At 40.1% G+C, this 54,754-nt stretch overlaps 1 protein-coding gene across 1 annotated transcript; it reads left to right on the top strand.

Annotated features, from left to right (window-relative positions):
• Positions 1-495: 495 nt before the first annotated feature.
• Positions 496-50,784, top strand: lmbrd1 (LMBR1 domain containing 1). The gene is made up of 16 exons (XM_076076588.1): positions 496-583; positions 2,755-2,931; positions 3,819-3,882; positions 14,206-14,303; positions 15,634-15,701; positions 18,325-18,413; positions 22,989-23,062; positions 28,547-28,672; positions 30,298-30,450; positions 33,028-33,092; positions 33,219-33,321; positions 35,229-35,333; positions 35,427-35,576; positions 37,923-37,998; positions 48,926-49,017; positions 49,420-50,784. Exons 1-16 carry the CDS (start codon positions 518-520, stop codon positions 49,528-49,530), a joined length of 1,617 nt encoding a protein of 538 aa, XP_075932703.1. The 5' UTR covers positions 496-517; the 3' UTR covers positions 49,531-50,784.
• Positions 50,785-54,754: the final 3,970 nt, after the last annotated feature.

The raw sequence follows: 54,754 nt of genomic DNA on the forward strand, positions 1-54,754 counted from the left end.
TGAAAATACCTAACACTGTCAAATTATTCTGATATATTGATGCTATAAAAACACCAATCCAATTATAATAAAAGCCTATAATAACAGTTATAACAACGTATTTGAAATGTAAGAACATTTTGCTGCTCATGCTTCTGTGGTTTTATAAGCCAACCTTTTACTTAATGCAATTTACTCATGGTATCTAAATACTTTTTCCCTCACAGATGGTAGGGTGTTATATGAAACTAAAACTTCGAGGACAGCTGACCCTAACATTTATTTGTCATCAGGCCCACTACCAGGCTCGGTCTATATTGTATTGTTGGAATCTACCGCTCATGTATGGCCTCCCTGACCCGCCACCAGTGAAGCTTTTACATGCTACAGTTCACTAAACTGCTGTAACAGTGCAGCCCACACACATATAGAGATAACATACACACATGGACACATCAACAGACGTCACGGCTGCTGCTCGCGCTCCGCCGTAGTGACGTCAGCGGAGCACGTGGCTTTGTTATTGCAGGAAGTGAAGATGGCGGATCAGCCGCTGCTCGCCGAGTCTGCGCTCGGGTGGTCTATTTTCACCTGCATACTGCTGGTAAGCGACTTTTGAAGTTGTCTAGTCAGTTTCACCAAGTGTGTATTGTTACACGAGTATTTTGAGGTGTTCCAGCAGGTGCGTGGTAAAGGTATTACGTGTATCAACGTCAATACAGGGCTCTGGGTTGGTTTCAGCTAACATTAGCCATGACACAGTTTCAGGCTGGTGGCCAGTGTAGTTTATTATACGTTTACATACCAGACTATTAGAAGCAGGGGAGAGTGAAACACCACTAAGGCGAGAATAGGAGGCCGGGTATTTTTACTCTTTTATACAGAAAATTAACATCTCTGTTTAGATGTTTCTCGGTAACAGCGTCCAACTGTGCTGTGTCGTAGTTAGGTTTCACCCACAAGGTTTTAAAATGCGCTTTACAAAAGTTACGGTCTGCCGTATAACCACGTTAGTGCTGCTGAAAACCAGCAAATTCCACCACGGACGCTGCAAACACGCATACATGTCACCTTTCCGTTCCTGCGAGTCATTATTTTTGACTTCACTGGTAACGTGACTTGAACAGAACGGCGTGAATTTGCTCAGCCAGGTAATCTGCTGCCCGGTTTAGCACTCATTATCTCTAGCTGTCACTCAAGAGTCACGTGGCTAAATCAGAAGCAGAATAGAAGAATGCTATTAAATTGCTCTGCTTCCCTAACCCACCACACTAGCAGCCCCTTCTATTTGAACAAACATTTCAAATGCATCCTATTTAGATGCAAAGCCCCCGTCATTACCCAGCAAAACAGGCAGCCGGAGGCTTAAGGCTGCAGGCCTTTAATTGATCCTGTCTGCCTTGATCTAAAGGGACTAGTTTTAGCAGTGTCCTCACTACTTACCGGTTGTGTGCCTTGAATACGTCCTTGTCATTTTGGAGACCCTTATTTGCTTCCTTGTCTCATGACTTTCCTGCCAGTTGCTCTCGCTCTTGCTCTCGTTAAGCGGCAACACAATGCATCAGCAAATTCATGAATTAATTCAAAGTTGAAAACAAAAAGCTTTATTGCACAATTGTCCATTTTTGCTTCATAAAAAAAGTTAATTTGTGTTATTTCCTGTTAGTGAGTCTGCATTCAGTCATGTGCTGGGGAGGAAGTATGATGTAATCAGACCACTTGTTCCCTAGCACCGTTTGAGTCATTATTTTTGGCAATCAGCAACTGTTGAATAGACTAGAAGCACAGCAACAGCGATTCATTTAAACTACACAAATTCTCTCAATGTATTAATTCCTTCAAATTATTTTATTTACCAAGTCTTTCTGCAATTACGTAGACAAAAATGAAATTGTACCATTTAAAGCTTTAGTTAAAGAACAGATGGGTTTCCGACCTAATGGGTCCAAGTCAGCAAAAACTGATAAAAAGTGCACGTACATGTACACCGTACACTCTGACTGCTTGTGTCTGATCAGGGAGAATATTACATCAGGTTGTAAATGACAGGATGGATAAGCAGTAAACAGACTTCCTGTTGATTTCATTTTTTGCTTCCTGGTCAGTGACCTTTCATTGGAAAAAAAATTGAAATTGACAAATTGAAGCTTATGTGAAGAAAACCTGACATCACAAACACGAAAACAAATCTACGAATATTTATTGTGCGTATTCTATGAAAGTGATGCTGATAGTGTATCAAGTATTGTACATTGCTGTGGTCCTAGTGGAGTTAGTAATCATTAGTCTTTATCAAAAAGGGGCCGTGCACAAGAACAAATAATCTCAAAATGAGAACATTTTTGATACCAGATTTAGCTCTTATCAATTTCCATCTGAAGTGCCTGGGCGGGTACACACACGACAATCACCAGACTGCGGCACAGTGTCAGAGCGGGTCATCCTTCAATCAGATGTTTGGCGGTTCGATTCCCCGGCTCCGCTAGTCCATGTCGATGTGTCCTTGGGCAAGACACTTAACTCCAAAAACTGCTACCAGCTGAGTACGAGGGGGTAGATAGTCCTGATGGGCAGGTGGTACCGTGCACGGTAGCCCCTCCCATCAGTGGGTGAATGGGTGAACGACATGTAGTGTAAAAGCGCTTTACAAGTCCAAGTCCATTTACCATTGACTTGTACGTGAAGTCACTGGAAGGAGAAAAGTGACTCAAGTAAATATTCAATTGTTATTGTTCCTCATAATCGTTGTTTTAACTTGTTTTTTTCTCTGTTCAGGTCATCCTGGCTTTCTGTTGGGTCTACATTCGGAAATTTCAAAGTCGGCAGGAGAGTGAGGTTGTTTCAACTATCACAGCAATATGTGCACTGGCCATTGCTTTGATAACTTCAGCACTTCTGCCGGTGGATATATTCCTCGTCTCCTTCATGAAGTATCCCAACGGTACCTATAAGGTGAGTATCTATTATGCTAACAGCGCCAGTCAAAATCAATTTGAGGAATGGAGTTGTCCTGAGGCAGCTTTTAACTTTGCCGTGTAATTTTCTTAGAATTTGAAGCTGAATGCGTTTTCTGGGCTCATACATTTATTTGTTTTGCAAAGTCATTGCATTTGCTTCTATCTATTTGAAGATTTAGCAGAGTGTGTAATAGCATCTTAATTTGGACAGCAGGTAATTTCCTTGTTTCTGTGGGTTGTGAGCTGCTCTGTTTTTTTTTGTACCACTTAGTCATGGCCAAGATAGGCTGCACATGTTAACTCATCCCTTATTCATTAATCAAACATGATATTTTGATGATCTCTTGGTGATTATACTTTGTAATAAAAAAAAAAAATTACAAACAAGCAAAGAGGCATGAAAGCAAGTGGTGGCTTTTCCGATGAAATTTAGCCAAGTGTGAAGAGAAAATGAAGAATAATAACACATTTGTGACAGGAAAAGATCATTTGAGCTTGTCTCATTGCAGTGAGAATCATGTTCCTGCAGAAACGGACACATACATTTTATTTTAGGCTGTTACTCTTTAAATAATTACATTGTTTTGAATCTTTTTGCGTTTTCTGGAGAATTCGTTCTGAGAGTAAAATGCAGGAAATGCAAACAATGTCGGACGTTTTCCCACACCTGTGCTATGCATGAATAAAAATAGATAAATACACCGTACCCCCCACTGCGTGTGTTAATTATCACACTATATGTTATACTTGTTGATGGTTTTTGTAATGATCTTTAATCTAATTGATGCCTGTTCTTATTTATTTGTATACTTGTGTCATTCCTTTTGCTGTTGAGCTTAATTTGAATTCTTCACCATGGACTTTTCTTTTGCTGACATCCAGGAATGGGCAGCAAACAATGAGACAAGAGGACAGATTGAAGACACTGTGCTGTATGGATATTACAGTAAGTGCATTTTTTAATACCTGTCTGTGGGGGCACCTTAAAAAAATAAAATGTATATTTGTTTACAAAATAATAGCTAGAGGATTATTTACTGTGGAATTTAGAAGAAATGTATCTGCTTCTCTGAATTAGCTCTTCTGTTTGAATATTTTCACAGATCAAGTTCATGTTTACAATTTATTTTTTTCTTCTATAACCTGTAGTAAGAAAAAAACTCCTTAAAGGCCACACACACACACACACACACACACCCATGGGCTATCCACACAGGTGTTTTTTTTATTTATAGTGATTGACATTTGTCTGGTGCTACTCCTGGTTTCACGTTACACCTTTTTATCATTTTTATTGCTTCATGAAATGTGGCCGCCTCATGTAATTGAAAGCATAGCTCAGCCCAACTTCAGCCTGAGCAGAAGTCCAATTAACCAGAATATGTGAAAACACCTGTTGACGGACCCTTCTCAGAGCAGACATGTTGGCTTATGTAGCAGCAAAAGTGGAATTGATAACTGTAAAAGACGACTGCATTAGATTCACGTCAGGTACTTCCGGTGTCGAGTACTTCTAGTAATGTGTACGCAGGCTCACTGTCGGGGCTCACTGAGCCATCGCTAAGGAAATGAGTTTCACCTGTGTTTCTGCTGCAGTTTGAATGTATAGAAGTTAACCTTTTGATATCGCCTTCTACAGGCAAGTAAGGAAATAGCTACTGCAATATTGACACTTGCCACCTACAGGTATCGAGTGTGACGGCTCCTTTTCGGTAGTTTTAACAGTTTACCCTTTTATTACACTCAACAGGCCATACCTGTTTAAATATGGGTTAGGTAAAAAAGAAAATTAGGGATGCACCGATCCAACTTAAGTCCTGATACCGATACCTTGGCTTTGGGTATCTTGAGTTCCAATCCGATATCAGTGTTTGATTACTAAGCTGTATGCGGAAGAGACTGGGATCATTCTTTTGTGTGTAAGGCAACATCGGGCTTGAATTAAACTTTGCTTTCCTAACTTCGTAAAACAAAATGTATCAAATAAATGCATAGATATACATTTATTGAGTTATTATTTATAAAAATAATGGTATCCATCGATCCAGCTGTTTGAGTATCGGACCGGTATCCGCTATTGGTATTGGACATCTCTGAAAAACATGAAAGTTTGCCTTTATTTTATCTTTCAGGGATTCAGACTCAGGGTTTGTTTACAACCGTTGCGATCATTTCAAGGCTCGTGTTCCTCGCCCTATTCAACTTGGCGAAACAAAACGATAACAAACAAACAGTGCACAGAACCAAGTTATCTCGATTTCTATTTATTTATTTTTTTATTTATTTTATTTTTTTTTCTACAGAAGTCTAGCCACAGTGTTGCTTTCCAAGAACAACTCTTTACTGGCACTGGCAATTTGTTTTTGGCTTGAGGCAAGCTGTGTCGTATCATTTTGTAGGTTTGTCAAGCGTTCAGTCGGGCATCTTTGGATTGCCCTGCACGACTCTCTAGCTACGAGCCGGTCCCGTCCCCATGGATCACTCCATAATTCCAGTATTTGAGTGTGGTTGCAAATCATGGGGACAGTATCTCGGCCGTTTGGCTGATAAATTCCTAACCGAGAGCTATTAGTTCTACCGGAATTTCTTTATGATTGTCATATTAAAGGAAAGCATGAGTTTGTTGTCTTTGTCGGTGGCAAATTCAGTCATGCCAAAGACACTAAATCACACGTTTTCTAACAGATGCTGCCTTAAAGTGCCTGTCAGCAACACTGTTATGTACCGTCTGTTCAGAAATGCCAAATGCAAGGAAGACAAGCTGTCTCCCTGCCCAGACAGCCCAATCAAAGAAACTACTTCCCCTTGTATAATGACATCAGAAAATTGGCTTTCACAGACCATGAACACTTCACCTGAATCCAGCATTCACAAATATGATTTCCTACTCAAGATTAATTCTCTGTGTGACCATCCATAGTTTGGATTAGACATCCCCTTTTAACGGAAACTTCTATAGAGACTTCCTAAATTGATAATCCCGTTGGCTTAGTCTTGGATGCGGGGCTGTTTCCCGCCAGTAGTTTAATTCATTTAATGGCCGAATTGCCTGGAAACCATGTTTGTGGTGCAACAGTTCAAGCTCAAGCAATGTGTCACACATGAACGGAAGGTTACGTAGTTGGTTTAGTAAAGTAGAACATTTGAGGGTGAATCTTAAGTCACAATCTCTAGAATTGTTTATAGAGTGGTTGCTGAAGTTGCTGTGCGTCATGCCAAGTCCTTATTCCACATACATGCTTTGATTCTATATTGTGTGTTAAGTAGGCTTCATATTACGCACATAGTTTGTTAATACCATTATATACATTTTCTTATCCAGTTTCAAAAAAGTCTTCCAAGAATATGCATTGGATAAGAGGGATAAGAGAGAGGCTTGAAAGAGTTAGCTACCTGCCTCTAGCATGCATCTGTGTGATCACAGCTCTGGGAGTGTGTGTGCTGCAGAATCATCCGCCTGCCAATTTGTTGCGGTCCTGCAACCTTTGGCTGTCATAAGGAGGGTTGAGTGCTTGTAAAACCGCCTAAAATACAAAAAATCTGATATCGTGCTTAGTTCCTCAAAGCATATATTGGGAATACAGTTATAGCTTAGGGATGCCAACTATATATTATAATATCACATATTGAGTGAAATTGTTACTGATTTAAATACATACTTTACATACTAAGTAAAATGGTGCACATTCATGAAGATGACATTTTGAGAGGCCTGTAAGTCTTTGCTGAAGAAGATATTCTTCCTTTCAGTCTCTTTAAGCATCCTGTTGTTGTTCATGTAGAACCAGGGACTCTCTCCTCTCTGAGGGGCATTGCTTTTTTATTTGCCAGTAGGTGGAGACCAAGCTCCACGTGCGTCTTCTTCCAAGTCTAACCTTTAAAGTTGGATTTTCTTTAAGGCCACATTTGACAGCTCTGTCATTGAATAACTGCAGGTTTGACATAGAGATCTCGTATTTCCTCCACTTAGACACGCTTTCCTTAAAGGTGACTGACTTGCATTCAGTGTTGATCACAGTTAATAAGTACAGTGATTTTAAGATTTCTCTGCATTATTTAGTTCGTTTGTGGAATCATTTGATGGCCTTACATAGCTGTCATTTGGTCAATTTCTGTCAGTAGTTGGTTCAAATATGTACATTTGAACATTTACCATTATAGTGGAGGTAATGACAATATGGCACAATTCCATTTTAATGGACTGTTACTTTTGTACCCGATTTGTATTCATATTTAGAATCCACACAATTATACATAATGTGTAGGAGTAGATGATATTGTGGTATTTTTAGGTTATTTTGCACCCTTTTGTTTATTATTAAACTGCATGTGTGTTTATTTTTGAAGCGCTATCAATTTCTGTGAAATCTCACAGTTGCTCAGACTCCTTTTCTTGTGAAGGCTACGCTACATGTTACCAGTAACATCAGAAGTAGGTCAAGTAAATGCATTTCAGCTGTGTTACATCTCACACAGATACAGGCATACATGGGGATAGTAAGTTGCATCAGAATGCATTTTGAGAGTACCTGTGATGATGAGATAACGGCTGTATCACAATGCAACTGCAATGCCAAACAGGAAGTGAAAATTGTATGTGTAAGTGAAATGTTACTTTGTGACTGTAGAGAATAAACCCGGCGGTTGTTGATCCATTTTACACAGTGTAGTATCAGATACACTCTACCTTCGACTTCACAGAGGATGTACATGTTTGTAACTGAAACACCCACTTCCTTTTAGAGCCCAAATAGCTTTTTGTGATCTTTGATGAACCCTAAGTTTGAAAGCCCAGCCTTTCAATTCCAGCCTCTGTCCATTTATACATTTCCTTGAACTGCTTAGTACTTCAAAGCAGTGATGCATAAGGCCCTTAAGCAACAGGGCAAAATACCCCTGAGACCTTTAAATAAGTCATTGGCTCTCTCTCTCTCTCTCTCTCTCTCTGCCTTTTTAATGCCATTTGTAGGGGAGAAGTTAGAGAGGATGCAATCCTCTTGTAAATATTCTGCAAGTACTTTGTTTTTCTCTGCGATTCTTGTCCACCCAGCCTACATGCGCTGACTGAATCTTAGAGGAGAGTGGTAGTCTGGTGCTTCTTGTAAGAGCATTCTGAAGACGTTGACAAGTTTTATTTTGAAGGGCAATTCGATAAGAACATAGTCCAGCGTGCATAAGAAACAAAAGACACTTTTCTTGCCACTATGTGCAAAAAACCACAACACAGATAGCTCTTCACTTCAAAGACGTCGTCTGGGAAGTGCTCTGTCAGCACTTTAGCCGTAGTTTGTTCCATTAGCACAGTTAGCTGTGAGCCGCCGTCTCAGCCGTTGCCATGTTGAGAGCTGTTGAGAGGCAATAGAAATCTCGTATATAGCACCTTTTAAACATGTCTTTGTCATTTCTGTAAGGTAATTACTTGTTAGTCATCGGCTTACAAATACGCCAATATCAATATATGTAGTAAGCTAATATTGGCCGATAATGTTTGCCGTTGTGATGTACTGGTCAGGCTCTAATGTTCAATATTATACCAGTGTGTCTGCCCACTTTGTCATCGTTGCTTTAATCCAGCCTAATACCTGTTAATCAATTAATTTAATACTTTCGTGCTAAAACCTTATCAAGTCTTCACCAAAGCTTTGGTGAGTGAGTGAACACCTCTCTAACTGTTACAGTGAATCTGTTTTAACAAAGTAACTCATTGATGGACGTTTCTGGCAACTGATCTCTGAAAGGAAACTCCAATGAAGACGAGATCAATCTCTCAGGCTCCGAAGTTAATATCATTAAAAGCAGCTCTGGTACAATTCATCATAAACGTCCCCAGTACGGCACAAGGACCCAATAAGAAGACAAGGTTGATGAAAACTCAATCTGAATGCAGCCAGTTTTCTTTTCTTATATGTATTCATTTTAACATTTCACGTTTTACTGTTTTACTACTCATCAACATCGCGTCGATTTGACTGGACAAAATACAGTTAAAAATACATTTGCATTTGCACACATTTGCGCGGATGTAAGCTGTGATGTTCAACACTGAGAGGTCTCTGCAAATCCCACACAGACATGTCTTTTACTCACAAGTTCAATCGTCAACCACCTCTTTTACTTTGATATCAAGCTGCTACTGTTTGTCATATATCTTCTATCAGATAGCATGGTACAGCATGAAACAATAAGCAAAATGTTGGTTGTGAAATAATGTTTAGTGCACACTGGTCTTTTAGCTCAGGAGCCGATTGATAAGGCGACGCATTAAGATGTTGTTCCCATGAAGAAGGTCTTCTGTATCGGCTCACTCTTCACATCCTTCAAGGCTCGTCTTTGAAATCGATGGCCCCCACTTCCTGCAACAATGCACAAGGAGCCCTGTGGAGTCCATTTGTCCTATAGTGGGTATACGGGGGCTTCTTTTCAACCAAACAAAATATGCCGTTGAGCTGTGAAGTGAAACAAACAGGATGTTTCATTTGGTGACAGTCCATTGTCACAAGCAGATGGCAACAAACTAGAGTAACATGCGGCTGGGCGCTACAGATGAGCTCTAGGTTTCCACATAGAAGTCTGGAGTTAGGTTCACCACTTGCTGCCATCTTACAAGTAATGTTTGGAGTCAATACATGTTAAAAAAAATGTTTGTTTCAAGAGTCTGTTGGCCAGATAATGCAAGCTTCCTTTCTTCTTCTTTGGCTAGTGAAGAGATGTCTCAACATACACTCGCCAGCCACTTTATTAGGTACACCTTGCTAGTACCAGGTTGGACCCCCTTTTGCCTTCAGAACTGCCTTAATTCTTCGTAGCATAGATTCAACAAGGTGTTGGAAACATTCCTCACAGATTTTGGTCCATATTGACATGACAGCATCATGCAGTTGCTGCAGATTTGTCGGCTACACATCCATGAATGCGAATCTCCCGTTCCACCACATTCCAAAGGTGCTCTACTGGATTGAGATCTGGTGACTGTGGAGGCCATTGGACTACAGTGAACTCATTGTAATGTTCAAGAAAGCAGTTTGAGATGATTTGAGCTTTGTGACATGGTGCATTATCCTGCTGGAAGTAGCCATCAGAAGATGGGTACACTGTGGTCATAAAGGGATGGACATGGTCAGCAACAATACTGACCGTGGCGTTTAAACGATGCTCAATTGGTACTAAGGGGCCCAAAGTGTGCCAAGAAAATATCCCCCACATAATTACAGCACCACCAGCAGCCTGAACCGTTGATACAAGGCAGGATGGATCCATGCTTTCATGTTGTGTTGTTTACGCCAAATTCTGACCCGACCATCTGCCCATTCTCCTCTGACCACTGACATCAACAAGGCATTGTCGTCCACACAACTGCCGCTCACTGGATATTTTCTCTTTTTCGGACCATTCTCTGTAAACCCTAGAGATTGTTGTGCGTGAAAATCCCAGTAGATCGGCAGTTTTTGAAATACTCAGACCAGCCCGACTGGCACCAACAACCATGCCACGTTCAAAGTCACTTAAATCCCCGTTCTTCCTCATTCTGATGCTCGCCTTGAACTTCAGTAAGTCGTCTTCACCACGTCTAGAGGCCTAAAATGCATTGAGTTGCTGCCATGTGATTGACTGATTAGCGATTTTGTGTTAACAAGCAATTGAACAGGTGTGCCTAATAAAGTGGCCGGTGAGTGTATGTGTTCTTACTGTTATACATGACTTTGCCATGACGTAGGTTAAATAGTAGAACAAACAATTAGAAATAGGATTGACCATGTTTGTTTTTGCTCTCTGTCAAGCACTTTGAGTTTGATATTAAAATACTAATAATTTAGCCCACATTTGCATACTCATACATACGCATGTTGATCTGGCCCTGCTCTTTCTTGGTTGTATACAGATTGTAAATGTAGTTAAAAGCAGCAATTACACAGCGCATGCCACGCAACTGCAAAGTCCCTGGTTCCATTCCAGCCATGGGACCTTTCTCCAGTCTGCGTCTACACTGTGCTCTGCCCAATAAAAGCAAAATAAAGCTTAAAAAAAAACTGCATTAGGTGGCTTTAAGAATGACTCCAACACATACTTGCAGCAAATGAGCCTTGATAATCCATCACCGTATCAAGTTCCTTTGTCTTGAATGTTGGCAAACGTGTGTTTAGTCACTCATCCAACAAAAACGGAGCAACACGGCCATCACATTTGAAATATAGCCTTCCCTGATTTTGACTGAAAATGAGAGTGCTAGCTCAGAGTGTCATAGCTTTCAGCAAGTGTCTGTACAGACATATATTTTCATCAGTCTCTGGAGTCCTTTTGTTAGAGTCGGTGTTTCTGTGCGAAATCTCCCCTGGCATTTAATTTCCCCCCCAAAAAAATGTAATAGATTTTGCCTGTCTGCCAGGGACAGGAGTCCAGGTGCTAATGTCTCTGTGGAGAGCCACAGTAAGGTGAGGACACGGCTCTAATGCTTCTCATTAGGAGTGAAACTACTGCTCTGATTGAGAGTTTGTAATAGTTATAATTGTTGTAAACTGCCACAAATGATTATTAAAATATAATGAGCTATTGACTACTGCCTGTGTGGATGTCCTCGCATTATTTCCCCAGCTGGCACTCCGTCGGTAGATGGAACGCTTTTATGGCCACCTCTCCCAAAACCTTTCAAAATATGTTTTCTTTAATTTGTTTTTTGCTTCCCCTTACGAGTAAATTGGGGTCCATGCTATATTTGAACACAAGAGCTATATAAAGTGTGGAGGGAGGACAATGAATTATTTATCCTGTGCTCTCTGTCAGGGGGATAAATGTGCTAAACTTCTATCCCTGGTCAGGCCTTCTTCCCAGTACAAGATCTGCTCCGAGAGTAATGGATGATGCGTGGTAAAGCAGTATGACCTATTCTCTCAGTACGTTAATATTCATGGTGTTATGATTAATATCACCCAATGCTTTAACCCACGAGCGCATTTCCAGCGGCGGCATACTGTGCATGGCTTGCATTTTATTGGCTCCTGGCGTCATCCTAAGCTCTGCGTTCCCGGCTGTAAATGAGTGTAAATGGATACGTTAGTGGAGCAATGAGCATGTGCTTATTGAAAGTAATGCCTTGTCACAATCACAGCTGGCAAAAAGCAAGCCGCTATTCCGATGACATTTGTCTGCAGGACAGAGAGAGCATTTTGGGAAATATAGTCCAACTCACAGGGGAGGGATATGGAGCGGTTGTTTGTACATTGCAGTTGAAGTGTAGTACGGATGTTATGGATTAAATGCTTATCGAGATCAATATTCAGTTTACAATTGTTGTGTAGTTTATCATGCTCTAATGGCACGTATTCAGTTGTTGTGCCTTCTGCGTAGTCCTGAATCTCTTTATACAATAACTGTTCTATGTTTCGATTGTGTTTAATTCAGCTGACTTTAAGGCCAAACGTATAAATTACAAAGCGCCACCGTCATAGCAAACCTGTACTCAACATGTCTGAAAAACATGTGATGAGCTGTTTTTCTCCGTGCAGGTTCTTTTTTTATTTGGCATCCCATTGTGACGTGCACTGATGATTCACATTATCACCTCGAGGAGGCGTTGGGCTGTGCCGGCCATGTTGTGGAGCACATCTTGTGCATCTTGTACAGAAGGAAGCAAACAAACAAACATAGGCTTGAATGAGAGAAAAGCGAGCTCTTTCACTACGGACGGGTGTATTGCGTCTACCGTGTCCAGCGGTCCACATTAAAGTGGGACTGATGAGTACCGGCTTTGTGAGTGTTGCCCAAAGCAATATTAAACACACCAGTGATACTGAGTGAAGGATAATGTGTTGACATACAAATGCCTTTTTGAATCAGCTTCTCAGTGCTCTTGTCCCAAGATGAATCATTCAACCTGGGAAGTCTTGTCAAACATTATCAGACACCATTTTTAAAACTTTGATAGCTGGTCAACATCAACATCTGCCTTGTTAAGCTACTGTTAAACAAGCGGCAAAAAGCCTATAAAGCACCATTAATAATGCTGCTGGGCTGGATAAACTTATACACAAATGGATGGATGTCACTAAAAATAGGCAGGAGGATAAGTATCATATTTAATAATTTTCACTTTGATATGAAAATCTTAAGCATTACCACCTCAATCAAATACGGAGCTGATTTTAATTATTTTATTTCAGAACAACTTATAGAGCTATTTAATACTTTGCTTAACAAACTAATTCAGTCACCTTTACATGAAGCTCTGTAAGGTGATGGACCACCATCAAAAACCCATCTTTGTTCCAAACACGTCATTTCTAAAGATTTCTAATGTACACTTCTTCTATGATAAACTAGCTCTGATGGAAGCTTGCCCCGAGCTTCCTCAGGGATCATTTCTTTGGGGTTGGAGGTTGGGAAGAAGCCATTAGCTCCCCCTGGTTTGTCCCCCGGTCCCTCGCAAAACTTTTACAGGTTTGTAGGTGAGATCAAAATGAAGGCAGTGCTCCAAGATGGGTTTGGTCTGAGCAAGGCGCTGGAAGTAAGGGGTATACAGTGGGGGAGGGGCCATTGGCGGTTTATATTAGTTGTTGTAATTTGTCAACACCTTTTTTTTTTTTTTTTTCTTTAACCACCACCTGGGTTTCTACTTTTATTTTCAGCGATGAGAATTGCAGAAGCACCATATCTGTTGTTTTCCTTATTGAGTAGCATAAACGTGCAGTTTTGATCATTATGAAGGTATATGATTGTTGTATTTTTACTTATATTGTTAATTCATTCATATTACACACATGTCCAACTGCCCAAAGCGTCAACTGACACAAACTGACAACTTCAGATAATGCCCATTAGTCACCCATGTGACATCGGACAGTGTCATCTAAAACAACCGTTGGTGCTCTGCAGTGTTTCGGTCTGCGACAAGTTATATTCTATACAATAAATATCCAGCACAGATAGAAGTAATATATGATGGTTTGAAGAGAGAGAGACAATGACTAATGTGATGTGCACCATTACAAACATTTATTTATGGTTGACTGAATGTAAGTTTCTTATTGTTTCACTGTGGTATCAATGTTTTTGGAACAATTAATAAGTGATTCCTGGCCTAGATTTATCTCTCTTTTTAAGGAACGGGGTCCTATTGTTCCTTGGCTTTCTACTCTCACTGCTAAATTATGTTTTTAAATGTTCACAACTGCTGTTAGAATAAATAAATGAAATGATTTATCTGACTGAAAGAGGGAATTAAAGCATATTCTTTGACTAATTCTTTGATTTGATTTCTTCGTTTGTGTCCATACAGCACTTTACTCCATCATCCTGTTCTGTGTGTTCCTGTGGATCCCCTTTGTTTATTTCTACTATGAGGAGAGGGATGACGACAATGTGAACAGATGCTCGGTAAGAATGCACCTTTCTTCGTCTACACATGCAGTTCTGAGGAATTCAAATTTCATTCAGATGATTCATGTGCGGCCGACCAATTTGTTGATGCAAAATGTCTCGAGGTGAGGTCGTTTCAGTTGAACTTCCCAGCCAGCTTAAGGCAACACGAACACATGTGATTGCACCCAGTTTAACATTCTACATGACGAACAATGAAAGCAAATGTCCATCTTTCCAGTTTTTATTTACCCAAATCTTTAAACGCGGCATGAACCTTCACAATACACGCGTGCAAATCAGATTTTATCAGCACGGTGCATGAGAGATTATGTTTCTTCAGTCATTTTGTAATACCTGATGTTTGTTTTTGTATTTGGTGCCCAGCTACTGAAGAAAACAAATTATTTTTATAGATGAAATGACGAACATGAATGTAAAATCTGTCTATCTAGTAAATTGTAATCTTCTTGAATGTTCAGAAGGGAAATAAAAAGTTTTAATAACAGTTATTTTTAATAATAGTACCTGACTGATTTGTCAAGCCCTATTATTACCGTAGTTACATTTTTCTTATGCAAATATGAATTTGGAGTTCTAAGTCAAAATCAACGTACAATATTTAACCGGTAGTGAAGGATACTGTGTCGATTTCTTGACGACTTGCGGTGCTGCAGAATAAGTTTTGTATTCTTGTGTTTGCTGGTTGAATGAGGACATTTAGTCAGCAAGTTTTTAAGGCCATGAAGATACAGACAGTAAACTTGTAATGTGTTTGTGTTTCCAATAAAAGCCTAAATAAGCTACTCAAGCTTCAAAAATCTATGGGAAAACAAGAAAAACAATGAATTTCTATTTAAATGATATACTGTGGCACTAAAAGGAGTCCCATTGTCAAACTTTTCCCACCACTGCATTCACACTGTACATTCAATTTCAGGTGACAATGTGCAGCTTGCACATTGCAAGCTGAAATTTGACAAATTGACATCCCTACCTTTTAAAAGTCTTTTTAGTGAGCGACGTACCAAACACCAGCGAACACATAGTGCCTTTTCTCCTTTCCGTGTGTCAGTTTTGAGCTGACAGAGGCACTTTCTCCAACAGACAGGGAGGTCTTTTGTATCGTTGCTTTAAAAGCACCTTGAATAGCGGAGGGACTGATGTGTTATCTCTGCCGGGTCAACCTGCATCCACACCGACTCTGTGTAGCTCTCACTCACTGTTGTCCTTAGCTGAATGCCGTATGAACCCCCCCCCCCCCCCCCCCCCCCCTTTCCTCACCATTAATGAACAATCATTGTTCCCTTCATGGCGGTGATTGACCAGTTTTCCCTTTTTATTACAGCAAGTGAAGAACGCTCTGAAGTACACAGTAGGATTCGCCATTGTCTGCGTAGCGCTCCTTTTAATTGGGTAAGTTGGAGACACGGATGGCTTCTTCTGCTTCAGTAGACTGTAGGTGGGAAGGGTTGCTGTGGATGTGTCATTGTGTTCAGTTAATGAGAGGAGGAGCCCTTCAAGCAGCAGCAGCAGCACCATTCAGGAGGAAACTCTAGACCTCTGTCTACATATAGGTTGTATTCTTGTCTATCGGATTCTGAACTACACTCTTTTGCATTTTCTCTATATACAAAGCACATGCGGAGGGAATATAATCATTTTTTTTTTTTACATTGTATCTGCAAATCTATATTGAAGCACATTCTCAGCCATGTCCCATTTATCTGCTTTTCTTTATACTGGTTGTGCACCTCAGCATGCCTGGAGTTCAGCCTCTACGATGCATTGTGCTCTCTCAACCATTAAACGGTGCATTGGAGGAAGGCTCACCTGCTTTGGGACAATAAAGGACACGTGCCTATAGGTTCTAACGGCCTCAAGTTTGGTTGCTGGGACTCTTTGTTGACAGAAGCAATTTAGCCCCTCTTCTACCTCATGAACTGGAACTATTGCAGCTTTGTTCTGGCAACACAATAGTTTTTATCCTGTCCTGCTTTTCTGATACTGAGAGACACAATGGTTGTGTTCAGTGACTGTTGACTCAGTAGGTCTTTTCTTCATGTCTTTTATTTGTTGTCTTTGTACCTTGCAGGTATTAAGCTCCTTAAATTACCCCCGATCTTTCACTGCTACGTTTTCATTTTTGCTATTACAATTAACATATCTTAGTCTAATATTCAAACTTTAAGACATTAAATTGATCTGAAGATCATTGGTCAATGCTTTTAAGACGTTTGGATGGTAGCTCCTTACCTTAAATTTCATCACATTTTCCGTCATTTTTATTTGAAACCTTGTCAACACAAGTTGAGCTAAAACTCTGTTTATGATATTGTGTCATATAGGCACAAGCATGAATATCCCTAAATTGTTCTGTTTTTCTCATTGTAAGAAACACCTCGAGTTTGAGAAAGTGGCTCCTTCCTACAGCAGACACTAGAATGAGAAATGACACCTAACATGACCAAAAGGAAACGCATTGATAGGAAAGAGATGAAGTGTGGAGCCCTGAGGGCATCCACATGGTGGAGGGGCAGATGAGGCCTTTTGAGACCTGGAATTCTTCTTTTTTGCATGTTAGGCAAAGGGAAGTCTTTGAGATGCTGATCTAATGCCTTTTCCCTCCCCTGGTGAACGTTGTTTATCTATTTTTTTCTTTTTTGCCAGTTTTTTGAACTTACTGAAAGTATCCGAGCAGATTCCCAGAGCAGCATATTTCTGTGCTGTCTGTCAAGAAGGATTAATGGAATCTGCACTGAAGCATCAATGCTGTTGACCCTTTCCCCCCCATTCAGCTTGCATACATATAAATGTTAGTGCTGCTTTGAAAGTGTTGACACAAATATGTTTTTACTTTTTTTTTTTTTCCCACAACATCAAGGAGCTGTTCAGATACAATTTATACATCTTTCTATTTATATATCTATAGAACTTATGATTGAAAGGAAATTCTGTAGGTCTGTGTGATCGGTGGGTCTACGTGGCTAATTAGGATTATTGATTAATGTAATTAGGAGCTAACAGGATGTGAGGGAACGTATTACAATAAACAAAACACTAGCTCATCTACCTCTTCAAGGAAACGGGTCTAAAGGTTCAAGCTACCAAAACGTTTGAGCACAGAAGTGCTGATCGGATCTGTCGAGGTTAATAGTGCTAAATCTAGAAGGCTATACAACTTTAGCTTTTTAGTTTAGTTTTGTTCCATTACAAATAAATTGATAAGGATAGGAGGGGATGTAGCGTTTAGAAGACGGTCCATTGACAAGAAGAGAAATTAATCCAGTTTTTAAAGGGGTGGTGGATAAGCAAAACGTCAATAACACAGGTTGCAAGATCCTTTTTCTATGATTTGTATGCCCTTTGTTTGCTGTAAACACATTTAAACAGGAAATGTATCATTGTATCCAGCAGCGATTATTATTTATTTGATATATGAGAATGAATATTAACTTCATTTATTTGATTTTTATTCAAGTCCCCTTTTCATTTACGATTTATTTTGCGTAATAACAAAAGAGAATTCTAAAATCAGAAGAAAAAACCCCGTTCAGAGGAGAGAGGCGCAGGTCCAATAGTACAGCATGCAGATAAGAAAGAAAACCGACATTCGCCATGGAGCTCAGACGTGTCGTTGCTGGAGCAGAGGACATTCTGTGAACTCTGTCTGAGCATTACGTTAAACAGGACATAAAAGGTCTGTGTAGTGGGATAGAGATGTTCGACTAGAAGGGCATTGAAATAAGCTGCATTGTCACTGTTTTCCAACAGAACTGACTGCGGTGTATCTTTCTGAAAGTATTTCTCTGGCTCTCTCAGCAACAGCAATGACACCGCTATATGTTCATCTGTTGTGGAATGATTGTAAAAAGCATGGACAGGGATTCTTTAATATTTTCTCTCTTTGTTTGCTGAAAGCGTCACTGCCAGTACGAGGACTAAAACGAAGCACATATGGTGCGCTGTGTGCTGTGTGTAGAAGTAACCGAATGCATTTCACCTTTCTTCTGCTGAATTATCGTTTCATTGCTTTCAGAGCCTTCGTTCCACTCGACCCTCCACCTGGTCAGAATTCCACCCAGTGGGAGAAAGTACAATACCTTTTTGAAGAGCTTGGAAGTAGTCGTAAGTACGGCCTCTTTACAAAATGCTGGAGTCTCACTTTCATAGTTGTTGTTTCCATGACTTTATTTCTACTTAAAGTCACTCTCATTGCTCCTATCCATTCTTTATACTATCTATTTTCTGCTTCTTTCTGTCATATTCTTTCTGTTATGCGACTACCATCCAGCCACATTTAATGGTGTTTAGTCTAACAGTTTTAAACATTTTAGATGTTTAACAAAACAAAAAAGATTCAAGTTTTCTCAAAACGATGACAGGTTTGCACAATTTTAAATCTTAAAAACTGAAACATGACACTCATCCGTAAGTCCTTATGACGCCTACTTTAAAAGTAGGGAGGTTGGTAGATCTTGACATGCGTTTCTCCCTTTTTTAGTTCTTATAGAAGACCAGGTAATGGAGGTTAGGGTGTTTAAAATCAATGCAATGCTCATTAGGGTCAGATGAGAGGTAAGTACTTTAAATGGACATAGATTACTTTAAGCTATGAAACCTATATAGGTGCTGATGAATGATGAGTGGGACAGATTCAACAGTTTTTAGGCACAAAGGAACGAGCAGTAATGCATCACAGTTGATGATGTCCAAATTACAGTAATCGGCGAATACTTATTTTGATTGTGCGGTGATTTTCGTGAATATCTTTGGAAAAGGACGGTTAAGGTAAAATATATTTCCTCTAGGCACATCTGCTCAGATATGGTGTGTCTTGATTGCACCAACATGCAGATCACAGAGTGACTTTTTCTATCCATGTAGCTACATGTAAGATAATAGAACCGCTCATGCCGTTATTGATTAATCACCACAAAAACTATTCATGTTGATTTGTATATGTTTCTGCCAAACATGGCATTCCCAGATGTCCACTCCTTACTGTGGATTAACCTTCCAGCAAGCCCTCACTGAATGACTCAATAACTACCAATACGTGTGACTTCATAGCCTCAATATCAATGTGCGATAAGAAATTCAATTCACCAGTTATAATACTCCAGTAATGGTGGAGAAACCTTCCATGAGCATCTTCACTTGTTGAACGGAGCCTTGCCAAATGTGGACTCCTAACAGTCCTCTGGCCTTTTGCCATCCGGGGATCAAGGAGGAAGTTGAACCATCTGCCTCTCTTCACAATAGCGGACCCCTACACGCTCTCCCTAACCTTCCTCCCTTGGCACGGTGGCAAATAGCTCGGCTGCTGAGGAGGAAATGTGAGGATCATCCTCTTTCTAATTCCTCATCCCTTCCCTCTCCAGATGGGAGGTTAATTAAGTAAAGGAAATGCACTTATGCCACATAACCCTGCCGACTGTTCATTAAGGCCCCTTGCATTTTTAATGGCTCCAGCGTTGCATATGTTACAATGATGCTCAAATGTTCTCCGGATCAGAAGCTATTACTGTTGCTAGTCAAGACCAGACAGTGCGATCTTGTATTTTTGGCCATGCCCCAAGGTGCGGTAGAGTGGGTGGGAGTCTAACTGTAACATGGAAGAGCACTGTCTATGTTCATTATCAGTGAGAGAAGAAGAAATACAGTTGTGTGTACACTATGTGTATGAGCAAATCTGAACCGTATCAATCAAACTTTAATGCAATATTAGCCTGGAGTTATTCTGTGTTTGTGAACTGTTCATAGAAGTGGTGAGATGGTTCTTAAATCTGTCCCTCACTCTCAGGGCTCTGCTGATATTATAAATACATAAACAATTAATGAATAGACTAAGAAAATATATAAATTTCTGTTTTTGTCATGTTTGTATTATCTTTTGTTTTCTCTGACCTGCCTCCAGAACATCTTCTTCAATTCTAAAATGAAAGCTACTGTGAAATAAGTGACGTTTAGTATTTTTTTAATTTAGAGTCTCAATCAAACCACTTCATACATACACAATACATCGTCCAAAGTGTGTTTTGCCTCCATGGTTTTAAAATAGCACTTATAAGAACAGAGGGTATTACTTTTTTCCAAATGCATTTGAGGCTTCAGTCGACACATTCCTGGTGGGGGAGTTGAAGTGACGCTGTTGATCTCATCTTGATAAGATTGATCGACATGTTCTGCCGTCCCTCAAGTTGTTACTCAACTGTGAGGTTAAAGCTACAATATGCCCAAAATATCTTCTTAAACACAAACTTCTATCCAACCCCATTTCACAAATTATATAACATTTTCAGCTTTAACCATACAAATAGAAAAAACAACAACTCTAGTGGTGTCTTATAGCTTTCCTAAATTTGCTTAGGCCTCCGCATGCCATTAGGTCTGAATGTGGTCATTGTTGCAGTCATACAGTCTACTGTATCCCATCATTTGATCATAGAGAGGCTAGCTAACCCTAAAGGAGCTCCTTAATAAACGCTTCTCTCTACAAGGCTCATGCATACACACAAGCTATATGCAGGGTTAGATAAGAGCTACCTCATTCCCCTTCTGTTGGCATCAAAGCTGTACAGATGTGGAAGCACTTCCGATAATAGACAATAGCAAACATCTATCCTTTGCTTTGTGTGGACTTCATGGACACAATGTGCTCCTTGCAGAACATGGAACATGGACATTGTCTATTTTTACCAAACTCACCACCAAACAATTGCAGCAAAATCGCAATGGGAAAAGGAAACGTGTATTCAAATGTTAATGTTCAACCCAGCTGTCAGACTTCAACGTTTTCTTCTCGCATACAATACAATAGGGAGCAGCCGTGTAATTTCTCTCCATTATCCGCCTCTTTGTCCTGCTGCTTGTGAAATGCCTCGAAAAGACAACACAAATTATACACGCCCTGAATACTTACTATACTATATATACTTACTATATTCCCAAATCAAATGCCGCCATCAAGGAGAAAGGCAAGCAGAGACCCACCTATGTCCATGCTGACAGGTGGGCTGGGCTCTATGAAGTCGCTGCTGTGAGGACGCGGGATAGCTGTAACGGGACAACTGTGTAGCTTTTTACTTGGAACCCCAAAAAACAGGTGGGATCTTGACGGGGTGGAGGCAATCAGTCTCTCCATCAATCGCTGTCTTCTAACTCCAGCTGGTGTGACACCTACTGTTGCCCTTGCCTGGTGGGTGGTCCCCTCTCTGCCTCAATCAAAGGTGACACACGTCAACTCAACCTACAATACACTGAAAGATCCAGCTGTTCAAAAACCGATCATGATCAATGTGTGAAATGGCAAACGCTGACAAAAAAATGGTGACCAGATGTGTCTCCAGAGGAAGACTTTGCTACAGTGCATTCATTAAGCCCAAGACTACCAGAATACCAGCATGATGCCTCATCCCTGTCCTCGTGAACAACATGCTTCCCATCAAGGATTGAATTCCCGAGTTTTCCCCTTAAGAACATAAGCAGAGAGATTCATCCTTCCAGATGGACTGTGTTCCTAGCTTCAGCTGTGCGGTTTGCTTAAGAATCAAAACTATTCATCTTTAGCATTTCTCGTTATTCTGTTTGAGGGCATGCGTGTTCCTTGGGCTCCGTTGCTACATTCAAGACAGTAAAAGGTTCACCCAAATAACTAAAAACCCTAATTTTTCCACTTACGTATGTTCATAATTTTTGGCCCTGTGATGTCATTACTGTCTTTGCAGATGTTTTATATCTGCCACCACCTTACCCAGGGACCCAGAGGTAACCCAGGGACTCCCAAAAGAATAATCCAAATGAAAGCTGCAGATGAAAAGATACCCTGACCTGTAGTCCGCAGTCTGGTTCAACTTTCAAACACTACAGCCTACAGTTGCCGTAAAACCCCTAAAGATCCTCCTTACCTGCTCAATCCCCACTTCTTTAAAAAAAAAAAAAAAAATCTATTCCCAGTTTGTAATGCAGGCTTTCTCATACAGCTGTGTATCCATCAAACCCAAGCTGGGATTGCCCTGATAGTATCACTATGACATCATTAAGCTTCTTCCTTCAGATGTACAACTTTTCACAGGCTGAGTGATGATAACAACACTCCTCATGAAGAGCAAACTGAACTTCTTTGAAGTGGAGTGTCCTTAAAACAAAGCTCAACAACAGAAATGATGTCCCACTTAATCAGGATAACTCAGACCCTTCTCTAGATTAATCAGTGAAAACTAACTATTCCTAAATTTCCATCTATTCATTAGAATTGCTATAAGATAATTGCACATCAGCTCCATTTATCACCCCCCCTACCACCCATTGAAGAGGGTGATTGTTTACCATCCAAAATGTCAGCCAACTGAGCAACAGTAGCCAACAGTAGCTTGCTGATATAATGCTTGCATTTAGTTCCTGTCTTTATACCATCTTCAGTTTGCTAACGGCAGGTTTGGCTCTGAGTAACCTGGCAATCTCAGCAATGTGTGTCCCACCAGGAAACACAGCACTCCTTGGAATTATGTACAGTGTGGGGGGGGGGGGGGTATTCATACTCAAAGTTGAGTTTGCAACAAACAAACAGCTGACTGAAAGACGGCCGAAGTGCACACAAGACAGAAGGCTCTGGATAGTTTGCACACGGGGCAGAGAGTGCGTTGATATTTCCGTCAGAGGGTCAGACCTCTAACGACCCTCTCGTCTCTTCCCCTGCAGATGGTCTGCCGGCTCTGTCGTTCTCCATCGGCTCCTTGACCTTGATCGGCATGTTGGCAGTGATCACTTACACGGTGAGTTGGAACCCTCAGACGAGCGGTCGATGTTGTCTCGCGTGTTCAGCCGAGCTGTATCTGCACAGTGATTAAGGCTAATCATCCAATGGGATGACGGCCAGCCCCATAGCTTATTATGACCTCTGCTTATTGAGACATAGGACGTATGACATGTTTTGAAGAATAAAGACTGCTGTCTCATGGCTGATAAAGTAATATATCATCTTATTATATAATAAATAAACATTTTTTGGTGCAAATGGCGACCCATCTTCTTGGTTGAGATGTAGCTGGTGATGGAGTGGCCTTGTGATTTTAGAGCTCTGGCATTCACTTGCTCAAATTACTCAGACCGCCGTCGTTCACCTCAGACTTTTGCGTGATGTATTTGAACCCTTCGCCAGCTTATCAACCACTTATCAGCTGCCTATTTATATATACATATACAGTATATCTATCTCAGTGTCTATTAATATATGCCTATATTTTGATTGCCTCAGCATTCTGCAGTTTTTACTTCTTTGTTTTTACTAGATCAGACAAATGGACTACGCTGTAACAATTGTTAATGCTGTCCATGTTTCATAGCCGTTATCTCGGTAACTGGACTGTGAATGTTCCCTGGAGGTGGTGACACTGGTGTCAGGGTGGCAGTAACACAGAACAGTGGCTGCTGGAGAAAAAATACAAAAACTACTCGGGTATCAACCCAGAGGAGTGAGAGTGAAAGTGACAGCCAACCCCAATCTATCCAGTTTCTGTTGAGCTCAAAGAGTCCCGTTTGACAAATCGCACAACAATTGAATGCGGAGCTCTTAATAAATGACACACAACCGAGTCAATTACGTTGTAGAGCCAATCTCGCTTTAGGACATATAATCCATCTCAGCTAGGATTGTATCCACCGTTCCCTCACTTTGCTTCTCTAAAGAGCGGGTAATTACCGAGTGCATTGTCGGTATGAAAGTATGCTCAGACTTGCACTGACCCCATGTTGATATTGACTATGAATGCCCTGTGGAAATCCAAACTCCCAGTGTGTCTTTGTTTGAGATGTTCCTTGTTTTGATGCAGCCAATCGGGCCTTTCGCCCCTCCCTCTTTTTATCCTCTCAGACACAAATGCAGAAGCTCTTATCTCACTTGTCATCCTTTTCATCGACTTTATTCGTCTCCCAAGCTGCTAAACTCTTCTCGGTGGCGACCTCCACATACTCGCAAAGAGCCGTGTGATTTATCATTCTTTACCGCGTGTTACTATTAGGCCTGATTAACTTAATGGAATGTAAGTGACAGGTCCCATAAGCAGCGGAAATGTAGTCCAGGACTCCTGCACATTTATCACTACTCTCTGTGCAGAAGTAGCCATCTAGCCTTAATGCAAACAACTCCGTGATGTAAACAGTATATAACACTGCAGCCGAGTGCACTTAAAAAGAATCCGAGGTGAAGCGAGTCATAGCTTTTACTGCTTTTTTTGGCTTTTTTTTATGGCAGTTTTCTGGCGCTTTCTCTTATATAAACACACATTCAAATGGAGACGCCTTGCAAAAGCACATTGTACTACTTTCTGCTAAACTTAAACCAGTGATTTTAACAGTTTAAATGCTGTTGCTATTGGTAAAACAGTAATATTCAGTAAATTCACCACTAATGCTACATTTAGTATGCTTTCTGCTCAGGTCTTCTAGTACAGTGTAAGTCCTTTAACTACAGTATATCAAACCAACATTATACTTTCAGTCCAGATACATTTAATTGATTCATTTTTCAATTGTACACTAACATACTGTGGGTGTACTCTAATGACAACTGTGTCTCTGTGTTTTCATATCTGCACTGTTAATTAAGACATAAATAAGGGATGAAAGTGAATTAAAGTACATAGAAATGTTTTTTGTATATATCATTTGATCATGATTAGACATATAGTCCTATTTACTCTGTGTGCTATTATAGTTAGTTTTTTAACACCTTTGATAGCGATAGTGGTTGGGTCGGGCTACCCTGTGAGAGATTGTACCTTTTTAAGAAAACTAGCTTTACATTGGATTTGAGAAGAATAGTCATCGTCACTTTATACTCGAGCAGTCACTTTTTAATGGTGTGGATTTTATTTAATAATGCAAAGATATTATTATGGTAAATTTCCTTCTCATCACCTGGACTGTTTGCACATACATATTCCCTCTGTTATATCTCCCACTCTGTGTGATTGTACGCAGCAGTGAGGACACGAGAGCCGTCCGGCCGCTCTTAAATCTCATGCATCATGTGAGGTCCTTTGACTTCCTTTAAAGGCTGGGCTAGCATGTTGACTTATGACTCTCATGGCTCTGTCTACTGTGCACCTACCTTTCTCTTGCTCTTAAACTGCCAGCCATAAGACGCTGACGCTGAACTAAAGTTGAGAAGATTAATGTCTGTTGATCAACTCACCGGCCCCGAGACTGACCCGAGGAGGCGGGGTCTCTGAGTGGATCAGAGGGGCGCCACTACATACAGTACTCCAGGATTCTCCAATCATTTCACACCTTGTTTGCCTTCTATGTTTTATATTTAAATCTGATTTTAGAATTTATATTTCTTTCCCACTTTATAACTGAATGTTGAATACAACATGGCATACATGATTCACTGCAGTAGAGTTTTTTTAGTCTATTTTTTTTAAGCATTTTCAAAAAGTAAAATACTTACAAATAATAGGGAAGAACTACATAAAAGGAGCATTATCAAGTCATTAAGTCCTCTTTCCATTAAAGTGTGTATACCTATTAAGCAAGCTTAAAAAACAAACATATAGGGATACTCATTAAAGCAGCAGATACTGACGTAGACTCACCACACCGTGTCTATATCTGTACTTGCAGAGAAGCCCTGAACCAATCCAGGCGTAGTGTTGGCTGAAATAGACCCGATCAAAATCCGATCCTTTCTTTACGATCCTGGATTTTGTTTTGCCCACCTCAGCCTGCTAGCGTTGCACCACAGCTGTCCTTCACCACAGCTGGCTGTCCAGTGTGGGCATGTGGATCGGCGAGGGGATCCACACACTGAAGCTGGCAAAATACAAGGATATGCTAAACCCGCTAATTATCATTAGCCAAGAAGAGCATTGTGCAAGACATGCATGTAGGCTAGCAGCTTCTCAGTTTGAGCGTTTTTTAGATTTTAAATGACAAACATCACAGGCAGCAGGTGTCTCTCTAATTCATGTCGACTGTGTGTGTGTAACTTGATAACAGACACAACAATTAACCTTCCCTGCTCTCTCTGCAGCCGTTGTGCGTCCGGCAAATACCCAATATTAACGAGCTCGCATTGACTGATTAATAATTCATAAACGGAGGTGCATTAGGGTGCGAATGATGCATGTGAGACAACTTTATGATTAGGACGCCACTGATTGTAATGGCCCTTTCACCTTGCAGAAGGCTTACTGCAATAACCGTAATTATAGAAGAGGTTAAAGGTCAAACTTGGTACACTGTCTTCAGAAACCCAAAAGAGCGCTCTGGAGGTGGAAGCCCGTCAACCATGGCAGGGTTTTTCATAATCTTTCCTGAAATGTGTAAACGTACCAACATACAGAACATGTGGTGGAAGGTCCAGAGTTAAGTTTTTATTACACTTTAAAGCCTAATGTAAAACCCATTTTTAGGAAAAAAAGGAACATTTTGTTTGACCTTTCGAATTGTCAGGGGCAACAACTGGCGATCATCTCTTCAATTCTAAATTCCTCAATATATAAGTCGATCATCTGGATTAAAGGAAAATATGGGAGGCACACAGTGAAAACAAAATTACAAAAACAGCCTGAATCCAGAAATCTTTCGTGGAGGACGTGTGATTTCATGACCCTTATGGCCCTTAATCACCCTCTCATTGCTTCGACCAGCCAAATGTCCCACTCATCAAACGGCATTAGTGAAACCGGCACATGTGGCATTAATGACAAACTTGCAGGATTTATGGGAATGTGTTAAATTTGATATCTTTAAATGCAGATTAGCCTGGTTATTTCAAATGTGTTGAACTATCTAAAAGCCAACTTATACACTTGAGAATGTAAGGGGGGGGGCTCCTCCTCCTCCCTTTGGACTCCACTATCACAAGTAGAAGGAGCAACAAAGAGGAGTCTTGATGTGAACCCCCCCTCAATCAACACACTGAGTCACACACACTCCCATCCACCCTGCTCCAAGTTATTTCTGGTAATTATTGACCACAGTGGGTTTTTAAAATAACTTTAACAATCATGCATGATTATGTGTGAACTAAAACTGTTCACTCCAGCAGAGGAACACTTTTTTTTTTCTTTCTCATTTCTTTCCCCCCATGTAGTTGCACATTTGAGGGAAGGGAAATGTTTCTCTGGGGATCGAGGACAGGTTTTCCTTTTATGAGTGTGTTTGATATTCGGGACATGCTCCGGCCTTAAGAGCTCCATGATTCATTGCAGGAGGCGACATTCGCCCGTAGCAGAGATCCACAGCAAAGACTAATAATAGTCTAGACTGACTTAGCATCCCATGCGACTCTCTTAATGCTACCTAACACTCGGAAACTAGTAAAAGTTGTTTTAGAAAAATATGGGCTCTGACGTTTCCCCCACTTGAAAAATAGAATAAAGTGGACCGAGCCTTTTTTGACAGGGCTGAAAGTTTCTTTTGCTCTGAAGGCCTCTTTGTTTTATTATGAACCCATAAAAATGGCACTTCTCCAAGTTGGTTAAAGTGCGGAGAGCAAGAAAGCACCGGCCTGTTTCTGTTCTTTTCCCTTTTATTGATTGGACCGTTTCCTGCTATCAGAGATGTCCCTCGTTTTTAATTAAAGTTCCAGCGGAGATTGAAGCCCTCTGATAGATGAAAATGTCTTTTTGAGTTTTGCTCACATATTCTCTCTCTGTCTCTCTTTGCTGACACTGTATGTGTGTGTATATGTGTGTGTGTGTGAATGTATGTATATGTGTAGGTCTTCCTGTATGTCTTGCTATTATTATCGATACAATGTATGTACCTCTAATAGAAAAAGGTTGATTTGTGTTCATTTCAGTTCATGTTGTTCAATATTGATGACACCCTGAAGCCCCCTCTTCTAACCCATATCTTGCTCTCTAAAGTTCTGCTCATACAAAGTGTATTAAATCCTGGATAGAGGTGCTATCACATGGGGGCACTGTTAAGCTGCAAATTGCTTCACAGTGATATGAGGCAGCGATATCCACACAAAATGGTTGCAGCAAATTCACCAATAAACCTCCGCACAATTATAGATTCCACCATTTTAATCTTTCTTCCACCACCCAAAAAAAATGACATTGCCCGGGAGGCCAAGAAAGCATATGATACGCTGGGTTGTGTTTTCTCATACATTTGACTGTTTGTCATCAGGCAGACGCGTGTGTGTGTGTGCATGTGTGGGCGGATGCACGCGCCATATGTGCCACTCCACTCTGACAACAATGTGTGATTGTAATGGACGTTTTGCACTTGTCTTCCAGGCATACGGTATGTCTGTGCTGCCTTTGAATCTGATAAAAGGCACACGGAGCGTGGTGTATGAACGCCTGGAGAACACCGAGGACATCGATGAAGTCGAGCACCAGATAGAAAAGCTCAAATCCAAGGTTGGTCTCACCAAATGGCACAAAGCACTGGCGCCACGCTTCCAGCAATATGGGACATCACCACATGGTGCAGATTATCTACACGTCATGTAATAACTTCATTGAACAAAACATAATAGATCCTCTACAGATTAATCAACAACAATTATATTATGCTACAGAATGCTTGCTCTTTCTTTTTTATGGAATTGCGGCGGCTGATATTATGAATTGTCATCGCCTGCAACCGCTCATCTCGTCTCGAGGCCCGATTCACTAAAGATATTGCTGCGAACGATAGTAAAGCGTAAACACACCGATAAAGTTTTGCAGCTGAGGGCAAGTTGCCCTTTTCGCGTCTGATTGCAATCATCCATGTGACCAAGTTTAAATGTTGTCTTTGCACCAGCAACACGGTAGGAAGAACATTTGTAGAGAGAAAAATGACATTTTCAGGTCCTGATCAACGAGGTGCAGAGGCATTCCTGAAAGGTTCAGGAATTCAGGAATTTAAACGGGACAGAGAGAAACCACATTTGGGATCTGTCTGTGCTGTTGGTGTTTGCAAACAGACACATTCAGACTGTACAAGAACATGACATTTAAAGCAGAGGACAAGAGATCACTGGAATATCTGGGCATGACACACACCGCTAATAAATGCACTTCAGTTACCAGCAACTTTATGAAGAGGCTAATAGTTTCACTGAAACTACATGCTTCTAATAAAGCTGATCTCTGTGAATTGGACTGTTTTTGCAATGAGGCTCATTTGCATTGATTACTATTAAATATTAACATACAAAATCATTTAAATATGTGCTCACAGCGTAGGAGCACCAAGATGCTATTTTCTTAGGTGAGAAAATGTCCTTTTGTCTTATTTGTGCAGGTTTGGTGGCCGCAATAGCTTCGCAATCCTTTTGTGAATTCTCCCCTGTGTATAATGAGTGTATCATCAGCCCCTCCCCTTTATCTCTCTGCCCCGCCCCTCTGTCTTTGCATGCACTTATGGATGGATAGTATTGTCCTTATCAACCAACCCCTCAAATGCAGGCAGCACAAACGGGGAAACACGAGTAAAGACGATGTGAAGCTGAAAATGAGAGATTAGTGCATTTGTCATTCCTCCTCTGTATATTTAGTGAACACTAGGAAAGGCTGAATTAACGACCACATACGTAGCCGATTACAAGGAAGAAGTACAGCTAGTGGCTAACCTGGCAGTCCTCACCGTTTGGTGCATGTCGTCCGCTATTCTCCTCCTCTCCTGTCTATCTTCAGATGTTTCTGAAAAATGGCGGCAAAAGCCCCCATCTCCCAAAAATAATAGTTGTCAATATTATGAATGCATACTCAATACTGGTGAAAGATTTTATTTTCAGAGACGGAGGGTAGACAAATAAGGCATAGTATGTAATAGTGATAATTATTTCCTGGGATATTAGTTATTTTAATGCTTCATACACATTGGCATAATATCAAGAAAAGTTATTTTTGTAAATTTATAAAGTCAATTACTTAATACAAAAACTTATCTGTGCTGTTTACATGACATACCCTGATGTTGCTTCTAACTGTGCCGTGTAACAAGTGGACACACGTGCATATGTGTATTTCTTGACTTGTTTTGTTTGTCTCGTCAGTGTAAAGATGGACGTCCCCTCTCCTCGAGGGACAGAAACAACTTGCAGGAGCTGGAGGGCAAACTGCAGGTGCTCCAGCGCAGGGGGAGACATCTGGAAGTTGCAGAGAGGAACTGCTGCACTAAAGTGGGCAGCGCTCTCAGGCCTTTCAAGGTGAGTCTGCATTATGTAATTGGCTCCCATAAAAGTAAATTTATGTCCGAAAATGGACTGTATAGTATGCGAAGGCAAATCCTTTCAATGTCAGTATATTGCATGCACTCCTCCAGATTTAGCGTTTGTGTTCGGTTCTTGCTTTAATTGATTTTTTTGAGCTGATGTAGGTTACGGCTGCACAATTTACCACATTCTGTGTTTCTTTTACTTAAAAGTTGTGTAGTTTAAGAACTTTTGTTGAGGCAAGTATCACGTCTTCAACATCTTCCCCCTTAACAGTTTCTTTTGCACTCAAGTTCTAACCTGGACTGCTCTAGATTCACTTTTAGTTCTACTTTACACAGCCGCATATTTGCACGATTCCCACGGGTAGTCTCTCCACCTAATTTACTCTGAAGTCTCTCAGGGAGTCTCACATCTCTCAGGCAGGATGTCATGGTTCCCCCGGGATAAACAACAGAAACCACATACTTTGATTTACATTTTTTTGGGGTTGGGCAACCAATTTCTTGGACCTTGTTATGCTATTTCAATATCATTGTTCCCATATTCAAATTTTCAAAAGGGGGTTGGGGAAGGAGATGGGTTATAACATCCCTTGCATAATATAAAAAGCAGTACCATCATTGGACATGGTTGGTACGAACATCTAGATATGATGCTGCGCCCCTGATCCCTGCATTACATCATACATAACCATACAGAATGGAATTCGTCTGCACACGTCACATTGATCAGTTAATAAACTGACATTTTACTCCGTTTCCTACAGTGGTAGAAAAGATGCATCCAAGAGACGCATAAGAGACGCATTGAACCCAACCAATTCACACAGTTCAATGAAAGAAACCGAATAATTCAAATCCCTCAAGGCTGCCTATTCCCAGCAATCAACTTCCTGTGTCCTCATCTCAACCCACTTCATTACTCTGGTGCAACAGCTGTGATCATTAGCGTCTTTGTAGTCAGTCGCATTGCATTTTTTCAATTTCCCAAAAATACTTCATTTTAATTTGAGAGGCTGTCCTGACCAGTATGGTTTAAATGTGTTGGGGGGGGGGGGGTCGTTAATCTCCCAAACCTTAGACAATCAAAAGGATTTACTGATTTTATTGTGCTACAGATTTGTTCACCCCCCCCCAGCACAGACATCACGGTAGAGTAATGGGACCGGCCAAAATGCCGCCGTAATGATCCACTTTAATACTCTCCACACCCTCCTAATCATGTTCTATTTCCCCCGAACCTCATCTAGGTGCATAGTGCACATGGATGTGCATTGCATTTATGCACACATAATAACAAGCGTGCTTGACGTTGCCTTTTATTTTCCGTTCTTTCGCGGCATAGCAATGCAGTCAAAATATTTAGCAGGACGAGAACATCTTTCTTCTAGTTCCGGTTTTACTTTCCCACTGCTATTTATTTTTCCAGTATTTCACTGCGCGGCAGGCATGCACAAACATTTTCAACCAGTGTCTGGAACGGTTTGTCTTTAACCAAAGGGGGTTGCTGCTAATGACAGTCCCCAGACTCAAATTTAAACGGTAATGAGTTGGGAGATTTATTTACTGTATGCTCAGGCGCTGGTGTAGAGTGATAAGCCAAATGATTGTGCAGTTGCACCACTGTCTCTCAACACACATGCTGTCCTTTTTATATCAACCTTTTTATATCAACTTTATATTTACCTCACAAATTGTTTTTTTTTTTTTTTATGGATCATAAAACTGGAAAAAAATGCTATTTTTCAAGCAGAGCTGTTTAGATAAGTAATGTATAATATAATTCTCTTTGTCAAAATATGCTTTATTACCTTTTCATTTAAGATATTAAAATAAATCCTAAATCATATTATATATATTTTTTTTTATATAACGATGTCCGCATAACAAAGTTAAACGATCGCCTCTTGTTGCTTTTCTTTGGTTGGATCGGGAGATGAGGGCAGTTTAATCAGTAATTTCCTCACTTTGTACGTTGTTGTTGATATCAAGCCGATATCAACAATAACGACAAAGTGTGTTGATTATCAGTTTCCTGATTGTAATTGAGGCTTTTCTACAATCATTGAGAAATGACATCAAAGGTTTTTTTGTTGTTGAATGATTGAGTTTTTATATTGAGCTATGAATCACTGCGACATATTTCAATAGCACTGTATATTTCACCATACGTGTCCGCCTGCTCTTTTATCACCACGGCTGGTAAAAAGATCTTTTGTTATATATTCCAGCTTTGAGGGCCCTCTTGAAGGCGAGCGGTTTATTGGGTTTATTGCCTTTTTGGCTGCCGTCCACCTCGTGCCTCCCTGGTTGCAACCTCCCTCCTCTGTCTGGGCCGTGCCATCGCTTCCCCCCCTGTCACCGCAGGCGTCAGTGCCAAACGGTGGCTGGCCAAGCCATATGGTCTCTCCTTGACAAAAGACATGACGGGAAGGTTCTGTTTGCTGACCCTGTAGACGCCTTTGTAAACATTTCCTTTAGTGGGGTTCAGTCATGAGGTTCACTAAAGGTGTAGATCCCTCATTTGGTTTTTTGGTAATGTAATATGATGTTTTTTTTTTTTTTTCAGATACTGCTGGGCATTTTCTTTATCCTGGTTGCACTGCTGTTCACCGTTGCCTTGTTCATTTCAAAGTAAGTCATAATATGTGCTGTCGCACCATCATTCTGAAGGCCGTCAGTGCGACAATGTGATAGTTGTGTTTATATATCGAGTGTCACGCTGGAGATGTCTAAACAAGTCTTTCCTGTGTGTTTCAGTTTGGATAAAGCTCTCCACTCTGCGGGCATCAGCTCTGGGTTTATCATCTTTGGCACCAACCTAACCAATCCTCTCAATGAGCTTCTGTTAGCCTTACAGCCCGTGAGTATCCTCTCATCGCTCTTGACCAAAAGATGATTACCCTCAATTAAGATACGCTTAAAGCCATAGTTTCTTGTTTCCATCATCATTAACCTAAATTAAGCACAGTTTAAAACTTGAAATGTATGTGCTTCAACATACTGCAGGTGGTCTTTGAAATAAGAACATCTACAAAAGCAGCTATATACACTTGATGAGCCATATGGCTTTAAATGTCAATCAGTTTGTGGTCCGATAGGCACCTCTTATACTTTACCAAAGAACGTAAGATAATACATTTACAAACAGAGAAATTATTCCAACATGAATCACACTCACAAGTGCATTTGTAGAAGATATGACAAGCACAGTTAGCACAGCTATACGTTGGAGCACGATATTTATTAAATACGAAGGATAAAGGATAGTTGCACAGAAATGATGACCGCGGAAAATTAACAGAGACATTGATTAACACGTTTGTGACAAAGTCTTGCAAAAATATGCATTGAGTAGCTGGCACAACTGGGTTTATTTATGAACCAGCTGTTGATCTGATTCTCTCATTTACAAGGCAGTGCACGACGATGCAGGAGTTATCATTCAGTAAGTTGTAATAAATGCGGTTACCTCTGAAAACTACAAAAGATGGATAACATGAGGAAACGCTGCAGCACAATGCAGTCTAATGAAACAGCCCTGCCTACTTTCCTCTGTCAATGATAATGATTATCGTATGAAGTCAACACCACCAGGCTCTCTGGAGCACACAACAGCAAATCGTTTTAGACCGAATTACTCAATGACTGGTTTGTAAAACCACTGTAAGCTCCTCAGGAGGAGCCTACAGTGTGCATCCGATCAGGATCCATTATAAACCTTTCTCTGTCAACCACATTCAGAAATAAAAGGTCTCTAAGTATAGCGCAGTGTATAAAAGATGAATGGTGAGTACGTTTTCAATATCTGCATTAGGCACAAATCACACTGCTGTCCACCGATCATAAAATATCATAAATCAAATTCTAATTACATGATTTAGCATTTTGTAATCTAAGGCATGACCTCTTGAAAACTGTTGTTCTTGCCTGTTGTGTGTTTGTGCCCTATAAATAAAATAAAAAGGGAATCCTGTTTATTTGGTTTTTTAAAGTCTCGAGGTCAGTGTTGTGTCTGGGGGTTGATGGGAAACTTGGAGCTTAAATATTCTAGGTATTTATCAATCTTGAAATCAGATTAAAAAGGGCAAAAAAATAAAACCACAATGTGAATCTTTGTATCCCATTTAATACCTTTTTTATATTTTAATCTGATATTGCCCCAAAAAATAAACCCATTGAGATGCACACATTAGATCACGACTGTTGCCTCCAGGTCATTGCTGCCGTTCAGTTAAACTTAGTATTCAACAGCAGAATGTAGAGAGAGAGAAATGACTGACAGCTCCGAGCATTTAAGAATTGCTTCATAGACAGTGGCATTGACTAACCGTCTACGGCCAGTGTTTGGATGTATGACCTTGGTATTTAAGGAATTAATCAGAGCATTACAGGTTGCAAAACATAATCAATAATATTTATTTATATATATTTAAAAGTAAAAGGGTAGGAATACAGTTTTAACAATGTCTATATGCGCTGCACAGTGACCAGCTAGCTCTGCTTTAGATTAGTCGGGCTAGACTAATTGCTGTTGATGGTAGTTCAACAGCTCGAAGCAACCTCGAGAGGGGGTGTGTGTGTGTGTGTGTGTGTGTGTGTGTGTGTGTGTGTGTGTGTGTGTGTGTGTGTGTGTGTGTGTGTGTGTGTGTGTGTGTGTGTGTGTGTGTGTGTGTGTGTGTGTGTGTGTGTGTGTGTGTGTGTGTGTGTGTGTGTGTGTGTGTGTGTGTGTGTGTGTGATGTAGCTGACCTCTGTCCCTGGCTTCATAGGTCTTCCCATTGGATTACATCCTGATCACAGTCATCACCATGTACTTTGTGATCACTTCCATGGCTGGCATTCGCAACATGGGCATCTGGTTCTTCTGGATAAGGGTAAGCTAAGACACTACTTCTGTGTCAAACTTTATGCAAATATCACAATATTATCATTGATACTAACAATATCAACATGTTCTTGTATTTCAGCTGTACAAAATCCGACCTAAGAAAACTCGCCCCCAGGCTCTGCTGTTCCTCTGTATGATTCTTCTCTTGATTGTCCTTCACACCAGCTACATGATCTACAGCCTAGCCCCACAATACGTCATGTATGGCAGCCAGAAGTATCTTGTACAGGTGAGGAACAACGTACATGTTGTTGCATTTCTAGTCTTCTCTGAGAACTAGCTCTGAGGACGGGCCTCTAATGGTGGCAGTGTTGGCCAGTCAGCGGGTTCAAACCACTCCGGTCCCAGCTGGGTGATAGCGGGGCTTTCAAACTCTTGTTCTTTTCAAGTTCTTTATATATTATATACAGCTTTTACTGTGTAGGTCTGTTGTTTGCCAGTATATTCTCTCTCTCTCTCTTTCTCGCACCCTTGCGTCTATGCTTCGCCTCGGAAAAATCTTTTGAACACCATAATTGAAATGAACCACACAGTGTTGTTTTTGCTGAACCATCCTCTTTCTAAATGACAGTAAAGACGCAGCTCTATATGACTCACTGGCGTATTCCTCTCTGCTTCACTTACAGGGTTTGAATACATTCAGTGTAATTTATACCAGCCTAGCATATATATATATATGTAGTTCATTTAGTAATCTTATACATTCTTTTTCAGTGAAAGTTATTCTGAAATAAATGTAAATAAAAATGAATCATGAGACGAACGTCGGGGACTGTGGTGGAACAGAGACTGCAAGCAAGCAGGTTTGGCGAATCAGTGGTCCTAGCTTGTAAGTTAAATCATTGGTTAATCACGTTAATGCGCAATTACAAACAAGTGCTCTCAAAGCCGCGGTGTTTTGATTCCCAGTGATGCCCAGGATGCTATATGCTATAGCTAGCGAGCGACTACATGAGTAGAATTCCACACAGGACGGGTGGGATGAGGAGAGGTGGATGGGTCAAACAAACACTGGTGTTTCCTCCAGGAGGCTGCAGTTTGTGTCGTGTGTGAAACGAGAAGCCAATGTTGATTTATTTGTGACGTGACTTCCGTAGATATTTTAACGCAAACCACGATCTTTTCCTAAACCTAACTAAGTAGTTTCATCGCCTAAACCTTAGTTGTTTCCTGTGAAGATGGAAGTTTATTTTGAAAAGACAGTATGCATGTAACAAGCGAAAACTGACTCATGCTGCTGGACTTTTGCACGAAAAATGAGGAGTAACTTTTCGTAAGATATCAATAAAACGGGGATGAATTTATATCATTGTATAAAGAGAGTGACATGAGAAGATCAATCTCATGTCTGTAAGTTAAATCAGCTATAATCACTCTTTTAAAGTGATTAGTGACTCGTCTAAAACATTTAAAAAAGGAATAACTTCAATAGAATCATTCTATACACTGTAGCTTCTTTACATTCTATTAGAATGTAAAGAAGCTACATTGTAATACAATGTAGCTTCTTTACATTCTAATAGAATGTAGCTTCTTTACATAGAATGTAAAGAAGCTACATTGTATTAGAATTGTCTTTTGAAGATGAACAGGACATTTTTCAGTTTCAAGTAATGACTGGGTTGTTACTTTCGGTGCTGCTTTAGTATTGATCATGTTTTGATATTTGAGTCATTTTGTGGATGATCAGATGGAGTTATGATGGTAGCAGTCGCCCAATTGCAGATTCAGCTTCAGCAAAACCTTTGCCTATTGTGTTCAAATCAGGCCCATAGGAGTTTACAAGGCAGGTGTCCTTTCTCAAAACACTGACCTGATGCATCAAGTAGATATTTTTTGCTGAACACAATATGATGCATTTGCCCTCTACATCCTCTAGTCGGAATGAGCATACTTATAAACACACTGTTACAACTCCTTCATAGTGTCATATTGCTTTTCGGAGAATTATGATGATAAGTTCATAGTAGATGCAAAAGTATACTTATGTACAATATATTATGTTGAACATTGTTGCTCCTGGATGGATCACAGCCAACCCAATTATTTTCAACACAGCTCCATGTCCTTGGTCATGGTGGCCACAGCACTTAAAAGAATAAACTTCATAATTCTCAAAATTCTGACCCTTTGCTTTTTTATTAACAGCATTTACTTGTACTTTTACTTTCAATACTTAAGTACATTTAATATCAGAAAATTACTTTTGATACTTAAGTACAATAAATATCAGATATTTTAAGACTTTTACTCAAGTAGTATTCTAATAGGTGACTTTCACTTTTACTGGAGTAATTTTCCAGTAAGGTATCTTTGCTGTTACTCAAGTATGGCTTTTGGGTACTTTATACACCACTGCATGGAACCAATGTTTTTTTTGTTATTTTGTCATTTTATCATTTTTGAGTAAAAGGCTGCTGCTGTTGGGTGCAGTTCTAGTAGTATAGATGTCCAGAGGTTGTGATTTAACGGTCCTTATTGTCAAAGCCACGCTTAGTTTGTACAGCATGCAGTAGTTTGTAGTGTTTCGTTACTAAACAGATGCATGCCTCTTGTGTTTTTTGATCGGAGTCAGATGCCCTCAGCCGGTTCTACATCTGGGAATGCTACTCTTGCCACCACAAGGACTTGTGATGCTGATGCGCCTGAGGGTAAGTCTGTCATCTCTGCTAGCACAGTAAGGTGGCACCGGCCCAACACTGAGATGTTGGAGGAACTTACAACACGTCATCAATGATTCATTCCTCACAAGTCAAGTCCATACTAGAAGGAAGGAAGGACGGTGTACAACCCAGCCGTTTGGTGTAGAACACTGTTCAGTGATCTTTATCACCCTGCATTATTCACTAGAGGGAATAATACCAATGACAAACATTTACTAATGCAGTATATGTGCTCTCCTGCTGTCTCCATGCCAACACCTATTACAGTAAATCAGATATGAAAACACAAACGTGTGAATATACATCATACCGGTGAGCTTTAATACAATCATTTATTCATTTGCCAGACTCTCAAGTAAGGCTCTTGTTGGTGGTGGAGTGGATATGTTGGAATTGTTATATTTATTTATATTATCTGTTTACCCATCTGTCCGTCTATTAAATATAATTTAGATAAATGCGTTTTTGTTAGTGGAGATCTATTAGTGTGGGGAATAAATCTTTTTTTGTGGGGCCATAAGTGCTCTCCCAGAAGCTGCAGAATTGCATTGCAATTAGTAGCTAATGAGTGTTGATGGGTTTATATGTCAAATATGCCATTAATAATTAGAGTAAAGTTCACGTGAACGGTTGAATGGGAGAGGTAAATTCTTACAGTCAATTAAATACTAGGCATATTTGATATGTCCTAAATATTGTATCGTATGTTCTCATAAACGTATCCCTTGGTATGTTTGTAGCAATATAGTCACGGATATTATTTATAGGTTCTTTGGGTTCCATGTTACGACACATCGCCACAGTGTGTCAGCTCCTGTTACGAGGTTCCTCACACTGTCTCCCATCGCCATTAAGAGAAGCATGCTGGTGTGGATCTAATGTGGCAGGAAAGTACACCTGAATACAGCAACGATGTTGGAGATAGCCATTACTGACTTGGCTTTCATGAATAATTTTCCCTTTATCAAACATCACTGAAAATGCATCAAGACAGGCAGCGACTGGCAGAAAATAGAGGGATAAAGCAGAGGGCAGGAGAGTAACTGCAGAGATGAAAGGCGAGATATTCTTTGTTTGCAGTAATCTGATGTGGAGACATACTTCCTGTGGGTATGCTGAACTGTTTTTGTACATCGTAGCAAACGGGCTTTGCCCAAATTAATTAGCTGATCAGTTTTTTGCATAACATTGCTGTTGAATCTCTGTTGTATTAGTGGAGGTGAAGTTGCAAGAAGAGGTGGCATACTGTTGGTAGTAGATATGTGCAAGATATTGCTGCATTTGTTCACGAAGTCTTCAAGGTTGAAAAATGACTGATGTTGAATAGATTGCACTACGTTATGCCTCAATTCAGAGCACTGCAGTGCAAATTCAAAGCCACGTTGTACGACACACCATTCGTTATGTGGTCCTATAAATGTGATGATGTACTTTACTTATACAGCACCTTCCAAAACAAAGTTATAAAGTGCTTAACTTGGTTAGAACAGGAAAACACAAGAGAAAATAAGCATTTTCAGCACTGCTATGAAAAAATCAGGCATTTGCAATGCATAGAAATAAAACATCAAGAGTAGTATATCAAGATAGAAGGCAGTGATATTAAAAAGATTCGGCATGTTGGAAGTAAGATGTGCTCACAGTAATAAAACACTTTTTATGAAAAGATAAGTTTTGAGAAGTGAATTGAAATATATTACTGTTACTTTATGTTTCATTAAAGTAGAATTTTATCATAGACGTACTTCTTAAATCCACCCACACAGTGGGTGGACTGCACCGTCAGTGTCTCCACTACAGCTTAACTACAGCACAGAATTCTCTTGTATTTATTAATTAAAAGAAATCCTGTAGTTCAATCCCACAGAAGTTAGACAGACTGATTGGATACTGCTTATTATTATCTTTGAAAGGAGATTATGTATTCGGTCGTGTGTGTGTGCATCTCTATGTCTGTCCACAGCTAATCTCGCATATTACTGGATCCATTAACTCAATGTTTTTTGTGCTTTAAAACATTTATTATTGCGGACATATTGTATTGACTGCTATTATACCGTCATACGTGCAAGTTAAAAACGTGTCTGATACCCTTTGTAATCTAGTTTGTATTCATTCAGTCAAACATTGCAGCAGTGGTCGTTGCAGACACACCTGGCTGACACTACTGATGTACTTTTTTCGATGACAAGAAAAGGCCACATTCTGTTGTAGTTTTGTCAGTTTATTATTGTGTGTATACAGAAATACATGATCACCTTTTGTGTGATTTTCTGTTGAACTGAAAGGTGTATCTTGTCATGGTTGACAGATGTGGTGACCTGAATGGGGCCTTGCTCATTTACCGTACATAGGGTAATCTTGAGGCAGAATAGTTCAACTACAGGCTGAATCAAGAGAGAACCAGAAGTCATTGGTATCAGCAGTGGGTTTAGTTGGTTGGTGACGATATCCAGGTTACAACATGGAGGGGCTAATGAACTAATGTCTTAAATAAGCGTACCTCTTATATAATAATAATACACTCTATTCAAACAGCACCAATACAGGAGGCCCTATTCTCATGAAACAAATGGCAGGCAGTAGTCAGCAGTTGCTATTTCAATGGCCAGATGGTGTTCCTCTTTCAGATGAATCCGGTTCTTTATTTACACATTTGCCACTATGCTACCCTTATATTGTATAATGAGAACCAACTATATTTTAAAGACAATGATCCAGTCACCTGTGCAATTACAACAGCTTCAAGCAACATTTAAAAAATTAAATACACAATTATTTTGGCTGCCTTTAATTACATTTACTTAAGCATTGAATACGGTTGCATTCAATGAATCCAGCTATGTTTACATGTGACAATAATGCCAACACTGCCAACATATAGTGATTACATAAACGAACAATCCCCCATAATACTCCTGTTTACATGACTATTCAGACGGAATTGTGGAAGTTAATTTTTGTCCTTGTTTGTATGGTTATTTGTTTTTTCTCAAGCAAATAATTAGTTTCCTGTCTCACAATTGAGGCAAACGGATTCAGCCATGATGCTGCACCACTTCGTCCATTTGGTTTGTTGCTGCCTGGAAGCTGTATTGTGTCTGACTAGAAGAGAAGTTAAGGATAGCTGTGAAAGTTGAGCTGGGTTAAAGAAGTGAAATAAAAGCAAATGTGTTGCCGGCACCACAGGAGCCTCAATTTGCAGAACCAGAAGTCAGCTTTTGCCCATTCAGTGTTAATTACCGAGCGCACATGTCAAAGGATTGCTGGATCTGTTAATTCACACTGTTATGCTCGAGGAGTCGTGGTGCCAGAGTCACCAGGACAATGACAAATAGTATTTCTGGTCGCTCTGTTGAGCAGCGCAGGGATCCTATTTTGGCCATCTTGAAAAAGGCTTCTGCTTTCATAACAGCCGTTGTGCTGAGGAGGAGGAAGTGTCAAGCAGAGACAACACATGTGACTGAGAGGGAATATAATCACAAGCTTTATCGACTGATATGCAGGAGAAAGTAACGGCTGAACAGTCTCATTTTTGTGGTGCAAGAGTGCAACTCTTTCTTACAGAAAGCAGCTTTTTTGCCCAAAGGAGATTCAACCGACCACCTCATCTCATGTACTTCAATAATCTTTCTACTGCAATCTTTTCTAGAGTGTGTATCAACAACTTAAATCTGAAATATCTTGATGATTAACTAAACCCAATATTCAATAGGAAAAAAACCTAAAGATTATCTGCTGATAGTGACATAAAAATCATTTTTTTATGGCATTTACATTTTCCAGAAAGTGTATTTGGTACATTTTATTATTATAAGATGCAGTACAATTCTACATAGGAGAGAGTGAACTGTATGTACACATACTATACCTATATTCACCGTCTCTAACCAGACATTTGTTACATAATGTATATTCTAAAAAGCTCTTGCAATTTTTTAACAACATAATCCAGAGCCACAGCATTAAATCAGGCAGCCTACTGTCTGTATGCTCTGGAGATTTTTTATTTTTTTTTTACCGTAGCATGACCAAGAGATTCACAAACATGGATATGAATTGACATTTTCACATTCTCTATATTTCCGGCTCCTCGCTGTGGATGTGAAGAATAGGAATGGGAATACACTGTGGTAGTAAATGGCATAAGGTTTAAAAGAGGCTGTGGAAGGGCATCACTTTGTAACAACCTTTAGTGTGACACCGCATCCAACGACCGCTGAAGGCACAAGAGGGCACGAGTCAAACTGGTGCCTGATTGGCCGGTTGGTCATAGTGATGTAATGACACTAACATCTTGACGAGCAGGTGCTTGGTGCCAAGCTCTCCATTATCTACTCGACGGTCGTTACCACGCCATTACTCATTTGGAGTACGTACTCAAATGGAAATGAATCCTCAGGAATTAGTTGATGTGGCCCCAGGAAACCTGAACCCTGAAGTCTTCTTCAGTGTGCGATTGAACACACGCAGGTTTTTTTATCTTGAGTATCGGTAGTCATGCTGCTTTCCTCCTTATTTTAGAAGCTGTTTACTTTAGCCGGGGAAAAACGTAATCATTGTCCTTTTATTTTATGTCCACACTCATTGATACAAACTTAAACCCATACTACTCTAAATCCAAGTATGGTTTTAGTATATGCAGTCACTTTATTTTACAGTTATTTTAATGAGTAATTCTATTAATGGACTCTCAGCATTAGACGAGGCTGCTCTTTCAAATTATTCTTACCAGCATGGAGCTCATGGTGGGCGAGTTGCTTTGATCTTAAGCTCTGACTTGCATCGAAGCTCTTCTACGTCTGCTGTACCGCTACCACCTGCCCTTGTCAGAAAAGATGCTTTATATGTTCTACTTATCACCTTCTTGGATCTGATGATCTGACACTTTATGGTTTTTTTTTTTCTTCTTTCTGGCTGACGTTTGTCTAATAGTTAAGGATCTCAAATGTTAATAATGCATTAGATCCATTTCAACAGGCCTTTATCTCACTCGTTGATGCCTCCATCATGGATTTATCTGTCCATTTATAATGATCACTCCCTCACCCGAGAGATAATGCGTCTCCTCTGTTGTTTATTGCCACTGCGTTTACGCCTCCATCATCACATTTGCAACTCCCATCATTGGTTGCATTAGTTCCCTGGACAGTCTGCCCAATGATCTTAATGACAGTCTGTGTTCAGCACAAAATATTCTCCTGAGTGAAATAAATCCAGAGCCTTGTGTCTACAGTAAAGGTATGATTCAAATCAGAACGATGTCAACAACAACCTCATTTATTTTGGAGTGGCAGCTAAAACAGTTTTGCAGCAATGAAAGTTTATCTCACACTTAATATCAATAAATCCAACCCCAGCTTCTTCTTTTTTTGGGGGGGGGGGGGCAGTAGCTCAATTTCCCGTTAAATGCCCTCTGGGTCATTGCTCTGCATATGATTTCCTTCTTATTTTTCACCGTGAAGGTCGACACTTTTGGAGACAAAATTCTAAATATTCTGGTGTAAGACCCCTCGAGCCTTCCTCATTCTGTGTAAATGATTTTACACAGAACTGGCAGTTTAAGCATCATTTAAACATTTTTTTTTTACCTTGGAAGACATATCACAGTATATCTAGTTTGAATCCCAGTGATGAAACTTCTAATACAGAGAAGTGCTTTCACACTATGGACTGCTGTCTGTTTCCTAGCAACTTGCCGGTTTCCACAGCATTGTTTGAAAGAGCTTCAGGGGGAAGATGGTCGTAATGTTATGTGTTGCCTCTGAGATGTCATGTGCACAAGCAATATTCAACAGGAGACTCCCTCAACCCCAACACAAATTAATAGTACTTCTCTTTGTATCAAGGGGATCATCAGCAATTTGCATCACAATGGAATGTGTCAATCAAAAGTTATTCTCTTGAAAGAAAAATGTCCATCTTGTAATCCGCAGACAGCCCTTATACCTTTTAAATGAAAACAGTTTCCTGGTGTTGTGCCAAAATACTTTCACTGTGAATTAATAGAATTAAGAACACTTTCTGTTCAAGAAGTCTCCTTAAAGCTGCTCTAATCAGTGTTATTGAACTTCTTCTCTGATAAACCCATTGTACACTATCTGACCAGCACTAAAGAGCAGACGTAGCGACTAGCCGGTGAACATAGTGCAGCATTTGGCAGCTAAAGAGCCAGATATTTCATTCAGAAGTTGAAACTATGGACAAAAGGTCACAAAGCGGTCAGGACACCTGAAACCCAACTCCAAATAATGAGAGGGTTGGTAACAAGTTGTGTGATTGGCTGAGCTTTTGTGCTGCTACTTCTAATGGGCTTTTAGGGATGTACAATTACCTTGGCGAGGAAAGTAACTCAACAACACTAATGGAGAAAACAAGAACCACTTTGCAAATAGCTGGAATGTTCTTTCTGTGCTTCCTGTTGGTATAATCCGTGGTTTAGGTTAGGTTATAATATATATTGTCTTTTGTGTCTGCATCTGGAGGTCAGAGTACTGCTACTAAAAGTAAGATCTCACCCAGCAAGAAGATGCTTTTGGTGAACATTCGTCGTCAAAATATAAAAAAGAACGATGTTCCTGTTGAAGGAACATCAGCAGCCTCAAAGGACATTGGAAAGAAAGTGCTCTGTTGATGCAAAGAAAGTGAAAGCATACGGTGTAAGAACATGAGTGCTTGCTGATAGAGAGGCTTTCACAAAGTACACAATGTGTGTGTGTGTGTGTGTGTGTTCTGGGGTTTTTACGAGTGTGTTTGTGTTAGAATGCCAGGATGAAAGTTATACATAATGCATCACGCTACACAGGGCAGCACTCACCCGGGTATCATGAGTGAAGGTGAAATAACCTGCACTCGCGCACACACACACCGCCCGGTGCTCTTATCGGAGAGCGGTAATGATTTCAAGGTGAAGTGGGTCAGCGGTGTACATGATAATATATTTAGGCAGACCACTGCTGTGGACCATCTGTAGGTCCCACTCGGAGGGAGTCCTGCAATTCAGGTGAGCAGCTGAAGAGCTACAGATGGCTGAGACGCTGGAGGAGAGAGAGAGAGCGGTCATGGGGGATGACGATGGACTTGCTTCTTCTATTATCTGTTGATCCCGGTGAAGTACGAGCACCTTCAGAGCTGCTCTAACTAATCTTTAATTGAGATGAAACAGCACAGAACTCAACACTCTAAAGGGGAAAGCTTTTTTTTTTTAAAGTTCACTTTAATGAATAAATTGTAAGCCACACTGAGGTATTGCTGTAGACCTCGATGTCATGCAGCTCGGTATAAGTCCGATAGTACCTTTCGTGGGGTTGAAGTCAGTGAGAAGAGCTGTGTAAGAAGCAGTGTGATTGGAGCAGCTCAGCAGGGTTAGCGGTAATGCTCCAGATGGCTCTCTTAACATAGCCAGACAGAGCATTTCGTCTTTCTCTGCTATACAAGTCTGATTGGGAGTATATTGAAATATGTATCCTTTTACTGTTTCATTGTGCATGGCTAAGTTAATTAATACATGCAAGCCTTTTTTCCTTTCTTCCTGTGTTTTCACACAAAAACAATTGGAGCACTGAAGAGAGACACCGCACGCATATCATTGGCACTTTCCGCATTTGACGTCATCCGCTTTTTCCCCCATTCCTGCCAATACCTATTCCTGCACATGAAGCGGGGGGATGATGACTCAGCTTCAGAAGTCTTCCATTATTCCTGCCGGTCTATCCCAGCCAGATCAATAGCAGCATCAAGTTCTGTTAAGAACTGGAGGGCCAACACTCCAAAGGTGATAGCACAGGCATAAAGCACAGCGCTGCTCCACAGACAAAGAAAGCTGTTGGATTTTATAAGCAATAAACAAAGTTTTTTTTGGTTTGATGTGTTTATATTCAAGATCACAGAGCTTAGTTTTTGAGCTGTTTATGGCCACAGCACACTGCAGAGCAGAGTTCTCTCTGCCAAGTTTGAAAGGTTAAGAAATCAAGTTCGTATATGTTCATTCAATGGATTACGACTGTATAACTTGTAACTTTTTACTCCTTTCACTTTCGAATGACTTTCCACTTGGTGCTGTACATTAGTAAGTAAGCTGCTGCTTGATGAATGAGGTCAGCTTGCAGGTAAACAGACATGTTCTCTTAAGTGGATTATTCAAGACTATGACTGCACTAAAGCTATCAAAAGCACACACAAACAGTTTCAGCAAGACATCAATCAGAATATAGCCATTGTTACTACTTCAAAGGCAATAATGAGATATCTCCCACATATTTTGAAGTTAATATATACAAAATCATTGTTTTTAGATCTTATTGAATGTTCTACAGTATATGCATGCCATGAATTTCATTTGAAAATCAATTGAAAATTTCTCTTGACTTGACAATGTGGAGCGCTTGAGAGGATCCCAGTTGAAGTTGCACAGGCATTACTTCATCAGAGAATCGGGGTTACATGCATAAGCCATAACCTACGGTTCACTGTCTTCACAATTTGTTTTTTTTGTTTTGCGTGTCACGCTCTTGCCTCTTTCCTTTTCAATGTGTAAGACGGGATATATATGATGCAAGGCTCCATTAAATGTTACTTCATTCCAGTTTTATCAACTGGTTAAGTCCTATTCACATTGACAGTGACATGGCTTTCCTCTTTTCAGAAGACCGGTTGTCTTTTTGAGTTACAGTGACAAAATTGCCAGAGGCACTGCTCCATGTAGTCAGCGGTGCACCGGCCTTCTGGCACACCGGGACAAATCCCGATGGGTCGCCGCATCGGTGGGCTGGTGGACTGTCAAAAAAATTCCGAAAGCTTCTTTACGGGCCGTCCGGCCCTCTTTCTATGAAAAATGATAAAAGAAGCAACATGACAGTTTCTAGAGTGTAGGGCTTTAACAAATAGTCTGAAGCTTCATTCATAATATTGCCATTTAAATTCTAAATCAACATTTGAATGCGGCATGTCTATTCTTTCTGTTTAAACCCGGTATTTATGCACAGTTGCAGATAAAGATCAGGCTACACTTATATTATTAGTATCGTACTTTTTTGGTAGAATTAGATTCCAGTGGCGGCTGCGTAGGATTGTTTCCAGAAAATTTCCAACAACTTCAAAATGTTATAACGTCCAAAAGTCAAAATCTATTTGAAAAAAGAAAAAGATAGATAATAATAATAATTTCAAATATTCACAACATTGTGACACCCCTGCTGCTGTGTTGGAGGCTGTCCTGGTTAAACTCTGCTGGCAGTTAGCCGACACCTGAGGCTTGTTCGCTTGATTAAGCTCACCCGGGCTGGTCCACGTGCTCACTTTCTCTCCCCTTTACTGGAGCTGACATCCTGCATCGCCTTCCTTTTGGTTGAGCACCTTCAACACTGCCGCAGCACATGTGCCACACATCCATGCACTTCATTTGCTGAAATTGCTGATCTGCACCCCCCCCCCCCCCCCCGTTGTTCATTTGAGTAAACCGTAGCTTAATGAATAGTTCGGTTTTGAGCATGAACTCCCTTTTTGTCACGTTCCCTGAGCCAGTTCATTACTCTCACAACATGTTTGAGAGAAATATTCTGCTTTATTCCGTATTTGTTGGCGTCTTAGCTTTCCAAAAACTGCTGATTGCTCTCCCGCTTGCCGCAGACAAAAGGAGGCACTTAACGGGGTCTAGCAGCAATCTAACGGCATCATAAATCACATTTATGTTACCACAATAGCATCATGGGATATGACAGACATTTTAAGCTTCTTTCATAACTTCTTCGGTACAGCCTTACTGGAGTGTTATTTGCCTTAAAAATTACACAAAATGGGATTCACATTTGCATTATTTTTATTTTTATTTTTTTTTATTTATTTATTTTTTTTTTAAATGACAAGTGCTGCACGTTCATTTCTAAACACCGTGTGGCAATAGTAGTGTTTTATTGCACTCGTGCTGGTTTTCTTGATGGTAGTCCCCACCACAGAGGAGTGACTTGTCATACGTCTCTGAAGACAAAGATTGTGTTTCCTCAGGCTCTCGGTCTTCTGTCCTTTCTTCACTCCTCCCTTATCTGTGCCCAATTATTCTTCTCCTAACTTCCGCCTCATCACATCTATTTGTTCTTACCGTCTATAATCATTCCTCCTGTCTTTCCTTCCTTCAAGGCTTTCTATATAAATGAATCCAAAATTGGGAATGGCGAAGCATGTGAATTAGCAAACTTTTAATTAAGAACATTTACATTTTATAGAGGATGGGACTCTGGCGATCACTGTACTAGAGCTTAGTGGAAGTGAAACTAAAAGTTTACTGTCACATTATTTATTTTGGAGTTTTTACCCCAATGATTTATAGATACTGAAAAGTGTATATTGAAAGTAAATTTGACAATCTGTGATTTTAGGTTTTAAACTGAACTTCCCTTACTTAGCTTCTCCAAAGGTTTTTGGCCATATCCCACAAAGTGAACCTTGAGTTCAGCGTTTTAGGGGCAGATGTGTGGTTTCAAGGTCAAGAATGAAGCTCTGCAACAACATCTTATAAATTCTGCTTTTTGGGAAGGTTGTATTTGTCATCTTGCTGATTTCCTTCAACACATGACTTGCCACTGGTATCAAATGTTGTGAGACTTTCCTCGGCGGTGCTGGATAAACATGCGTGTGTAGGCAGTGGACTGCCCTCTACACTGTGAAGGCAATTACACTCTCTGGCTGCAACAGTTTTTTTCCTTTGTTATTAAGACCAAAGTACTCTTTGTTTTTGTTTTCATTTCATTACATAACTGATTTTCCAAACTGTCAAACAAATACCCGGTGGAGAGCAAACCTTGTTGCGTTCTAAATATGTTCAACAATCAACCATCTTGGGTTGAAAACAAAAGTAAATCTACTCTCATTGTATAGATTCAATTCTTAAATGTCCCTTTGTTTTCTCTGTCCCTTTCAGACCAGTGCACTGTGACCAGGTCCTATCTCTTCCTCCACAAGTTCTGGTTCTTCAGCACCATCTATTACTTTGGTAACTGGGCCTTTATCGGGGTGAGTCCAAAGATGTCAATGAAATGGTATCAGGGCCATTTTTGCAGAGGGAGAATTATTGTTGTTTGTTTTGTTTTTTTTAAAAGCTCAAAGAAGACATTTGTTAATTTTCAAAGAATTCAAAATATATCTTTTGAGATGAGCAACATTGACGTCAACATCTATGAAACATTTCATTCAGTTTACAAGCTGCATTTTGTTCGGGGGAAGAGTGTGAGAGCCGAAGACCATCATTTCATTTCTCCTCCGAAAACTGGAAATATGATTTTCCGAGACTGCACACAGCTAATCTCCTCAGCAAAAATAATGAATAGCCTCTCTCCTCGTGCAGTTGATGCATTCTATTGATCAGATGATCCTTATGAAATATTTCCTAATGTGTGCTTTGCTTATTGTTTTTAGGCGTTCCTCATTGGTCTGGCGGTGTCCTGCTGCAGAGGGAAGAAGTCTGTGATTGAAGGAGAGGTGGAGGCCGATGACTCAGACTTAAGTGATGATGAATATGTGCACTGAAAAGCAGTATTCGATCGGACGGGTTTGTAGATTCCCCCCCGTAATTTAAAGGGACTAGAAAGTACAATTTGATAAACTAATAAATGGATGTCAGTGATCTGTCATAGTTGAATTTATTGGTTTTAAGGAGTTATTGCAGTGGTGTCTTGTGCATTCCAGCCTTGTTTTGAGTCGACACATCCTACCCCTTAATGAGACCGCCGAGACCGATCGTTTGTGTCGTTCTCAGTCCATATTATTGATGACTTTGGGATTCTGCGAGTGTCCTCCAACTCAATCCTACCTTGAGAATTCACTCATCAACAGTTTGAAACCGACATGAATTGGTCATTTTCTGCTGGAGAAGACACACTGCAGCAGCAGAGACGGCTCCAAAACGTTGTCTTAAGATTTAGTTGGAGCTTGGACATAAACTTTTTACATTGTTAAAGCATATTCTAGACCCTTTTAATGGTTACTGAATGATAATATCTAAAGCTGGCTCTAATATACCTTTTAAGATCAAACACTATGAAGACATTTGAGCCTCCACCAACTGTTCTGCTTGCTTGTTTTCTGAAGAGCTAATTTGTATAAAATAATGAGTGTGTTGACAGCAGTATTTTCAAAGTTTATTTTGCTTGTTTTGTCTCAGGTTAAATATTGTGCTGGAGTGTTTGCTGCTTTTTCCCCTACATTTAGTCAAGGCCATTATTTAAGTCACCGTTACTGTACTTGCATACCTGCACTGTGTGAAATGTAAAGGGCCAATTACGGCTGTCGTGTTTCCAGCGTTTGTTATTCTTCATTTTTAATTAAACGGGCTCAACAACATTTTGCTGTCTGTGTTAGAAGAACATGGAATTTATCAAATACGCATGTCGTTTTATTTAAATGAAGGAGTATTTCTCCTTTTTTGCTTTATAGTTTATTTTATTTTCAGTGAATTTAGTTGTGTCAAAATGAACAAAAAACAAATTGACAGAAAATATGTGTGCCTCATGAATGTGTAGCACCACGATGGGCACACACTATTCTACGTGCTACCCCGTAAAAATTAGCCTCGCAGAAATCTTTCTGAATCTCACAAGGTTTGTTTTTTGCTTTGAGATGAAAGTCCGGCGGCAGCAGGAAATGTGATTACATGGTGACGACAGGAGCTGCATCCGATGTGCTTTAGTTCACCTGTGATGGGTTGAAAAGAATGCCATTGTGGAATGCGTGTCAATATTGAATGGTACCTGTATTTAAAGAAATAAAACCATTTTAAACACACTTCATATTTTCCGGTTCCAACTATTTTGACCCTCCACACCAAATATTCAAAGAGTGGTATATACATACTATAAAAATACTTTGTGTCCCAGCAGTGTGGAACAGAGCAAGCCACCACATTTGTTACAGTTGTTTGCAGGGGAATCAAAGTTAAGTTTGTAACAAATTGGATTTTAATTACATAGTATCTGTATTAAACATTTTGATCGACCATAGAGCTAATTATTCCTGTAATATATAGTGCGCTAATTGTTAGTGAGCACTACATGCCACCTGTCAGTTAATTTGTCTCAGTTCTAATTGCTCCTGTTTGAGTGAGACTTTTTTTTTTTACGAAAATCAATACAATTCCTTGCAACACTAACGATGAACATCATCTCAGCAGTTGTTAAAACTGTCCGCAACCATTTTTCATGACTAGTCCGTCCCTGCTATCAAATCCTCCCCCAAATGACTGCTCATTTCTCACATTGCTGTGAATAAAACATATTGGCTACGTGGTCTCTGTTGAGTATTTTCTTATAATGTTCGAAGATAAAACGTTTTAAATGGTCTTTAGTTCCGTGTTACATACGGTGTTTATCTTTAACGAGTGCAGTGACAAAATTATGACCACAGTGGTCAGATTCGGCAAAATCTATTAAGGAGCTGCAAAGTACATAACCACAATCAGTAATTTATGTTAGTGAGAATGTGTATTTTGCTGTTCAGAGTACTAAGGACATGTATCAAATGAAACTGACAGTTAAATACATCCGTTCTGGGATTAGCATATAACTACTCGGTGCATGCCTCGGATGGATTTGCATGAAGTGTTGAGTGCTTGTCCAATTAGAGTTGTTGGTATGTATACCTTGTCATAACTATTGTGCAAGCCTGCCTTGAGTTATGCCACCCCCTCATACACTAATAAACCAAAATAAGCCTTGAGCCAAAAACATGGAGCCCTAGAACTCAAGCAGAGGAGTGTGTGATCAACATGTCAGATCAGAGGATGTCTGTCTGTTCAGAGTGCAACTTTTCCTGTCTTACCCCTTATTCAAAAGCCAATTCTTGTCTCATCGTTTCTCTCCCTCACGCGTCTCTTTTTAGGCTTCTCTTGCAAGCTTGTTAAGGAACAACGAACACATTTTCTGAATGAATACATGAATTAGTTCAGAAAATATCAATTATGTTTACATCCCAGTTTGTATCATGCCTGACTATCCAGCTAACTATCAGTTAAACAATGGAAAATAATTATCTCCTCAGTATTTTTATGTTATCTAATATTACAACTCGAGAAACCAATAGACAGTATCTGACAGTAGATGAATGTAAAGTTGTTTTTTTCTGAGACAGACCCTGTTTTTAAATGAGGCAGAGCTGATTGTTAGGAGTACCCGTGATAGTATGCAAAGAGGAATTACAGAACAGCACAGCCATTGTCAAGGACCTCAGCACCCATCATCTATCTTAGTGCTCCACAGGTCGGAAGGCCATAATGCATTATACAGAATAACATTTCACTTGAAATTATAAAGGCACTTGCAAATGACAAGGGAGTACAACATTTAAACCATACTTTGGTTTGGTAGCCTACGTACTGCTCTTCCAAACAGCTCTGCTGTTCGCTTCTGTATTTTATTAACGTAGGCTATAGTTAAGCTAGCTAACTCACTGCAGTCTTTTTTGCTAGCTTATCAAAAATATTTAGCATTAGTTGAAATGACTATGTTGTAAATGATTTTCTTCTCCAGCTGATTTATGCTCGATGTGTGAGCAAACCCTGATGCCAGGTTAGCTTTAGCTACGGACATTTGTTAGCAAGACTAACAACAGCTCTGCTAGCACACGCTAGTGACGCTTTGAGCTAAATGCTAATGTCAGTCTGCTCGCGATAGCGCCGACGTCATGTATGGCAGGTTTGTGAACACTTTGACCACTTTTACCATGAGAGTGTCTGTTAAGTAGCACTTAAGACAAAGTGTAGTTACAGCGGCGGATGATGACATCAGTTTTGTAACGTTAGTTATTTACTCATACACTGAAGTCATAAAAGTCTTGGACACGGTTTGACATCATGATGGCGCCAGAAAAAAAGAGGATAGCCAAAGTTGTTATGATGGGGGGTGAACTTGAGTTTAAAAAAAAAAAAAAAAAAAAAACTTGGCCAGTACTGTTGTGCAAAGCATTTCACCACTTTTTCTCTCTACTTATGTCCTTTCTGTGATTTTTGGGTGGCCTCAAGTCTTTCCTCTGGGCTTTAACTCCTCTGACAGGCCCTTGATAGACCAAGTGTTTGCCTTACCCCTCAGTCATGCCTCCAGGGAGGAAAGTGACGCAGAATCAATGTGATTATGTTGATTCAGTGTTTGCAGCCCCTAAGCAGGTTAACCTCTCTGCTCTCATGGGCCTGTGGGGCTGCCACTCATTCCCAAATGATGACTTGTGCACCAGGCTTGTCAAGACATCCCAGCTCAATTTACCAACAACTAAATAATACAGCTTTCCACTTCCAGACACGCGTGTTATTTTGTCGAACCTATAAACAGACGCATTTGCGGCATTACATCTTTAATTGGTGTTTAAAAATCGTAATTTTCTGCGGGAGGTCTAAGTCATTCTTTGTCATATTAATCTCATTAGCTACAGAGAGAATAAGCTGAGCTCCTGCAAGAATTAAAATAGCTGAAACACACTTTCTAAAATTAGGGCCCTCTTTTTCAAAACTCTACACACTAAAACCAAAAAACATGAATACAAAATATCCTACATCTCTTGCATAAGCAAACACTTCTTTCAAAACTATATAAACTCTTCTAAAACTAGTTGTTTGCATCACAACGTTACACAAAAATACCAAATAAATAGCTGTTTAATTATGGCAACTGCACACTGAGTTGTATAAAACATTATCTAGAATCTTAGCCATTTTCATTTGTAGCATGATGTAAATATAGATAACGAACACAAATGCAATGGGTTTATTGTCAACGCTCATACTCATAATAACAGACACAATTACTTAACTGAAGATAACACAAACATAGTTGCTGTATTGTATTATAAACTAAATACAGTATTACAGTCCAGTAACTCTCCAAAATAGGCCTCCATAGTTGTGCACACTAAACAGCAAACCTGAATTCTCTTTATTGTGTTTTGATTTTCGAAGTGACCTGATTGATTAGAGGTGTTTTCACTTGTGTATTCTGGGTGCAGGTAAGAAAATTATAATTTAGTGTTTAGAATTTAACAAACAAAACACACAGGCTTTTTGAATGATGTGTTTGATGTAGATAACCGTGTGTTTTTGCAAACAGTGTGTTTTCGAATTTCTAACGTAGTGTAATGCAGACAATGTGCTTGTGGTGTAGCATACCTGGTCAATAGGCTACATGAGTTAGTGGTTTCAGTAACTGTCCCAGAAATACCAAATTCTGTGTCTTGGCAATTGCAAAAAACCGTAAGTCTCGCTCTTTCTTGTCCTTGTCCTCCTCAAACCCTCATTCTTCTTGCTATGCCCGTCTCTCCAATGTTGGCATCCATACCTGTTTTTGCCGAGGGACTTATTGGCAGGCTGTCAAAATAAAGGTGGGAGTGTGTTTCACCTCTATACATTGTGCAGTATTCCTGGAGGAAACTACCAAATAGTTAATAGGAAAAAACAGAAACTGAGCTGCATGAACTTTGTCACTTTCAAGTGCTTTTAAACCCTTTCTTTGAGGATTTCGTTTTGACACAAAAGGAAGGAAAAATGATAGAACTGTCAAAAATAGCATTTTAGACAAACACCAACTTGAAATAGACCCATTCACTTGTTTATTTGCATGGCGAAGTTCGTCATGCTCAGTTGCTGCTGAGTCACTGCGTACGTCTGACAGTGACATAATTCACCCAGCAGAGCTGATGAAGAAATCCCATACATATTTAGAGCTCCACGTTTGAATACGATTAGGTCACATAAGCACATAAATTATCTCCGGAG

Source organism: Anarhichas minor, unplaced genomic scaffold (genome assembly GCF_050575085.1).
Source record: "Anarhichas minor isolate MPS153535 unplaced genomic scaffold, ASM5057508v1 ptg000058l, whole genome shotgun sequence".
In the NCBI taxonomy this organism is placed as follows: Eukaryota; Metazoa; Chordata; class Actinopteri; order Perciformes; family Anarhichadidae; genus Anarhichas; species Anarhichas minor.

What these genes read in the sequence shown, in the direction of transcription:
- lmbrd1 (XM_076076588.1), top strand. Translation starts at nt 518, where the DNA reads ATGGCGGATCAGCCGCTGCTCGCCGAGTCTGCGCTCGGGTGGTCTATT. An exon ending in TTCTGTTAGCCTTACAGCCC is followed by an intron (nt 33,322 to 35,228) that starts GTGAGTATCCTC and finishes CTGGCTTCATAG; the next exon opens with GTCTTCCCATTGGATTACAT. An exon ending in GTAACTGGGCCTTTATCGGG is followed by an intron (nt 49,018 to 49,419) that starts GTGAGTCCAAAG and finishes TATTGTTTTTAG; the next exon opens with GCGTTCCTCATTGGTCTGGC.